This window comes from Rhopalosiphum maidis, chromosome 3, assembly GCF_003676215.2.
Source record: "Rhopalosiphum maidis isolate BTI-1 chromosome 3, ASM367621v3, whole genome shotgun sequence".
Lineage (NCBI taxonomy): Eukaryota > Metazoa > Arthropoda > Insecta > Hemiptera > Aphididae > Rhopalosiphum > Rhopalosiphum maidis.
The window spans coordinates 52,416,110-52,488,198 of NC_040879.1; the positions used below are offsets into that span (position 1 = coordinate 52,416,110).

Sequence of the window (72,089 nt, forward strand, 5' to 3'; positions counted from 1 at the left end):
AAGTTATGTTAAGTGAAAGAAATAAAAAAAATATGAATATAGATTTCGTTTTCATAAAAATTTATCGAAAAATCACCAATGCTGGACTTGTTGCAAAAATAACCTGATTTTTTAAAGGAAATTAATTTAATATTATACTTAAGAAAATATCTATAAGTCAAACCACGAACAACAGAGCGAATCTTTAATAAATCGAAACGAATTAGCAATAAACTAAAACGCAAAGCATTATAGATGATCTAATTGAGAGACTTTTAAAAATATATCCATAAAGATCTCAGAGGGAATGACACAAATTCATTAAATACTTATGACTTATAATTAATTCAGTAAAATATACATCATTCTAGATCATCGATAATGCCTAAATACCAAAACACTTAACATAATTGAATTATAAGCAACGAGTATTGATTTTAACCCGCCTATAAACAAGAACGAATCATTTCGAGTGTATTGATTAATAACTAAACTAAAAATAGAATAATATTTTCATATGCTATTAATTTAAAATTATTAATTACAAGTGATACAATACCTACTTATATTATGTTGATGGGACTTTTAAAAGCTGCCCAATACAATTTACTCAACTGTTTACTATCTATGGAATGAAAAATTATATATAGTATTTTGCTTACTTTTTTCAAAGCTTCAAAGACATATGAGGCTTACGACGCTTAGGTAAGACAATGTGAATAGGGTCATATAGACTCATAGTCATAGATAATATTTTAAAATTAATCTATTTATGTTGTAAATTTCATTGCGTAATGTGTATAGTAAGTAAAATGTATGATATACATTGAAACCTCACTTAAAAAACACCTCTAAATAGCGGACATTTTTACTACTTTTCTATAGGAAAACCTCTAAATACAGGACACTAAATAACGGGCATTTTTATGGCAATTTAACTTTTGATTTTAATAATTTCTATCGTAACTTTGTGGAATTAGAAAATGAATTAATATACGAAATTACTTCGCGTCAAAATACGAAACAATGTAAAGTAACTGATTTTTTTAATACATGTTAGTTTTAATTTTTATACTATCAATTTTTTTTATCTTTTTACCTTTGCATTTTTAAAAATACATAAAAATAAATTAAATTTTTTATGTATCTATGTATGCATGTATAATAACTTAAAATAAATAAATACATTTTTTTAACAATAATTTTCAATCTTTTATTTATTTAATATTATATTTCTCCCTCTAAATACCGGACACCTCTAAATAGCGGACAAAATTTCAGCGACCGAGGGTGTCCGGTATTTAGAGGTTTCACTGTACATACAGTTTTATGTCCCCGCAAATAATGATATTGATTTTTTACAAAATAATTAACATCGTTAAATTACGTGATTTCATTCAAATTTAAACTACAAATATACATAAAAAAAATTTGTTTGGATTTTTTTAGACCCCATATGAAATATTTATGAGGAACATTGTATTAAATTTCAATATCTTGGCTTTAATAATTGAACATTTTATACATTTTTTACTACAACATACTTGTAGTTTGTCAATAGTTTTCGTTTTGTTAATACATTTCGCATAATATGAATTTGTATAGTTTTTATACAGATATAAGAAGAACTTACGTGAGATCTTGTATTACATTTTTAAGGATTCGGACCAATATAGTCTTAAGTCTATTAAAATGGAAAGGAAAATATTTTTTTTTAAAGTTTAACGGGATTCAGTTAGTTTTAAAACATGGACTCAATTAGTATTGTACCTACAATTGATAGGGACTCAATTCGTCATAAAAGGTTATAATTGGAATCAGTTTGCGTGCAGACGTATAAATGTATATACACGGGTAACCATCATATTTAAAATAAAAACTATAATAATGTAGACAACGGCTAGCTGTAATGATAAAATACTTAAGACTATCTGTATGTATTTATTTATTTTAAGAAAAAAATAATAATACGCAGAAAAAATGTTTTAAAGTATATAAATATAATTCGTTGAGATTAATTGTTTTTTAAAAGTTGAATGACCTTGTAAGTCGAATACTTTACACTTTTGAAGCATTAGAGTTATTGAGAGGGTGATATGGGGTAAAAACTCTTTGGACTTGGTTAATACCTTTTAATATGTAAATATATAAAAATACTAATAATATTTGGCAGTTATTAACTGTGAATATCATAATCATAAATGTTTTATATTAAAATATAACAACAATCAACCCTTAAAAGTTACGCTTGTTTGGTCTTCGGCAAGAATATGAAAACAATTTATTTTTACGCATAGGTATGTTTGTGCTACTGCTAAATTCGTCTTCCCCCTCCCCCCCCCAAACCGACATTTTTATCGAAAACGCTACTATTTTAAATAGTTTAGTAGCTGCTGGCACGCGATTCCTTTAATTTAGAAATATTATTACTATTATTAAATGCGTTTGATTATTATTAATTAAGTGACTGACTTGTTTGCAATCGGTCGTTGTTAGGTTCTCGACGACTGCATATACATTATTCACGTTTTTATAAAGAAACCAGTCGAGGAACACATCAAATGCGATGTTGTCGTCCAGTGGCAATACCATAGTGAACCGGGGCAGTGCGTAGTATAAGCGATGTGGTCGGTTTTTCAGCACTTCCGAATTGGAAACTAAGAGTTTTCCCAATGATCTTATATGAGGAATTCCGCATAGATTTATTTCTTGTTTACAGTGGACGTGCACAAGGTCCATGTCCGTGAAGTGCTCGAGAACTGTCATATTCAACAATCCGTTTTCCTTCGTCAGTTCCATTGCGTACAATATAACGTAGTATATCAGATAATAGTTAATATATATATGTGTGTGTGTGTGCGCGTGTATGCGTGTGTGTGTGATAAGTATTATGATACGTATTACTGTTTATATAGTATACTGAAATTAAAAGAGTTCAATTAATATTAAACACCTACTGTAGTAGTGCCAATTTAACAAAATGTCAGTTAATACGTATCCATGAAAACGGTATATTTACAATTGGTGTGTGGCGATGATTTGTGTTAAAATTGGATTTTTGAAATTATTCGTATGAATATAATCCGATTGAACGGTATGATTACCAGTCTTGTAAAGTATTATTCTAATACAAGTATTTGGATACATTTTGAAGTTTTTTTTAACGAAATTTAAATAATTGTATTTAAATTATATAAAGAAATCAGTTTCATCAATTTTTTATAAAAATAAATAGTAACATTTTAAATATTAAAAAAAATCAAATAAAAATTTCGAAAAATATTGACTTTATAAAAGTACACATTTTAACTGTTTTGGGCCCAAACATGTTATTATGTCAACAAATTTTCAGGGAATTGATTGTAAAATTTTTAAAATTTTTATGTGAAAATTGGTACTTAAAAATGTATATTTCTGGAATGTTTGTAACAGTTTATTGCACAGTGGGTATAGATATGATTTAGGTATATAAATATGCAAAAATTAAAAAAAAACACTCATATTTGTTTTAAAATACTTTGTGAGTATTTGTAAAATACATTATTTTATAAATATTTTAAAAGTATTTTTAATACTTTTTCATGCGAATATTAGTATAAGTATTTTAATACTTTTTTAAAAGTATTTTTACACGACTGATGATGATTACTAATCATATTGTTGTTAAACTGATTTTCTGGTATATTTTTTGTCAGATATTAAAATTGTCAGATTCATGAATTAGTTCAAAAATGTATTTTATAATAATTATTATAGTGTTAAAAATTATTGTTAAACTTGTCATAACATAACACGTTTACGAGGTGACGTCATGTTAGATTATATAAATCAAGACATTATATTCTATTTCAATTGAATTGATTTATATTTAATTATAATAGAATCAAATAGTAATATTAGTAACATTTTTATTAAATATTCATTTGATTAGAAAAATAAATAATCGTTCAAAAAAATACCATAATATACAAGAAATATTAATATAAGTTATAAACATTTAGTGAACATTTAAGGTATATCTACGATTATTCGTTTTTAAATTATAATAAAATTGTTGTTTTATGCGTGAATATCCAATTTTGTAAAAATTTAAAATTTCAGATTTCCATTTAAATCTATTTGCGGAATTACACACAATTTTTTTTTTAAATCCAGTAATAAAAACGTATTAGGAACCTTGCATTAAATTTAAAAATCTTAGGAATAAATTATAAATATTTTATGTATTTTTATCTACAATATAATTTGACAATTTTTCGATTCAAAATTCTAACTTCAAATGCTCCTAAAAAAATAATGTTAATTTACATTTATTTATTTATTTTTACTTCATTATTGAAAAACTTTTGCGGAACCTAGTATAGATTTTTCAAAATTTTTTTGACAGTAATTGAAAAAAATTGAAATTTTACATGTCTAAATAAAAGTCCCCCCCCAAAAAAAAATTCAACATATTTTGAAAATTAAACCATATATTCAAAACATTTTGTGAAATGTTCATTAGTTTAAGTATCTACATTTATTCGTTTTTCAGTTACATTAAAATGAGATAATTTATTTTGTCAGTAATTGGTTTTGTTTTATTTTACTTTAAAAGCTGCATCATATCACATATACCTAGTTTAGAGGTTACAATAAAAATATTAGGTATATAGAATTGTGGCGATTTAATATTAAGGATGTAATTCCTGCAGTGTTATTTCCGGTTTTAAAATAAAAATTACTTAGGTAGGTAGTTACTACTTACACTTTTATAAAATAGGTAACTAGACATTTTTTATAAAAATATATAAAAAGTGTGATTAAAATTCCTTTTATTAACCATAATATGCACAACTATTTTTTTTAAACAAAGCTTATCTTTTATGTAAAAAATAATGAATAAAATAATTGATTTCCTTGTTATACTTCAAAACATGTATTTAGAAATCGATTCAAATAATTATCACGAAAAAAATGTAACCAAACCTTACGTGTTAAATTTGCCGTCGAATATTCTAATGTCAGATGGTAATTATGTGGAAATTATTGATTTTTTTTTATACAGCTTTAACAGAGTTTCCAGATCAGGTTCTAAAAACTATCAATAATATATTGAAGTAATTGAGTACATTTAAAAAAAAATGTAAATTATGAAAATAATTGTAATTTTGTATTAAATTTTTTAAACAAGCGTGTATTGATTTTGTGTGTTTTTATGTATGTTTTATTACACGATAAGCAGTTGAAAAAGCTCTGGTTTTTAACTTGAGGTCGGTTTTAGGGAGAAAATTGTATCTAGTTTTTAGGAACGAAATAAAATAAAAATATACAAGTTACATAATATTATAAGAATATGATAGGTATGTCATGTTTTCCGTTGTAGGTAACAAACTGTACGCGCGAATACCTATAACATAATATAATAACAATATACACGATACATTTTAATAAATTATTATTTAAACATTTTGAATAACATTATCGTTGTATTTGTGTTATTTTCAATATAGTCACTACGATGGAAACGTTTAAAACGAGGTCCAGCAAATCGTTACCGCACCCAACACCACATGCAGACGATGGCAACAACGGCAATCTGGGTGAGAACTTAAAGATGTACCAAACCAAGGCGATGCCCCGGGGGCAGACATCTAAACGCCGGAGACGTCGCCGTCGTAAGGCTAAAGCTCTGACCATAGCGGCGGCACAAGCTGCGGCGAAAAAGGCTGCAGAGGTGGCGACAGTCCCGACGGATCCTAAATGTCCAAATGGTATGTGATACGGAGGAACGCCGTAAAATGTTGGTGTTTTACTTCGCTCATCTAAACTTCAAATACTAATAACTCATAAGCTATAATTTATGAGTTATTGGTATTGAAGCTATACACGTCCGCATTTCGAATTTTATGTTACAAAATATTTTGAAAAATATTCAGCTTTAACATATGCATTTGAAACGTATGCTGTTATTAAAAAAGTAAAAACTCGAGTGACTTGACAATTTAACGTTATAACAAAAAAATATAAGTATATAATTGTTTTTTTTTTTTTAATCTTGTTTTATTTCGATTAGAAATTATGTAAGAAAAAATTAAATTTATAAACGTTAATAGATTTTGAAATAACGAGAGTTCAACTATAAATTATCACTATAGATATAGTACGTATGTTAATAACGTGCATTTTTTCCCCTTGATTCTATAAAATGCTATATCTTAGTTAAAATTCGTTTCATGCTCCCTTATAAATACAGAAAATACTAATTTTATTTTGCATTTTTATGAATTTTTAGGCATTTTTAGCTATAAAAGCGTTTTTTTTATTTGTAACGTAATTTTTAGGTATTATATTTTGTATAAACATATTCTTATTTTAAGTTAAACTTGAAATTTAAATGTTTATTAAATTTAGTTAACGAACATTTTTAGGTTTTTTTTTATTTTTTAAATTCTTATGGCGTAAAAGCATTTTTTTGGGGGAGTTATTTTTGATTAATTTTAGATCATCTTTATCCTATCTCTAATAATCAACCTATATATTATATTCATACGTATTATGTTGTTTTTCACGCCATTCTAGAATAAGTGAGCTATCAATTTATCATTGTCTTAGTAGATATTATAGTATTGTGTGTATGGCCGTTAACGTTGTTAATCTTAACGACTATATTCACAGGTACTTTTTAGTAAAATAATGTATTAGAATATGACCGGTATTCCATATTTTCCCGTTTCCGGTATAGGTAACAACGTAACAAACTATACGCGCGAACACCTATAACATATAATAATAACAATGCACACGGTACATTTTAAATAAATTATTTTTTAAACATTTTGAATAATTTCATAATTTCATCGTTGTATTTTTGTTATTTTTAATGAAGTCACTATTGAAGCCAAGACAAGCGAACCACGTCCAGATGGTGGCAACACCGGTATAATACCGGATGGTCCGGATGCCGGTTTAAAGGTGCGCCGTCGCAAGGCGTCCCGTTCGCGCCTGCAGCCTTCACGTCTGAGGCGTATTGCGGCTAGGGCTGCGGCTAGGGCTGCGGCCACGTCGCCACCAAAAACAAAGGAACCGGATCCTAAATAAATAAATAAAATTTATTTTTAACTGTAACGTATACTTTATTAATATAAATATTATATAAAAATGATTTATGTCAACGTCGATTATTATCTACTATAAGACCTATATTATTGATATATAATTAATATATACGAGTATATTGTTCGGTACATATTATGTACTTACCTATTTTAATGTATTTCATAAATTGTGATTACACGATTATTGTCACATTATTTTTTATATCAAACAAGTTATAGCACATTTTTTTTTTTTAATGAACTCTTGTGCATTCTAATATTATTTTATGATATGTCAATATCGGACATTTTACAATATCGGACTGCGATTTATTTTAAAATCATAAAATGAGTAATAGGATTTTTTTTAAAAACAAACAATATTATTAATTTGTAGTTTCGATTTAGGCGAATAAATTATTTTGCCCTGCCCCTCCCTAAATGTTTCCAAGATACGCCACACAGCGTTCATCTGTATTAATAGCTAAATGGCCTTTAAATATAATATTATGAATTTGTAGGTACGCGCTGTCGCGTAACGCATCAAAACTCTGTTCAAATTTAATTCGATCAAAAATTCACAAATCGTCGATAACGTTAAAAATAAGTACTAAAAATGAACTAATAAGTCATATACGCTTATCGAAATTATCAACGAACGGTCAATGTTTTTTATAGCCGCGTAATAATAATATATACCTCTAATAAACTTAAAACAATAAAGAAAATTACAAAGAAATGGATTGCACCTTATTACCTCAACAGACGACAGGAAGTTACAATCACGAGATGCATAATCAGACATACATTTCTAACCCATTCTTTCCTCATTACCAAAGATCCACCACCCACTTGTGACGAATGCCTCACCAACCTTTCAGTTCAACACATTATCATTGATTGCATCAAGTATCGGGACACGAGAAACAACTTAGCCATACCACCTAATATGAATGAAGCACTCAATTAAAACGAGACATCTCCAAAATTATCTAACCATAATCAATTTTATAAGCAAATTTTAATGATGTACAATTTTTTTTTCCATAGTCTTTAAGTTCAAATACTTTTTGTAAATGTACCTTTGTTTCTCTACTATTTCTAATATTGTAATAATTTATACTAAGCTAATAACCTGTGTAGTTGAAGCCTTACTTCTAATAATAAAAAAAAATAATAATAATAATAATATATACGTATGCTCATTCAGCAGGTGGTGTACCTATTGGTCGTCTGCCGTTTACGAACCGAATACAAAATAAAATCGACGAGTGTAACGCGTGCAGTGTGCGTATGAAATACGCATATATACCTATATGTGTTTACTGTAGATACAAGGCCTCTCGATTACATTGGCCATTGGTCACTATTAGAGCGTTACATATACAGTGAGGTTTTATTACACGAAATAATTGGGGGAAAAAAGTGAATATAGTTTGAAATTATAAAGAACAAAATATTATGTACGTTTTGATTTTGGTCTGGTTGTATATCATACTTGTATGGTTTTGTATAAATTTGTGTAAATAATTGATAAATTTCGATAAGTTATAGATGTCTATACTGTTTATAGTGTTTCGTTGTTACGACATTCGGTGATGTTGTTTAGGACATTATATTTTAACCATACTTCGTTAAATTTTCGACATTCTATACAGCAATAAGTGTTTTATGGATATTTCAGAGTCGCAAGTATGTAGTGCATGTTTCGAGGTCAGTTTTGTCCATAAAATGTTTATGGGTATGGCAGGTTAGGCCCTATTTTTAGGAGTGCCAGTATTTTATCCTGTCTTCTCGTTAAATGCAGAGGGTTGACTCGATATATTTACTGTATCCTAATATATCATTACTTCAAAAAACACATTATATAAATTCGATGGGGCGGATAAGTAGTTTTTAGTGTTTGAAAACGTTGTTTTACGGTTTCAGTAATATTCGAAACCAGTTTAGTACCGGCGGCGTTATGCTATATATAGTGGGTAAGTAGTATCGTATATATATATAAAAGTATTTTTTTCTGACAATGTTAACACGACAAACACTAAGGAATTTCTTTTGTTAGTTTGTTACTTGCATGTGTCCATAATATATACTACCCTACACGCGCGTGCGTTGTACGAGTATTGTTTAACTGCTGGGTGGGCGATAATTCGAGGTCGGTAGGGTCGTATCCTGTAGAAGTGTTCAATACATTTAACTAAGTGTCAAAGAATATTTCATAATATCTATTTTGAGATCGTATTGATAAAAGTAATTTATTTTACTGCGGCAGGCGGAAAAAAATATTCACGGAAAATAAAATTTATATTTACCGATATGTTTATCACATACATACATGAAAAAAATGGCATTTTTACTACTCAAATGTAACTTTAAATATCTAAAATGTCGTCAGTTGTATACAACATATTGTTTATGGTTTAAATATTTTTATAAAGAACTTCACTAATATTGAAAATATATTTTTATTAATAGGTACTATTTTCTATTTAGGTACCGATAATAAATTTTCAGTTCAATAACTAACGTCGCCCATCGGTAATTAATTCTTCACGCGTTCTTTTTAATTTTTAATTTATTTAATAGTACGATTTTGTAAATAGTTAAGTCTTAAGCAAGTAAATATTTTGTATAAAAATGTTAATAAATAGTTATTAATATATTTATAAATATTTTTTTTTTTTTTGAAACTGATGAAAACAATTTTTTGTTTATTTAACATTTCTGGTTTCTATTTGCCAATTTTAGTCTTTTCGTGTATATTTTGTTGATTTTTTACTATCGAAAACTGATACGAGGCTACTCAAATTATGCACGTATAACTTTAAGCTATCATTAAATATTCCTTGGACAATAAAAGTTTGAGTGCTGGTAAAATTCGTTTTTTCGGTTTTGATTTTGTATTTCTTCTCTGCCCGCAATGATGTATATTATATTTGACATTTGAGTATATGCTATACAATAGTATAATATTATTACTTTACGTTACGACCGTAATACAATATTAATGTACATATTTTATAATAATAATAATAATAATAATCAAAAAATGTAAAAAATATGTAACATTATTCAAACAGTACCTATAGGTACCTATAGGCTTGTGTGAAAGAGTTAACCAGTGTTTGGACTTCAGGTAATGAATATATTATAATATTTTAATTTTGTGCTCGTTTAAAATGTTTTACTTTTATTCGTTGTATTTTACATTTTATAACTATACATTTGTATAGTATGTGCACTGTACAACGATAAAAAGTGTGCGTTAGCCACAGTCACTGTAGGCTCGTAAATTATTCATTAGGCAGTTTTAAAAATTTCTTATCGGCTATTAATTGATCCCAGTATAATATTATCCAGAACAACACTGGCCTATACCGATTACCATTCGTTAATGTTCATTGAACCGACGTAATAACAACGTTTATATTTTTAACATTGTTAATGTCAGCTTATATACTTCGAGGTCATATTTTAGGCAATCGTTTTAGCAGCTAAACATCATCCACGGGCATCCGTACGCAGTAATATATTACACGGAAAAAATACACCTGTAATTACTTACCACTCGTAGTAAGTGCTCGGGTAATTTCCTTCCCGATTTCCCAATTCAGGTTTATACGGTACCTACTGACACAACCGTTTAGTTGCGGTGATATTATTGAAATCGGTTTGTTTTCGTGTTTCTTCAAAACGTCGCATGATCCAAATTTTAATTTAATTTCGTCCTACGGCGCATTGAGAAGGATGCTGCACAGATATTATATTTTTATAAAATAATAAAATAAGCTTAGATACGGTCGAGGTCGCGTGAAAATGTTATACACGTGCGCAGTACGGATAATTTAATGCATTTAATCCAATCACCGTGCAGAAATAGCTACTATAATGCGCGCGGGCTTATACATTTTATTTGCGCAAAAACCTACGTATGGGTGTCTTTATATTCGTTTATTTATATCTATTATAATCAACGCCAGACGGCTTTTACAAAACAAACAGACAAGAGATACATAGATAATTTATTAATTTATTACGTAAATTTACATATCACATAAAATCGTTTACCTGCCATGTTTCGCGTGGGAACTTACCAAATCCCATTTAGCGGCGGACTTAATGGGTTGGCCTACGTGTAGGGGCGATGTACGAGAAATATAGCGCGGCGGCTGCTAACTATATACGGCCGGCACGAGAAGACATTAAAAGACGGCATCGATCATTGTTTTTTTTGTTACTATTCGTGCCGGTTTTGTCGAGAGGGTCGTTAGGGTGAAGCATACACCGCCTCGTCTATCGCCCGTTATAAAGACGTAGATTGGATGGGTACGGCGCGCCGACAATGTCCCGTGTTTATTATCCGCGTATAATATTTAAGTGACGACGCTGCATGCGGGTCAAGAATTGTGAAAACGGTACATACAGGCGCCGTGTTACGATGCAAACACGGAGAAAAAAATTTGAAAATGCCATATGGACATATGGTATAAGCATCCCAAACGTGACGAATTGTGTGCTTGAAGTCTTAGTCCCCAATCCGGTTCATAATCCATTATGTTCATTGAATTTATAGTATACGTATTGTAGACCTGTGTTTTTTTCCTTTTACGAGTACCCTGCCGATCGTTCGATAATATCCATAGAAATCTGCAGATGTGGAATTTCTGTATAAAATCATGATATACATATATTACTTCGTCTGCGCACCCTCTTTCCGTACACGCCTCGTCGGCGTATGCACGATAATATGTATGTATGTATACGCATGTGTGTTTGTGTGTATATACTCAAACACTTGCGGTGGTTATCATTTTTTAGATTCGTATCGATATTGGTCGCTAACCATTGTGTTTGCCGACTAGCGATGGCAGCTGCAGCCTATATTGACGCAGTAGAATAAATAATTGCGTGCCTATACAGGTCTCATCATGTGGCGTGTCCAGGAGAGGGCCAAGGTTTGTAACCTCGCTCGCCCCAAATATCGTTGAATAGCAAAAGAACTGCTAAATATTCAAATATTATCATTCATAGGCGTGTGCAGAACATTTTTTCTGAGGGTACACAATACACGAAAAACAGATTTAACATTTTTTTATTTCGTGCAGTATTGTTTAACTCGGTACCTATGAACACTAAACTACGCTGAACTCACTGACGGTGCGCACGCCTATGCTATCGTTATAACATCAAATATTATATAGAAATAAAAAAGTTTTAAAAGATTAAAAAATAATAACTGAGCTAGTTTATATCGTTGACTGTATATTATAATCATATCGAATAAAATCAATTTCAGATAAAATTTGTTCTGCGTGGCGCGTTTAGATGAAATAACCAAAATGCCCCGTTAATATAGCCATTACATTCCTGTAGGCTGTAAGATAGTGTATAGCATACGACGCATACAACTGAATATCGGTACACTAGTGCAACAGCACTACACTGCGGCCGCTAATCCGCATCACACGATATAGATAATGATATAACAATAACAACGATCACTATGATGAATATCTTACGTCATGCAGTTCTCAATTTTACACTCTCAGTGCGTTTTCGAATTTCGATATCGTTATTCATAATAATATTGTCGTTGTTGAAATGTTAATAATTCTGTCGGTCAGCAGTTTGTAGTAATTATATTATATTTATATACCAGTCGCAGAACGACCGTTGTGGAAATCGTTTTATTGTTTTTATTATTGAATAACTTCAGTAAAATTAACAAATAATTAAAAAAACAAGATTTTAAATAGACGAACTTACAAATTATACTAGTTATATAATTTTAGTATTAGCGCCTTATTGTCATTATATTACTGTATAACTATGTTTTAATGTTGCACAATCGAATAAAAAGATAAATATCTACATATTTAAACTAATTGAACTTCTACTAAAAATAATAAAATAAAATTCTGGATAATATGTGACTGTGTTTTATATTTAGTCGTAAAAATGATACGTTCTTGTCTACATATTCATTTCTTAGAATATATTATTATATAGTTATACCTGAATAGTAAATATATGTAATACGTATATGACATATATGAGTATTAGAAAATATTTGTGTGATAGGTACATCGTGTTTTATATGAACATCTCCTGAATTTTCTCGTATATAACTAAAATGCCACTAAAATAATATAATCAGACTGATAATAATTCATATTACACAAACTTATGACGTACTAATTGTACCCGAGCTCGGGATAATATATAACATTAATTTTGTATTTATGGAAAAAATCTTTATACTGCGTAGGTATAAAGTAAAATAATATTTTCTATTAAACATTTAAAAATTCATTTTTATTTTACCTACATCAGGGGCAAAGAATGTAACTTATCTCATTTAAATTATTATAATTAGACAGAATAATACGTATAACATCATACTTTATTTGTTGATTGATAATACAACTATACATATAACTGAATAAAATTTATCTTTAATAAGTATTTAAGACTCTACTGATTTAATTAAACAGGAAATTATTTATTATAAATCGATTAAACCATAAGCTATATAATAATAATGAGTTAAAAAAGAGATTGTTCACACAATACAACGAAAAATCAAATAAAAAAATTACGTTTCCTTTCAATACTAAAGGTTAAGTTAGGTTATAGTACACTAGTTTAGTACGAATCCGTTGTCTAATCTACACTTTATGTTCATCGCAGAAAAGATGCGTTTACACTCATACCCAAACTTGTACATTGACTACGTCAAGTAATTATAACATATAACCACCATATTATAAGCAATCCTAAGATTAGAAGAATCTATTTGACTCTCATGAATTGATGAGTGAAAAAAAAATGAAAAACTTGTTTTCGATAGATTTTAACCTATTAAAATAATAAAATAACAATGCAGTTGTCATAAAAATATATATAAATTAATAATTATGAATGACTATAATCACTGAAATTATATTGTACCATACCATACATATAGATATAATAATAATTTTAGTTGTAGCCACTCAGTTATAAATGATTTTGTTTATCGTGTTCGTAAAAAAAATAAAATATAAGTAATAGGTTTAATATTATTAAGCATTTAATTTTTTTAAATTTAAAAATATTATTTTTTTTAAGTAAAAAATAAACAAATATCGAATTCATTATGTAAAGTTATTATAGCCTAAATGTAATTACTATGTAAGTTATTATTTAACTTAATTTTCAGATATGTAGAAAGAAACGGCCATTACTTACGACAGATCACAGATAATATACCCATTAGTATAATAACGTGAAAAATATACATTATAATAAAATATAATTAGTTAATTATTTTATAATATAATTTATTAAAATATATCCATAAAAAGTATCCGTCGTTTAGAGTGGTCAGTATTTAAAGGTTTTCAATAAAAAAAAAAAAATAGTGAAAATGTCCCCGTTTCAAAAAATTATTCCGCTATTCGTTTCCATTCGGGAGAGTTTAAATGTATTTTTATATTTTAGTGTAAAAATATTTCACCTATGTCTACCACAATATTTTACTACATAGATACTACTTTGTTCATATTTTTAGAATTTCTATGCGTATACCTAATGGTCTCGCGTAGAGAATATTATTAAACATATTTTATCATTTTGTGTAGAATTTATCGCAGTTAACTATTTGTATCCCGTTGAAATTTCTCGTACACGAATTGAGTTCCAACTGTTTTATAAAGTTTTGCACAAGCTGCGTGCTGATAAATTCAAATCGATATTTTCGATAAGAATAAAATATGTTGTTTCGTTAATTGAAATAATAAAATTTTTATAAATTTAAATCGAGAAATTTGTCCATATTAATGTCGTATATATAATAAATATCAACATATATTTCATAAGATATATACTTAATACAATTTTTCGATTCTGTTCGCGTGGAGATAAGGTATACGTGTAGCTACAACGAGTATATGACTTTTTTATATGAACTTTTGCATTTTTCGTTTAAAATATTATAATAAATAATATACTTTTGATTTTTTTAATAGAAAAATTCACGATTTGAATTTATAAAAATTTTTTTATTTAAATGTTTGCTTTATATGTAATTTTATTAAAACTATTAATATATATATATATATATATAACTATAGTTATTTTTATTTTATATTTATATTTATTAGACGAAAGAACGTTAATTTTTGTTAGATTATATTACAATTTGTACTATAATAATATGACTTTTTTTACAAACTTTTTCATTTGTCGTGTAAAATATTATAATATACCTTTAATTTTTTTAATAGACAAATTTACGATTTGAATTTATAAAAATTAGGTTAGGTTAATATTAGTCTTTACTTTTGTCATACAAAATCTAGCAATAGTAAAATACGATTTTTGTAAAATAATTATCTTAATGTAATTAACATTTAACCTAAATCTACAATTAAATCATAATAATATACAATTATATCTACAATAATAAATAATATTTATGTAGTAGTTTATTGCGTTTAATGTACGGATACGTGAATACAGTATAGGTAAATGATGTGTATAAAACACAATGTTTAAACGCAGCAGTTTCTACCAATAGCCTTTAAATACTTGTAGATTTTTTTTTTAATAATCAGCTATAGTAAATTGTTTAAAAACACAGCCGATTTCCAAACGTTCTCTCTTCTAATACCGTGGAAAGATATAATTATAATAGTAATATCGTGCGATTAAGGTTATGTGCAAAGTTCGATTTGTCTGATTGTGTGTACCGTGTGCATAACGGCGTGTAGTCGTAGTATTCCATTACAGACGGCCATTACTGCAGTTATTCGGATAAACGTTTTAGCGTGCGAGTCGCTCTAACATCATCGGCACGGGGGCCCAGAGAAGTGAATTCAACATAATAATAATAATGATATCACGTCGATTCTAACGCCGCCGCTGCCGAGCGCGTTTTTTAACCTAACTCGTCGTAGAGTTTGGTGCGTGCGTGCGTGCGTGCGTGCGTGGTCGTACGACGCTATCGCATACAACGTTGCCGAGGCTTCTCATACCAGCGGTTCCACCATTAAGACGCTATCATGAAAAAAATTGCCGTGTTCTTTGTTTTAACACGCAGTACAGATGTATTATATATTTTATGAAACAGTACCCTATCGTAATGATTTCGTTATACGCATCTTCTTTTTGGTCATTTGGCTATTATACACCCACATCTACTAGAAACGCATCATGTAGTGTTAATAAAAATCAAAAACCGTCGCGGCCTACAAGTACGATTGAAATGAAATCATTTTATTACAAATCGATTTAACATTGACGATGTCGGTGGTTACTCGTCCGTTTATGTTCTAAACTTTTTTTCTCAAATGTTGTTTTTCACGCCTGTTTTGCCCCGGATCCCAACAATATTATAAACCCCGGTCAATACAACATTGATGCACGCTCGTGCACAAGGCATACCGTTTTAAGCGTTATAGGATATTTCACATTTACGTCGTCGAGTAAACTTTTCGAAAATCAAAACCAAAGTACGACAACATTATTTATTATAACGATAATCGATCAACTAACCGTGTGTTATAAGCTGCGTGTACCATCGCGTATGACCACTATGATCGCAGTAGGCGAATGTTGCCAAAATAGTAGGCGTATAATATATACGCGGTCATAGGTAGGTATACGCGGGTGATTGTTGACGTTAGCGACTAATGCTCGGTAAACGTCAACCATACTTGAGTATCGTAATATCAGGGGTGGCTTCAGAGACTTGGTTAGAGGGGGGGGGTATAATTTTAATTTTGCTTGCGATTATAGGTTCTTCATAATATACATAATATAGATAGCAGGTCATATCTATATGCTTGTTCGTGTCTATGATAGTCGATAGTATAATATGTTTTTAGCTTATCATTTTCATTACATAGAACTTTTTAGAAATACAGGCCTGGGGGGGTCGCGATCCACAGGGCCCCCCCTAGAGCCGCCTCTGCGCGATATATACCATAGGTACGATTTCTCAGATAGTACCCGATGAGACGTTGACTCTCTATCACAATATTTTATGATATAGCCAAGGTGTTGTATAAGATTCTATTTTAAATAATAAACAAAAATGTACTTAGTCGAATGAACTGTGGAGGGTAATGGGTAATGGTCTTCATAACTACAGTCAACTCGACGATAGTATAAATAAGACATAATTACGGCATGATAAATATTAAAATATTTACTACGAAGTTTAACAATATTTGTTTATCAGTTTGCTATTCATTTATCGACTATCGAGTTAACCGTAATATATATATATATATATTATATTCTACTCGATCTATACATCTAATTGTAATCCCAAGTCCGTTTTCATAGAAAAAAATAATTGCGATTTAATAATTGTTTCCATTTCTATGTAAACATTCACTAAATACATTTTGTAAACGTCCTCGTTGTGATATTCACCAAAATCATTAGTAAATAATAATAATATCTTCAATTACTGGCGATTGTCAATACTCACTGCTCTGCGATCAACACACCTCAACATAACAATATAATATATATATATAGGTTAGGTTACACAGTATATAGCCGACGTGAGTAACCAATAACTATTTCCCTACTTTTTTATTACAAATTATTTATTAGTTACTCTCGCGGTTGTCCATTGTCTAGTAAGTAGTAGGTATTATCCATCAGAGCGCGCCGTGCTTATCCGAATTCAGAAATACCTCGACGCTTGTGCGTTCGTTCGAAATTCGTTTAGTTACGTGTTGCTTTGTTAGTTTCAGTCGTCTCAGACGTTTGCGGCAAGGCACAAGTATTGTTGCGCAGTTTGTTGCATTCCATTGGTCAGTGGTAAGTTTTTGATTTTTTGTTACAACTATTTTTTTAATTTTTTTGTTTATTTATAGTCATAAAGCATGTCTATATAGATTTACTAAATTTTATTGTTTGAAGCAAATAATTAAATTAATTAAATAATATAATAAGGTATTATTAAATTTATACTTGTAAATTGTTTTGCATGACAGATCTTTAAATTTTAAATAAAAACTTAAAACTATTATTTAAGATAGTTAAAATGTTCACACACTTATAATTAGTAATATTTATAATATATAATGTTTCTAGTTTCAATACTATGGATTAGAATAACTCAATAGTATTTATATTTTTATTTTATCAAAAATTCTACACGTTTAATAAACGTCTTCTATTGTAATAATAAAGAATAAATAGCTTAATAGTTTAATTAGATTTACTTATTAAAACATAAATCAGTTATGTGTAGGTAAGGTGTAAGTACTTCAGTTAGTTAAATTATATTTTTTTTTCAAATAAAGAATAGTTAATTATTATAATACATAGATAAAATTATCTCATTATTTTATAGGTACATAATTATTTTTTTAAAGACATATAGTTAATATCTACAACAGGAAATACCTTATAATTGTTGATAAAACAAAATTAAGATGATTACTTCAAGAATATAATTATATAATTGATTATAGTTAAAAATTAAAATATGTATGTTCTTATTTTATATTCCTTTATGTTATTACAGATAGCATTGATTATACAGAAGCTTAATTAATTGAAGTTGCTCAAAGAAGAAACATATCATTCAACATGCTTCGTTTCTTGTGCAAATCTCATTTAATAGCTGGGCGAAGTATGGCCGTTCAAACTCTATCAAGAAATATGGCCGGTCAAGCGCCGCAGAAAATGGAAGATTACTTCAAGGATAAAAAGATCATAGTCACTGGATCTTGTGCTGGTAAATTAAAAAATAGTTAATATTTTATTATTATTATTATTATTATTATTATTTATATACACCTGTTAAAGTTAAACATTTAACATTGATACATGGTACACACATTGCATTGGATATAATACATATAAAATACCTACACATATATAATATAATATCAATACTAATGTATGGTTGTCTGATGGATTCGTATGCACGGTATTAATTGTACACAGGAGCGAAAGCAGGAAAAAATTTCGGCACGGGGGGGGGAGTTGAAAAAATGTACAATATTATCATACTATTTATTTGTAGCCTTGTAGGTGAGTTAATATATTCTTTATTCCTGATATTTCGGAGAGGGTTTAGCCACCTGCGTTCGCGCCCGATTGTACCTTATATTTTTTTAAAACATACATAATTTTATGTTTTGGAAATTTTTATCTGAGCACTTTAATATTGTATAAATTTTGATTTCGAACAATTAAAATTTAGTAGGTATTAAGTATGGAGATTTAGATGATCACCTATTACACTAGTATGGAGTATCTCTTGGTATAATCGCCGACCGTCTCTCGATTTAGAGTGATTTTTAACCGTTTCACTGAATGATTCAATAAATTAGATTTATCTCTGCAACTACAATTATTTCACGTTCTAATGGCTGTGTTATGGATCTTGGGTTTATGTTTAGTACTTTAGTAGTAAACTTGATTAGTGTTATCATGTCGAACGTGTTTGTTACAAGGTATTTAAAATATTGCTTTTATTTTAATATTATGTAGAGATTTTGGCACAAACTATGCCTAAGATTAGGTAAGGTATTCTTATAGTTCTAAACGCCCTATTCTTGAGTATGATTCCGTTCTTTAAGTGGCGCCCGGGAATTGGGTCACAATAATGAAACTTTTTTTTCAAAAAGGTATAAGTACGGTAATTAAACCTCTAAAATTTAACATTTAGAACAGGTAGACTCGATGATTTGGTACACTATTTTAAAGAAGCGTAGGGACATTAAAATCCAAGAATTAAACTTTAATTCGAAACCTAATCTAACCTTTACTTATTAATTATTCATACTTAGTATTTACCTACATTAGATATTAGTCTGTTCTAAATTCTTTATCTGCAAAAATTGACATATTTAAATACTCTACTCTCCTCAAAATTAGAGGATAAAAACATTTTCTAATCACGAATTTCGTATTAATATTTAATATGTTTACAATTTATATTGAGTGTAGTCACAAAACATTAATTGTTTTATATTACCATATATCATGGTTTTAGATTTAGAAATGAAATTATATTTATTATTTTTATTTCTTTACATTACATAACATTTTAATACTATTATTAACACTACTATTATCGATTTTATAAAATATTAAAACTGAGTATATTGTGATAATACTATTATTTATTGTTATAAGCACTAAATTAAATGTCGGTTTAATTATATGTAATTATAACTAATCATAAATTTTTAGATTTATTACAATCAATTTGTTTTGAAAGCCGATTGACATTAATTATTTTATAAATAATATATCAAATCATAACCTGACCATTTTTTTAGGTATGGGTGAAAAAATTACACAGAGATTATTAGAGTTGGGAGCATTTGTTTATGCGGTGGTGGAGAAAGAAGAAGGCGCTGCTAAAGCATTACCCGGAACAAAACAAATATTTTGCGATGTTTCAAATTGGGAGGACACTTATAAGAAGATGTATGACATCGGACCAGTACATGGTTTAGTCAATAACGCCGGTGTAGCTGTTATTGAGTCATTTTTTGAAGTCACCGAAAATGGTTGGAATAAGTTAGTATAATTTTAATTTTTTTTTTCTTTTACGTAGATATTATATTGGCATGGATATAGAGTATATATAGCATAATATGCAATTTACTCCTTAAAATATTAGGTCAGATAAATCAAAGTTAGACTTGTTTTTAGTTCCAAATACGTGTTTTACTTTTTGTTAAGTTTTTACTCCTAAAAGTAAAAATAATAAAATTCTGAAATCTTAAAAATAAATTATAAAAATAAGCGTATTTCGTTTTAATTATTAGTGTTTTATTTTAACTTATATTATATATATATTGTGAATATACAATAATAATCATAATAATAAAAATGAATATAATTAATACATATAATCGAGTGTGAAAATATAAATAAAATTAATCGAAAATAATGATTAATTAATGAATAATATTTTCTGGTATTTTACCAAATCTCATCATTCGAACATTTTGATTGTAATGACCCTCTCCTAATGATTATTCATATTTTTATTGACCTTAAAAATGTATACATGTATTATATTCTGGTATATATAGTCATGACTCATAAGTCATCACAAATGTATAATTATTTTTTACGAAAAGACAAGCAGCTATTTCTTATGGTGTATTTTTTTTCAGGACTTTGAATATCAATGCCAGAGCTTTGGTGAGAATAAGTCAGGCAGTGGCCAAAAACATGATTGATGCCGGTATCAAAGGATCTATTGTAAATATTTCCTCGACAATTTCAACAGTAAGTATTATGATATGAAGAAGTATTATTATATTTTTTTACAATAACTAGCATTGACCATATACGATGAAATCGCTGTTTTCTAAATATCTCATAGTCGTATAGATGTTCTAGATTGTGTACCTATGTGAACTAAAATAAAAAGTTATATATTATGTAATAAAAGGTTTATCTATTAACGTTAAAAGTGGCACGGAATGAAATTGAAACATCTAGTACAAAATGTTAAAATAATTTGATTGACCCACTCACCCATCCTTCGGGAAAATTTAAGCTTAACTATAAATAAATATACTATTTTAAGTATAAATGTATAAATTATAATTTAATGACATGTTGACGTTGTAGTGTTCAATAAAGTTATAGCAAAAAGACGTGCAGTATTTGGCACGCTGCAATAGGTACCTACTCCATACCTTACCCGCCCGCACATTCGATATTCGAGGTAGTTCAATCGAATTACACAAAATGCGTAATTGGTGCCACTGAACGTTAAAACCAAAAAAAAAAAAAAAAATTAACACCTTACATTAGTCTGATTAGGATATAAGGCTGCTCGACTGGACCGTTTAATCGCACCGCACTGTATAATAGTTGTTAAACAATATATTTATGTTTTACTTTCTAGAGAGCCATACCCGATCATACAACATACTGCGCATCTAAAGGAGCCGTGAATCAAGTGACCAGAACAATGGCAATCGAGCTGGGTCCGTATGGTATCCGTACGAACAACGTGAACCCGACTGTCGTGTTGACCCGCATGGGTAAAATCGCGTGGTCCGATCCCAAAAAATCTGAACCCATAATGAGACGAATCCCACTGGGCAGATTCGCAGGTACGTGTACAATATTATAATTCGAAGAGTGTGCCGAACCGAAAACCCATCTCGGTGCCGCACGCTCAGTCCACGAACACATACACACGATTTACTGTGATATAGAATTTAGTGTTTTTACTTTATTTTTTAGAAACCGACGATATTGCAAATGCAGTGATTTTCATGCTCAGCGACTATTCCACTATGGTAAACGGGACGTCTCTCGTAGTTGACGGCGGGTTCTTGGCAGGATAGACGACTTCGCTGCTAAACAAATCTATCAGGGGATTCACTAGTTCAACATAAAAATGTAATTTGTTTTGTCTACATTTCAAAAATAAAATTATGTGTAATTTATATGTGATTATATACATATTTTATTGCATGCGTTGTACAATGACTCGTATACATTTTGACAATAAACTGTGAATTCTGAATTATATAATAATGTGTTTTACATTTTATACTAGTAAAGTTTACTTTTGTACTCCTTTAATCATAAAGGTAATAATTATATAATTGAATTATAGTAATATGTTCACTATAATATTGGTAAATGATAGAATTTACCTCTATTATTATATTTAAAAGTAAATATATTATCTGGGCCCTTTATAAGTAAGTTTTATCAGATATTTTAATTTCGAAACAAGTTTAAAATTATAAATTGTTGTACTACAATGTTAAAATGTTAACTTGTTCATCATTAAGATATCAAAATAGCAATTGAGTGTATCGGGGGAGTATTATGCCCTTAATGAAAATGCAATAACTAAAATAATTATTGAATAACACATTATATTCTACGGTTGTAATTTTGCAAATGTTGTATAACCATAATCAGTTTAAAATATTTATTTGTGTATATTGCATTAAAGTATAATAATATGTCAAAAACCATAGGCCCAATTCCCCTGACATAGTCACCGCAGCCGCGTCTTATCAAGCGAAACGTGCTAATTAAAAACTTATAATTCAGCTCTGTCGATATTTTAATTCTTTCTTCAAAAATAATACGTAATACGTTTTGAAACTAATTTAAAACTGTCTTAAAACTTAAAACTGGAATTATTATTTTGATGACTGTACAGACGGTTCCAACTAGCTGGTATTTTCAAACCTACGAGTGAAACTAAATAAATACTCAAATAAATAATAAAATACGACAATGATTATTATTATTGATTTGTTATTTTATTAGGCACGCTCTACGCGCGATCGTATCGCCGTAATATAATTTGATCGAAATACCAAATGCAGCGATGATAATATCTGGAATATTTTAGAGCAGGGCAGGGCGTGATCCGGCAGAACAACGCATTTATTTATTTTTGGCGCAAATATCGCGCGCAGTACGAGGCATCGAGTGATACGACGAATGCGCGGCGGGTAGTCTCGTGTGCGCGCCAAAGCCGCAGCAACAATAACGCATTTGCTATTGTCTGTTTGTAATAGTGTGGATTTTTTTTTTTTCTTGTTCCTCTTCTGATCACCCTTAGTACAGAAAAGTGAAATCGCGTCTGCTACGATGATAATATAATGTATCACACACACACACACACACACACACACACATGCGCGCGCGGTGTGTGTTCGCCGACTCTCGTTCGTCGCTGTTGGATATATTTGACCACCCCGCAAGCATCCGCAACTCCGTACCAACCACCGAAAGAATGTTGTTGGACGGGTATAAGTAAGTGTTTTTGTGCGCCGACCGGTCGCCACTCACCACCCACGGTATAGTCGTGCACCGGTCGCGCACACCGGTGTTGAACAGGTTTTACCGGGTGTGACCAAACTATGTGCCGCGAACAAGTTTTTCACAGACGCTCCGAAGGACGAGAAATAGGCTGAAAAAATATGCGTAATATCCTGCAAAGGTGTCGTGCGCAAGCGTCGCCATATTTTCATCACTTGTATCATAATTTACGAGCTGAAAGATTTCATTTAAAAGCGACAGCGAGAGAGTGACTATATATACTATATATATATACACACACACAAGGTGATTTTTTAAGCACGCTCATCCCATTATTATGCTTAAATTATGCATATATTTAAATTTTGATTTTTACATAGTTTCAAGTTGTTAAAAATTATATTTTTAAATATTTCTTATTTTTATAGTTTTTTTAAGTTTTTTACTTTTTTGAATGGCAACATAGTTTTGATTTCATATTCCAAAGTAGAAACATTTTCTGAGTATTGTGATACATACGAATCGAATTTAGGGCGAGTAGTTTACGAGTTATAACTTACAAGTGTTTAAAGTTTAGATGCGCGGAGTGGAGTGGTACGGGGTTACCCCACGAAATGTTTGTCCACTTCTCCGCTTGTCTAAACTTTAAATACGTATAACTCATAAAATACTCGCCCTAAATTCGATTTTTATGTGTCTAAATATTTAGAAAATGTTTCTACTTTGGAATATGAAATTAAAAAAACTCTATATGTTGTCAATATAATAATTTTTTTTAATTAAAACGTTGTTTTTTAACAACTTGAAACTATGTAAAAATCCTTATTTGAATATATGCATGATTTAAGCATAATAATGGGATGAGCATGTTTAAAATATCACCTTGTATATATTGTATAAATATATATATATATATATATATATCGCCCTACATGCACCGCATACTCACATTACTCGTGTATAATATATATATATATACATTCGAGCTGGTGTGTGTGTTTATGGCTGTGATTTTTGTTAATAGCATATGTCCATACGACCGTAGAATAATATATATATATATATGTCTTTCTGTGACCAATCGTTATAATGGACAATATTGGAATTGTGCGACACGATGGGTCGGCAGATGTTCAACACAGTCGGTTACCTCCCCGTTGTTAGAATTTCGGATGAAAAGTAAAACGGACACCTGCTGGCTGCTATCCGTAATGTATATAATATACCGAGTGATCCGTAAATACGTTTGACGTAAAACGCTTAATATTTTAAAAACTATTGACGTTCTTGGATATAGAAACAATATTTTTCTAAAAAAAAATATATATTTTATTTAACGACACGTGCATTTTTAATTTCTTATTTCATAGCAAAATATTTTTTTGTTTTGAAATAAATTAAAATTATTTAAAATGTATATATTCAAAAACTTCGACGTTCTCTGAAATAATGAGTGATTTACGTTAAATTAATCACTCTGTATATTGTATACAATATGTGATACGCACAGCACACAAGTATACTTATATGTTGTTCAAGGATGAAACGTTGACACAGCTGTAGGACTAATCCTATATTATTTAGTAACAACCCTCGTCGATACGGCGATACCTGCAATAGCTACAACGTAGGTACCTACTAACTTGTTATTTTATACTGAGTATAAACTATAAAGCGTAAAATAGAAATTCATTTGCTCTTTTAAAATATGACTGACAGTTTAATAATTGTTTGATTATATTTAGTTATTTCATTAGTTTTTTTAAAAAAAAATAGGCCACGGGTTCCCTGCATCTTTTTCATTTAATATATTATATTTTAATTTACTTAATTTATGTACTTTAGATAAATATTTTACACGTCCTGTACACACATTATCCTAAATCAATAACATCTACAGTGCAATATATTTTGCGCTTGATAAGGTTTCATATATAGTGGATTCATATTTGCATTTGGACTAGACCATTTTGCCCATATTAAACGGTACCCACATTAGGCGGAATTCACTGTATTTGATTTTTATTCTATACGTATGGTACATTTTATTCTGAATACTTTGAGTTTTTAATGCATTTATACTATTTGTAAGGTATTTTAATGCACTAAAATCATGGTCTTCGTTATTGCTAATTGTATTTGTACAAATTATGCATTTGTACAACATGTCTATGTCTATGCTAGCGCCTAGTTGTCTATATCTTAAGTATAAATTAGTATTGGAAATCTAAAAATATAAATAATGTATGTTATTGATATACCAATAATAAGAAATTTCCTTTAAAACTAGATTTTTATTCGTTTATTGATATCCATATAATTTCGACCAAATTTTAATTTTAAATGTCAAAAACTTATATATACTTATATATTTATTAAGGAACTTAGAAAAATCAAATTGCGAAGCTTAAGCTATAAAAATGTAACAGTATATATATATATATTGTTAACTACAACATAATTTGCAGATGTTAACTAAATGCTTAGTTATAAAATATAACAAATAAATAACTTATATTTTTAACAATTGTGTAATTAACTCCGACAAATACGATTGTAACAGTTAATACTTTGGAATTTAAATTATCTACTTTTAGATTTGTAACACACCCAAAATCTCCATTGTCAAGTAAAAATGTACAGTCAATATACAATAATATGTACTTCAACTCATTATCTAAAATATAATTTAACATTATCGCAAATCATGGATTTAGTATTTTTATTAATGTCTTGACGATAGATATTTAATTCAAGTTATTTAAAAATATTTTACATTATGAGACAGAAAATAAAGCAAAATCAGTATTTATTTAAAATAATGCAAATATATATTATAAACATTTATAGCAAATTTAAACTTATATTTGTATATTCAAATACTTCGTGAAAAACCGTAAATTTTTATAATAATATTTTAAAAGTATTTTTTACAAGACCGTTTCAAGTAAAAATCAAAATGTGTATAGATAATTAATAGCCACGTATAGGTATAGTTGATATAAAAATAAAGATCACAATTAGTATTTGATATAGTAACGAATTTGTAATTAAAAATAAGAATTTCACATTTACTAATAGCCAGTCGTTATTGAATTTAGGTTTGAACTATCGTCTTTGAACTTAATCGTCATTTAATCGTTGATTGTTAAATATTGAAATAATATTAGCTGTTGACCGTCGTTTACTGTAATTATTATAATATAGGCAGTCTCCCGTCTGTATGAAAACCATTTTCAGAACAGATTAGATTTAGGTAAACAAATCGTGTGCATACACGTTCCAATGTTCGGCGCGCGCGAATCAAAACCTAGAACGTATCTATAATAGGGGTTGGAAAAAAGGAGGGATAACATTCTGGCGGTGGTCGAGTTCGACTGACTGCCGTCAGCACACGCAGTTTTCCCTTCACACGCCGCGTACGTTGTTTTCTCAACTCGGGACCGACGGTAAGTAAAAACCAACAACCATTATATACTTATCGTGCAAACGTATTACTATTATAATATCATATTATTATCATCGGTACCTTATTTTATTATTAGTATATATCATTAGAACAACATCAGACGCCTATTCAGGTCAATTATTTTGTTCACAGTTTTTTTGCGTACGAATAAATATGATATTATAACAGTATTGCTTTTTCTATTGATAATATTTGCCGAGTCGTGATAGCTTGAAGTTTTTTTTTGCCACTACAAATGCTAACTATTTAACGTTGTGTTTCTCAACCTTTGTATTACGGCGACACACTATTAAACGTTTTCATACCTTGTGACACACAATAACAAAAAAAAAAAAATTAAAATAATACCTATTCATTTTTATCAATATAGTGTCAACAACAGTGGCGGTGCCAGTATTTTATGACTGGTACGGCCAACTTGAGGCTCGTAATTTTACTGAAGGAGCTGATGAGGGGGATAGATCCTCTCAAAAACTTTTTTTTTTCTGCTAACATTTTGAACAAAATATTGGTAATGACAATTCGTGTTAGATAAAAACCTATTATCCCCCCTCCCCCCAAACCAAATTCTAATCACGCCACTGCCTATAATAATATGTGAAATCTTTGCTCCACATTTCCTGGCTCCTGCCGGCTGTCAAGTATGCTTTTAACTATTTACATAATAAAATAAAACTATATTGAAATAATTACAAATTTATAATTTAATGTAGAAATTATAAATTATAATTTGATATAACACTTTTGTAAAAACAAAAATCGCTTGATTTCACTGTGATTAAGATGGCATATCAATAATGTAATATATTTCTATAAAATATTGTGTTTGGATAGCATATAAAAATGGATTATACCAGTAATATTCCCGTCGGACGTTGTTGTGATGTAATGACCCGATAACTGTGTTATGATAAGTCATAACACTCATATTACGTATATTCAGTGGGATTAACAAAAGACAATGAATAATATTATATATATTTATATATAGGTTTTGATGGGAATTTTAGTATTTAAAATTTAAAATTTTCATAAAATTTCAGGTAGGGCAATGGCCTGCCTTTACACACCGGTTGAGAAACACTGATTTAACGTATTTAACATAGAAAATATATAAGTTGAAATAATTACAATAAATAGAAATAATTCTATCCCTCTAAAAATTTAAGTTAACGAGACTCGACTGTTATCGTACTATACGTATTATAATAGATACACGCCGAATATTATTTATACGCTTCTGTTTCCATATAATATAGTTTCGTTTTGAAAATCAAAATAATAAATTTGGTTTAAAAAAATAATAATTCATCTATTGTGGCTCATATGAAATTAATATTTGCTATAATGTTGGCGAGCATTTTTTTTTCAATTACCTTATTGGTAAAATTACTATGTGTTTGGACAGTATGTAATAACATACTACGTCATCGTATATATAAATATAAATATATATTCTAACAAAAAAAAAAAAAATCATTTAAGTACCATATTGTCCATATAGGTAATTGTATATCATTTCCCAGCTATAATTCAATACAACTAACATATCATTAATTAATGTAAGTGACAGTGGTTCTAAACGAAGTAGAAAAAACGGTTGGAGTTTAAATGGTTACACTACAACTTACAAGGTCTGATATTTCGGCGATAAAGGTTCTTACCAAAAGTATGAAAACTCACTGCCTCGTATGGTGTGATCTACTAAATTTAGCATTCAGTAATAATTATTATTTATTACATAGTGTACGATGTAAACGTACAGTAGTAAAATATTAATTAATAAATTTGTATATTATTAATACATATACAACTTGTTTCTAAGGTTAAATACTTTTGTATTTCGGAATTTGGTATTTTTAAAACATTATACAACGGTACAAGTACCTATTGTATAATCAGTGGTTGATCTATTGTATTATATCTTGCTTCGTCTTCGTCTTCCGTTCGAAACCACCGATCGACGCAATCAACCGAGGTTGTCCGCGGGTGAAAATTCAGTGGGCATGCGGGCAGCCTTAATTTTTTATCAATAATCAATCATTTTTATTAATGCGAATTAATATATTAGAATGTATATTAAAAAAAAAAAAATTAAAGTAACACACTAAAATATGTATATTACATTTTACACTTATAATAGTAACTAATTGGATACAAATTGCAATTTTATATTATTTTTCCCAAATTCATCAATAACTTTTTCTGTTATATTAAGTTCTTCGATTTTTTTTTAATGTAAACTTAACATACATTTATATACTGTCACTATATAAAATAGACCCAATAATATTTAGCAACGAGACTTATTATTTTCGATTTATAAAAAAATATGATATAATTTTATCAGCGCAGCTATCGTACACCGGTACGTTGTACCTACATAATAAAATATAATTTACACAAATTTCTACTAAAACGATAAATATGATGTATAAAATATAAATTATGAATTGAGAAAGTGTTAATTTGGTATATACATGGCATTCATTTTTCAAGTAATTCCGTGGGTCTAAATGTCCAACTATACCCAAGGACTGAAAAGAGGCAAATTCGCCAAGAGGTCAATTTAATCAGTAAACATTAATGTGGATCGGTAGATTTTCTGAATTATAGTATTTAAATTATTGTAATTGAAAAGTATCTAACCCTGCCCCTGACTACGTAATACGTACAAATTGAAATCATCATAAAAATCTGTTAACTTTGGTATTTGAATATTTTGTTTATTAAACCACAGTATCACACTATCCAATTCAGCGATTAAATAACCGCAGTTCGCACACAAGTCCACAAATGATTTAAAAAATAATCAAATGGCAAAATATCAAATCAATTTGAATTAAAAAAATAAATATCTTTTAAGGACCTTATAGTAGCTGCAGATATTATTATACTCATTATATCATTTAATTATTTTATTTTAGAATACAATATAATATTATATTTAAATGTAAATAAATATGATTTAAATGTAAACATTGTTAGCTTAATCGTATTTTTTGTTAAAGATTGGCTGTTAATATATACGAAAACTTTGAACATGGATCAACCATCAAAGGTAATATACGTATTATTAATTATTTTAATATTTGATTGTTCTCAAATATAAAAAAGACAAATTTTTATAATTTGTCTATGATTTATTCATAAAAATTTAAACATATTAAGTATTAAACCAAAGAATACCATATTATAGGTACCATATACCTAATACCTAATGTAATCTTATGATAAAATGAAGATTGTTTATTATTGATTAATTAACAAAACATGTGACATTATGTATGAAATCTTTAAGTATACAAAATCAATAAAATTTGATGAAATATGTAAAATACAATTTTGAATTATCAAATTAATTTATATCGAGTCTGACTTTAAATATGCAATATATGGAAGTCTAACAACTAAAACATAAGATTATATTATGAATAATAAACATATACCTAATATTTATATTATATTTTAAAACAATGTTATCTGGACACATTATGTAGGTGTTAAAGGTCTAAGAAAGTTGTTTGCGTTAAGAAAATAAAAATTAAAAAAAATGTCCATGTTTAATTATAATTATTTATTCAAATTTTTTTTAAAGGATACTTCAAGCGTAGTTCCTCGAGATGATCAACTCGAACTTTTAGAACTTTTCGAGAGTATTAAAAAATCCAACACAATTTTATATCTACCTACTGGAAGTGGCAAAACCTACTTAGTCACATTGCTTATTAAACACTTGGGAGAAAGTCTAACGAAGTTTGTGAAAAAATTATTTTTTTAAATGTTTATAAGTGTGGGGTACATTAGTAAAATATTTAAAACAATTTTCAGACCAAAAGGTGAAGGAAGAAAATGGACATTTTTTATCGTCCAATCTGTACCGCTTGCTAATCAATACGCAGACAACTTAAGAGGGCATTTGCCGTGGAATATATGTACAATTAGTGATCACATAACTACTAACGATTGGACTCAAATGAATTGGGATAAAATATTGGAGAAATGTCACGTGAGTATCATGATTATTAATTAGATTGTAAGTATATACATAATTGCCTCATCGGGTATAAATAACTGAAGCGAAGATGCTTAAAAGAAATTTATGATTAAAAAATGTATAATGAAAAAAAATAATATTTATATTTTAAAATAATTTAGTTTGAGAAAATGCCGTTGATACTTTTAGGCTACAAAATTAAATGTTCCATTTTTTTTTTCAAAGTAAACTTATTTAGTTGTAATTTAAAAACAAATAATTGTATAGCTATAGATACTTGAGATTTTTACGAAATTAGTATAAACTAAATAAATAGTATAAAATAAAAATATTTTTACATTTTTGAACCAATTCATAAATATTTGATATTTTTTTCTATAAAACTCTATAGCAAAAGTGTTTGCCAAGTCAAAAAGTTTATAAATTTATAACAGAAGGTTCCTCCTAAGTATTAAGTTTTTATTTTTGATATTAATTATTGCATTGGTACGATTTTTTTTTTTTTTTTTATAAGTATTTAAAGTTAACATTTTTTACAAAATTCGTAAAAATAATAAGAATTTTAAATTTGCAAATTTTTTCTATCAATTTAAAAATGTTTAAAATTTTCAATTATCGTACCATAGCCTTAAAAATGTGATACACGTTTAGCGTTTTAAAAACAAAGTGAATCTACTTGTTACTTTTAAAAGGTCAAAATTAAATATTTCCATTATATATGTATTAAAAAGTAATTTGATTTTGTCGCTATTTAAAATATATTTTAATGGGATTTGAAACTATTAAGTATATTATTATATATTTTATATACACAATGACATTTCTAAAACATAAGGATAATTTTTATGCTATTGCTTTGCTTATTTATACCTACTACGAACAGCACGAACCTATTAACAAAGTCGGTATTGGCTCAAAATTAATATAAAAAAGATATGATTTACATATGTAGGTTGGTAGGTATACCATTATACTTATAATAATTACTTATTTATAATGCAATAAATGCAATGTTCTCAGAAAAAAAATTCAATCTACCATAATACTAATAGTAAATTAAATGACTTTAATAGCAATATCAATAGGTATCTATTTAGAAATCATGTTAGCTTATATTATTAAATACGTATAATATTTAGTCCGTCTTCGCTCAGAATATCGGAATTCAATACATTTTTCGTATGCAATGATTTATCAAGGAATTGAAATTTAACATATTATATAATACAAGCATATTATATTACACTGTGAGGCATGAAGAAGTACAATGAAGTTATAGTGTATATAGCAAAGCCGTTATCTACTTATTTTCCGTTTTTTTTTTAACTGTGCATTTTCAAATGTTGAACAAAATAAATTTATTTATTATTCAGTACAAGACTGGGTTGTCCAACTATATCAAATAGTTTTAATTATGTAACTATTTTGTAAGTAGATCCGAAAAGTTTTTATTTGTTTTTTTTAATTCTTTTAGATTCTGATTATGACTGCTAATATTTATTTGAACAATCTATATTATGGTTACATGGAAATCAAGGATGCAAATCTTCTTATTTTCGATGAATGTCATTATGCTGTATTATTTCATCCATTTAAAAAAGTAAGTACCTACAATACATTTTAAAGTTTCTCAATAAACTATGAACATTTTACCACTAGTTTTTTAAATATTCAAGTATGCAGTATTATTATTATGTTCTTAATATGGTAAATAATATGTTATATATATTAATAGTTAAGTTATATTACTTAACCTGACTATATTTATTACCGAATCTGCCGAATCTTGTAAGTTTGTGTATTTAAAACCACTGGAATATTTAAGCAATAATTATACTTCAAAAAATGTTTGGATTATATAGCTATTTTATGTAATATATTGCAAACAATTTTTGATTTTGCTATTAAAATATATTAAAAACAAAGTAAATAAATATTATATTTATATTATTATAAAGACTAGCTACATAAAATAAAACACATAGCTTATTATTATACCTCAAAATCTATAGTAGCTCATTATTGAACTACTACATAAAATGGTTATCAAAATGGAATTGTATTAATTCTAAATCAAAAAAAAAAAAATATATATCTTGATGTAAAATAAGGCAATTTTTACAAGCCTTGCTTAAAGCGATACATTAAAAGTTGAAATCATTAACAATATTGAAATATTTTCAAAATATAAGATTTTATTCAATAAAACTAAAATATATAATTTTACAAAACTATTATAAACTATTACGTAAACATGATTAATACAAATTACTTTCCCGTATACGAGTATAATATAATTTGACAAATTTTTCAAATTTATGGAATATAATACATATTATAATGTACTAAAATCTGTAATAATGGTATAATATTTGATTTATGTTCTTAAACTTAAATTCATAGCAATATTGCATTAATTTAAGTGGACAATCTTGTTATTATATAAGAAAAACATTGATTCTATCTGTAGTGATGGATAAAGAAAAATTAAATCAAAAGATATTATAATTTTTATTTATCTATTTTACAAATTAGATAATGGAAATATTTCATGATTCGGATTTAAAAAGTGATGAACGTCCTCATATACTTGGACTCACCGCTACTTTGATTAACAAAAATACCAAAAATGTCAGAGATGAACTTATCAAATTGCAATCAACATTTAATAGTACAATAAAGACTAAATGCATTGAAAATATTCAAATGTAATTATAAAAAAATCTAATAATATTATTATGAAACTAATAATAAAAAAAAAAAAAAATGACAGTTTTTCAGCATGTCCAAGGGAATTTATAAGTTTTTATGACGAATATATTTTGGATGATGAACTTAAAGTTGTCACTAATAGAATATCGACAATGCTAAAACACCTAAGATGTCTTCAGTCTAGTTTCAAAGCCGAAAAAATTAAAGAATGCGATGAAATTTATTATTTGGAACATCAAAAACAATCAAACGATTTATCAAAATTTTTGATTGATATAATGGTAAATTTTAATATTATTTTCATTAAAAATAATAAATAAACATGTTTTTATTTTTAGACGAATCTCGTTGACGGTGGTCCTTATATTGCATTTTTGGCTACTTGGCATTTTTTGGTTGAAATTGAAAAGAAAAAAAAAATTTGTCATGATATGAATAAACTTTCTATTTTATACATAGTATTATCAGAAGTAACTTTAATTCGAAAATTGTTGTATGACTACATGAATAAACACGCATCTCTTCACAATGATCATACAACTACATTGAACAATGTATCTCCAAAACTGACAAAACTAATGCAACACTTATCTACTTTAAAATCCACAGATGCCTGTTTAATATTTGTTGATAGCCGATCAACTGCTAAAATTTTATACCATTATATCAAGGTATGTTAAAAATAAAATAACAATTATATACTATTTAGTTTAAATAGTTCAATAATTGATTAGTTGATTTTCTGTTCTAATTATTTTTTGGTTTATATGGCAGGATTACACTCAGGAATATAATCAAAACAATATTGTGTGTGACTTTATATTTGGGGCAAGAGGAATAATGAATACCGAAAACAACGAATTGAAACATAAAAAACAACAAAATAATGATATCATTAAGAAGTATTTTATAATTAATCTATTACTTTATATATATATATATATATATATATAAATTATCCTGCTTAAATTATGTAATAATTCATAATATTGTTTATTTATTTATTTTGTTTTTAGGTTTAATGATAACACTATTAATGTTCTCGTATCAACAGAAGTATTTGAAGATGGCGTTAATATTAAAACTTGTAACTTTATCATTAGATTTGATTCTCCTAAAACTTTTTTTTCTTATATACAATCAAAAGGAAAAGCTTGTTCTTCTGAGAGTACATTTATTATTATGGTGCAAAACTCGCTGAATTTTAAAAATACTCAATCTGAATATATGCAAATAGAAGAAGAAATTAAAAATGTATTCTTAGCTTAAAATTTCCTATGAGTTGTTCATTCTGAAAAGAAATAATATTTTAATATTTTAATTTTATTTTAGGTTTTGGTAAAAAATGATATTGATGAAGAAAATATTAATGAAAATATAACAACAGTTTTTAAGTCTAAACATGCTACATTAACTTATGAAAATGCTTTTAAAATTCTTCATAGGTATTTAATTTTAGAGCCAAAATTATTAATTTTTTTAAATACTTATAAATAGGGTCTGAATTTGTATGCTAAAAAGTAAAGTAAAAAAACGTTAATAATATATTAATATACTTAAAAATAAAGTTACGAATATTTTTCTAAAAGTAAAAAAATATGAAAATTAATCAATAAACATAACAATTTAATACACGAGAGTAAATAAAACATAATATTATGTAATATCATAATATAAAACATTTTTGGCTTATGAATAATAAAATTATTAGTTTGCATAATTTAATCAGTCTAACTAAATACAACTTTCAAAAACAATCACTAAAGTATAATTTTAAACAATTATGATAAATAAAAATTGTATAAATAGTTACCATAAGATAAAAATTGATAATTTATTATAAATTAGAAAAGTACTATATTTTTATCACAATTTACAAAATATTCCTCAGTAACATGCTAAAGAAACTAATTAGTACATATCCCTCAACTCTTAAAATACTGACAAATATCCATGCGAATTTACTAAAAATACTTTCCTGTGAACACTATTATTAATGTATTTTCTTCATAATTTACAACTACATATAGGTACATAAATAAATAATACACACAATAACATACAAATCCTGACCCTAGATATAAATAAATATATGAATATTAATTTATATTTTTTTTTTTATTTGGACAATTTATAGGTACTGTTTATCTTTACCTCAAGATCGATTCTCGAATTTGTACCCGGAATGGTATATAACTCAGAGCAATAATCAGTTAAAAAAATACAAACTAATACTGCCAATTAATAGTGCCATTAAAACACCTATCGATGTAATGGTTTATTTTTATTTGTAAAAATTATTAAAATTCAGTTTTATAATCAATCATTTGCTAATTGTTTTTATTGTTTAGGGGTCATTTAATAAGACAAAAAAAAATGCTAAAAGAAGTGCAGCGTATAACACGTGCATTGAATTGTACAAGGTTGGAGCATTAGATGAATATTTTATGCCTGTGGATAGTAAAAATAATGCTGCATTCAATGATTTAAAATGGTTCCCACATTGGGATGATAACGATATTGAACCAAGTAAATATAATTTAAAAGCGGGAACTGCTAAAATGAAGAGGACGATGTCCATTAAAGTAAATTACTATATTTAACTATTCATAATATTACGACATTTTTTATATGTTTGGTTAATAAATTTATAAACATTTTAAATAGAATACAACACACTTACACGGATCATATCCAATGGAAAATAAACCAACGTATTTACATGTTATTCACTGTACTCCGAATTACGCACAATTGAAAGACAGTAAAAACGAAATATTTGATCAATTATTAAAGTCAAATAAAGAATATGGAATCTTAACAATAAACAAATTACCACAAGTATGTTAACTCAAAATTTATTTTTGTGTTGTAGAAATAAAACTAAATACTTTTAAAACAATTAATAGGTAAACAGTAAAATAAACAACTAAAATATTATCATCCAAAATAAATTTAACACGTGAATTTATTTTTACTGCATTTACATTAAAAATGTTTTTACATAGTTTCGAATTGTTAAAAAAACAATGGTTTTAGTAAAAAATTATATTTTGTTTAAGTTTTTTACTTTTTTGAATCACAACAGAGTTTTAATTTCATATTCCAAAGTAGAATAATTTTCTGAGTATTTTGATACATAAATTTAGGGCGAGTAGTTTATGAGTTATAAGTATTCAAAGCTTAGATGCGTGGAGTGGAGTGATACGAGGTTACCCCGCAAAATGTTTGTCCACTACTCCGCTTGTCATACTTATTAAACTATTTCTTTTATTCGTCATTTATAAAGATAAGATACTATAATGTTTATATTATATTTAAGTTGGATATTGTTCAGCATAATATATTATGTCTACTGGAATTAAATTAATGTACGTAATAGTAAAAGGTAACATTCTAAAAAAAAGTGCAATAGATATTAATGCATTTCTTACTTTTTCTCAGAATCTAAAATCCAAATGATGTATAAATCCATAAGCATTATTATCCCAACTAATTTGATCAATCACCAATGTTCTTTGTACACTTATACAGGTATCAAGTTTTCCTATATTTTTACCGTTTGGTAACGTTAATGTTAGCATAAAAGTAAATGTTGACATTATTTACTTGGAGAGTGAAAGTCTTAAAAAACTTGACGATTTCCATAACAAATTATTTGTGGATATATTGGGCGTAAAATGTTGTCTTGCAAGAAACTATGATAATGAAAAAAATTCATACTTAGTAGTACCTATCTTTTCTACAGGTTTGATTTTTCATATAATATGATATAATATAATAATATGAATAAATAATAAAATATGTACAAACATATAAAAGGGTAAATATTTTTTAAATTTCAGATAATACTTATAAACTGGATTGGAACGTTATTAATATAAACAAATTAATAGAAACAGAAAAACCTACTATGGAACAAAGATTATCTAAATTCTATGAAAAAGACCTCAAGATATATAGCGTGATTACACCGTGGTACAGGAGCGTAGTACAAGACAAAGTAAAAATATTGTTTCTAATATTCTATTGATTTTAAAAACAATATTATTTGAGTCGTATCAACCGACAGTTTAGAATAAATTTCCGAAATTTAAATTCGATATTGGCTAAAGTTAGACAATAATAAAATAATTATTGTACCTTTCGACGTTTCATTCATAACACGATATTGATATTGTAAATCGTAATATTTTACACGATTATAACTTGCTTTAGAATTTAAATATCTTAAAAAATAATAATTAGTAAATAATAATCATAAGTAAATAGGTAGATAGAAAATTATCTTTTTTCTGCTCCTAATTATTTCAAAAATATTATAGAAAATATAAAATATCAATGAGTAAGTATAGAATATATTATATTTTATATAATGTTTAATTTTTAAGCGTCATTACATGTTTAACGTGTATACCATATAAAGCACTTTAAAAATGTGCTTTTATTACTAAATTAAATAATATATTTTCTAAGTTATTAATAACTTATATCAATTGATATGTCGTTTTTCATGTTCTTATTATTTAGAATTATGTTGTAACTGAAATTCTCTTTGACATGTCACCTGAAAGTTCTTTTCCATCTTCTACGTATGATACTTATGCAGAATATTTTAGTGACAAATATAACATTAATGTTACCCGTAATGATCAACCTTTGATTAAAGTAAGATCATTGGGCCAAACAAAAACTAATTATTTAGTTCCCAGGTAGTAGTATAACATTGAAGAATTTTATAACAAAATAATAATTTGCGTATTTGTTTTCAGAATTTCCACTGATATAACAGTAAAACGAAAAGAATATAATGAAATACTTATACCAGAATTTTGTATTTGGCATAAATGCCCATCAGTTTATTGGTTAAAAGCTTTAATGCTGCCAACTATATTATATCGATTTGAACAATTATTACTGGCAGAAGAACTTATTGTAAAAATTAATTCTATATGTAACATTGAAGTAGATGACAATGAACTAAACAGTAAGTTAAATGTGTTACTGCATTAGTTTATTTTTTAATTATTATTTTTTTGTGTTAGCAGATGACACGCTTGACATTGATCATTTTTGTGGCTTTTATGAAAACAAAAAAAAAAAAAAAAATATTATATTGGCAGTTAGTGAAATATTAAAATATTCTCAGGAAAATAATATGGTTGATGATTGGAATTCAGGCAATTTATCTATCGATATTGATAGGCAAAAAAATACAACAATGCTGGATATACTAAATTATTTTTCGTTAATACACAAAGATAAACCCAAAAATAGTGATGATATTACTGTAAGTAAAAATATAAAACTATTTAACTTACAAATTCCTTTAATATTTATTGTTATTTAATAAAGTATTTATTTATTTTAGAATATTCAACAATCAAATTATTCATCCAATTTAAACGAAGTTAGTAATAAAATTAGTATTTCAACATACATTTGTATTTTTTCTTTTAGTTGTATAAAATGTTTTTTTGTTAATTTAGGCCCAGATCAAGTATTTTAATATTATGTCTTGGTGGTTAGAAAAATCTTATGATAGCATTCTAGTTTTTTGTAGGCAAATATTATATTGTTTTAGTACCATAGAATAACAATTTTAAATAATACCAAGCAATTTCTTACCTTACCTAATATTTTTACAAAAATAGTGAACCAACATGTTTTTATTTAACTATTTAAACTTTAGATAATAGATATGAAATCAGCAAATATTAGCTATAATTAATGATAAATGAAGAATAAATATTTTCTAGGTCTCATAAGTAGAATTGTTTTAGTATATTAATTTTAAAGCACAATATGAGCATTTTAATTTAGAAATTTTTGAAATAATTCTTAAATTTTTTTTATGCGCGTTAAATAATAATCTTACTTTTAAATTTTGATAACATATAAATTTCCTTTAATAATATAAACAATAGAATTAAATATGTTATTCTGAACGTAGAATTTACTATGCATGGAATTGTGAGACAGATGAAATCAGTATTACACTATTACATAATTTTGATGACAGAAGTACATCATGTCCGCATCGTGTGTTGTCTCCATTTTAATAATGTACAATATAGCAAGTTAGTTTTCAGCTGGATCTATTTTATGCTGTTAGCTTTCATATTAGAGTTTATCTTTCATAAAACTTAAAGGTCAGAATATTATCTAGTACATCACATAAGCTAGGGAAAAAAAAATTAAATACAGTGAAAACTTTAACAAAACTTGTTGCAACAAAAAACTCTATATAATGATTATAATGTAAACATTACATTAAAATGGTTGATTTGATTGATAACCTATTAATCAATTTATTCTCTATAGTCTATAATGTATTAGTCACACTCAATAACAAAATTCTATTTTATGTTTCATAATACAATTTTCAAAAAATACTTATTGTTTCATGAAAATGATCCAAAGTTATTCTAAGGCATAGGACAAATTCAAAGAAAAATACAAAAAAATATTGACTGAGTAAACAAGTTCAAACAACGATTACAGACCATTTCAAATAATTGTATAAAATATAATATATATAATAATTATAATATAACTTAATAAAATAAAAAATTGTAATTAAATACTCATGTCATACTGTCATGTAAAAACAATAATATGTATGATGAATACTAATATATAGGTACATACATAAATAATTTAAATTTGATTTTTTTTTAAACCTATAACACAAATTTCTTAATCCCTTCGAATTTGTTGAAGTTGTAGATAGTTTTCATTGGATAATTTTAATCCGAGTTATAGCTATGTAAATGTTAAAACATTAAAATATAAATATCAATAAAAGCCTGAGTGATGTCCTAGATCAGCGGCGGCCAAACGGTCGATCGCAAACAATTTCAAAGTCGATCGTGTTAGAAATTATTTTTAGGCTACGCACACGAAAATTAATCATGTCGGTAGTTAACAACATTATCGAAAATGGAAGTCAATCCCCAAGGTGAAGTATATTTTTAGTAGATCGCGGCCAAAAAAAGTTTGGCCGCCGCTGCCCTAGATAATATTCTCACTTTCATGTTTGATAATTAATAAACTAACTCTAATATTAAAACAAGCAACATAAAATGATTCTGCTAAACACAAATTTGGTATTATGTATGATAGTAAAATGGAGACAGCAAACACTGGTACGATATCCTATCAAATTGTTAAAAAAGTAAAATTATTAAAATGTTAGCTTTTTAAATTCAGCCAAGAAAATAAAAATAATGTTTTAAAAAATCTAAAGTACAATTAAAAAAATGATCTTAGTTTGTAATGTTTTCTAATATATTACCCACAATTTTTTTAAATTAAATATTAATTTTTAAGCTACACAATGAATCATTAGTTAATATTGTATTATTTTTTTTTATCCACCTATCCATGGATGTGTATTTATTACATATTATATTATTAAAATTTAAATATTTGAATATTTTATATCATAAAATAAACATAAGATTAACTACTACCTAGACATTTTAAGTTGTAGAATTATAAGTTTTTGAATTAGGAGTATTAAAATTACAACAATATAATAAATTATCATTTGAAAAATAAAATATAAATTATTTCTATAATAATTATATTACTTTTAGATAATTATTGAAGTTTGTAATGATATTTTTATTTGTAACATATTACCTTTTAATTATTATTATAATACTTATTAAAAATATACTTATAGTATGACAGGTTAATATATATATTATATTAAGTGTAAATATAATTAAATCAAATTCATTATTTTAGATGGAAATGGATGATGTATTCAAAAAAGCGTTGACCGCAATGAACACTTTAATTTTAACGAAGAATGCACCACCTATGTTGAGTCCACTGTTCAAAAAAGCATCAAAGCAAAGTATCGCACTTAAAAAGAGTGATATGTTAAAAGTAATAATAATAGTTTTACTTACAAATAAGACATTAAAGGCACTTACATATTGTTACTAAGTACCTTTAAAATATTTTTTTTTTTTACTTTTCGCCGTATTTGAACAGTTCAATATAATAAAATTGTTAGCTAATGGCTTTAATCCTGTTGGATTAAAAGATAAAAATCTTTAGTTATATTGTTCGAATATAATTTCATTTAAATGTATTGAATAATGTTTAAAGAAATAATAATTTTATACAGAAATTCTATGTCACAACTGTGTTAATTGTGATTAATTTAAAACTTGTATTTATATTTATTTTCTCCTGATTATCAATTTTTTTTTATGCGAACCAAAATTTTAAATTATTTACCTATTTTGTTAATTTTTATGTTTAGATTATAACACCACCACTTTATAATGATATGTTTAATTATGAACGAATGGAAACATATGGAGATAGCTTCCTCAAATTTGCTGTATCATTGGTATTATATGATGCGTTTCCATTAGATAATGAAGGAGTTCTTAGTGTCTTAAAAACGAAAATTGTTGGGAATCAAAATTTATTTTATGTTGGGAGAAATTTAAATCTTGGATCCTATTTAATGGTATGTATAGCTTGAAAATTTGTAAAAAAAATTTTAATTAATTCAAATTTAGTTAAATGTTTTTGAATCAAATATGGATTGGATTCCTCCGTGCTTTGGCATTCCTGAGGAAATTAAGAAAATCATCAAGGAGAATAATTGCTCATTAGAAGTCATTCATCAGATAATTATTTCTAAAAGCGATCAAATTACTGGTAAAAATTTAAAGAGTTGATTATTTTTATTTTTTTAAATAGATAAAATATAATTTTAATTTAAAAATAATTTGTTGAAATATTATAAATAAATATAATATATCTTTTCATTATTTTTTTCTCTTTGCTCCCTTCACTATGGATTGAACCATCCTTATCCTCTACCTTCATAAGGCTCTGCTCCTTTCCCTCAACTTACCCACACCAGTTATTTTCTTATAATTTCATTACTAAAAGGTGATGGTGAGGATTCAATGCTAAACTCTGGTAAACACTTACTCTTACACTAAATTTTCGCTTCTCAGCAGTTACACTGTAATGTCGTTGTCCCTTTGTACATATCCTAATATTACTTCAGATATACCTTATTACTCTCAGTAATGCATTCCTTTCTATTGGAATTATTATAAATATATTAGATAAATTAAATTATATTTATTTATGTATTATGTGCCTGAGTATTTTTTTTAGTTTTAAAAATATTTTTCGCATTTTATGAAAATAATGACAACTTTGCATTATAATAAATACATTAACTCAATTTCTTATTTTAAATATTTATTTTCATTTTAGGAGTGTTATCAGATGAAACTTTAAATGAAATCAAAAAGGAAATATTTAAATTCAAGCAATTTTCAACCTCGTATATTTCTGATAAAGATGCCGTTCCAGACTTTGACCATTCATTATCTGATTTATTTATGCACAATCAAACAGTTGCAGATAAAATGGTTGCTGACTGTGTAGAATCATTGATTGGGACTTATGTATATGTAAGTATGATTAATAATAATATAGGCACCTACTGTATTTTATTTTATCACAATTTGTTTACATTTTAGAACTGTGGAGTTGAAGTAGGTTTCAAGGTTCTTCACGGTTTGGGTATTATACCTAAGCAATTCATTGATACATTCAACCCTCAACCAACTGAAAATGTACGCGTTGGTTTAAATTTTTCAAATTTATTACCTGGATATGAATTACTTGAAGAAAGAATTGGCTATTCTTTTAAAAATAAGTATCTATTAGTTCAAGCTCTAACCCATCCAACCTACTCTTTTGGGTCTATTGACTGTTATCAAAGACTTGAATTTCTTGGAGATGCTATACTTGGTTTGTTATAATTAGCATTATATAATATATACAATTATTTAATAGACAAAAAACATTTGGATTTATAAATGTTTAAACACCTATGTATTACATAAATGGTTAAATAATGTAGACATAATAACGTATGGTTGGCCAATTAGGTGCCCAATTCAGTATTACATTTTTTCGCTTTGCCTATTACTTTTACAACCAATGATAATATTGATATTTCAAGTTACTTGGCTCATAAAAAATATTGTAATTTATTTGGAATGTATTATTAAAAATCTACAAGTATAAATTTTAATATTTTTCTATATGACTTAAAACATATTCTTTAATTATACCTATATATTATATACAAATAAATACAAATATGTACAATATACATATTATCATCTTATAATAAAGTATCATAGTCTATTATTGATAACTTTCATTAAATAGTTACTGTAATTATTGGCTGATAAGTTAATTTTAAAATTGGTAGCATATTAATATACAAAGATTGAAACGAATATCTACTTATACGTATGTAAATGTAATATTCTGCTTAAAATTATTTTTCTAATGTGATGATTTGTCTTTACTTTCTAAATTATAACAACATAAACTTTCTTATACAATTTTTAAATATAAGTTTTATACTGTATAATTCCTTAAAATATCTCAATGATTATCAAAAATGTATTCATTGAATTTGTATGTTATTTCAGATTTCTTGATTACAACTTATATAATAGAGCATTGTCATCAAAAAACTCCCGGTGAAATAACTGATATTAGATCTTCACTAGTAAACAACATAACATTTTCTTCATTGAGCATAAGAATTGGACTGCATAGATTTATCTTAGCTAAGTCTTTGAAAATGACTGAAGCAATAGATCGTTTTTATAAAAATCAACAAAAAAACAATTTTAAAATTGGCCAAGAAGTAAAATTTTATTTCATTATTTTAAAACATAAATTACACATTTGTAAAATGTATCATACTTGTAGGTTTTATATCTAATAGAAGAAAATGATTGTTATGCTGCTGAATCTATTGATGTGCCCAAAGTATTGGGAGACTTGTTTGAGGCATTAATTGCTGCAATTTATCTGGACTGTAATAGAGATTTAAATTTTGTATGGACTTTATGCTATAGATTTTTGGAAAATGAAATTAGTAAGTTAATAAATATTATTTAATATATTTTTATGTTTACAGTTTTTTTTTTTTTTTTTTTTGAATAATGTACAACTTTTATATTTTAAAACTATACATCTGAATAATATTTTCTGTAAATTGTATATATTCATAATGATATGAATGTTTTCAATTCAAAATTAAATTTAAATTTTTTAATGAATAGAAAACAAAAATACAATTTAACCTAGTTGAAATTGTTTAAAGTATTTATATTTTGTTAGTTTCAATATAGTATTTAATTATCATCCATAATTATTTCATACTTTAATAAAATATATTTACTTTTTTTAATACATTATTATCATTAATATTTATTTTATTTTTGCAGAAGAATTTTGTACTAATATTCCGAAAAATCCTTTACGTATTTTACATGAAACTAAATTATCGCCGAATTTCAGGTTTGTGCTAAGTACTTAAATTAAACTTACATTTAACTATTTGAGAATGGTCTATACAATTTACCTATTAATATAATAATATTTAGTATGAATAAAAATAAAATCTATTTTCAAAGTTTAAAATTTATAGAAAGAATATTTTTTATTAAATACAATTTTTTAGCAAATTTAAATTAAAAAAAAAATTAAATTAGTGTCTTTACAGTAGATGTTGACTATAGAGTGTAACTTATCATAATTCCATTTTAACTAATGAGTTAAATTTAAATTCATTGATATTTCATTGCATGTGTTGTCTCTGTCTTACTAACATACATCATAAAAAAATTGCGTTCAGCAAAACAAATTGTGCGATGTTAGCTTTAATATTAGAGTAAATTTACTTATTATCAAATTTAAAGGTAAGAATATTGTCTAGAAAATGATATGATTTTATTGATACTATTACATTTTAAAGTGAGTTATGAACATTTTAAAGTTGTAATATTTTACATAGCTATAACTCACTTTAAAATGATAATATCAATAAAAGCATATGTCATTTTCTAGATAATATTCTTACCATTAAATTTGATATTAAGTAAATTTACTCTAATATTAAAGCTAACATCCCAAAATGTGTTCCGCTGAACGCAAATTTGCTATGATGTACGTTAGTAAGACAGAAACAACATATGCAGGTACCTCTTAATAAAATCAATTTGATATACCACACAATAATTTAGATTTAAATATCAAATGCTCATAAAAATTATATTTAATTATATAAGTCATCTCATAATAAACTTATGATAAATCTTTATTATTTTTTCAAACCTTGGATATTAAAATTTAAATGTTTATATATAATATATATATGTGAATATGATTATTTTTAAATTACCACAAGCACAACTTATGAGAAACTTTTAATTAATTTAAATTTAGATGAATTAGGATACTTAAAGAAAAAGTAATAATTTAGTGATTTTGTTATTATGTAAAAATATTTTACATTTAGACTTGAAACTCCTCATCATTCCGTACATAATTATTTAATTCGTACAATTTTCAAAATATTGAGACTAATTTCATGATATTTATTTCTCGGACATATTCACTACCTTAATGGTATATGCCACATGGTATTGATTTATAAGTTTGTAGCAATTAACAATAAATAGTAATGTATAATATAATCTTTTAATAATTAATAATATTATAATTTATACTTTTAATCTCTCTGAAAAAAGTTAATTAAACCTTCCGCAGTACTTATAGAAAAATAAATTACTAACATCAATATGTAATGGAATGTTACTTAGAAATATAGTCTGATAGACGTTCAGAATCTGTTTTTCATTGTATACAATAATTTAGTAGTTAGATTAAAATCTAAGAGATTCATTACAGATTTACTCAAAAACAGTTGCACTCGGCATAAATTACCTTTACACCAAAGCCACTTTTCCAGTTTATATATCCAGTTTATCCTTCCACCCACCAGTACATACTAACTACTAAGTCAAGTTTCAACCATAGAACCACCCTCAAAATTGAAGATCCAAAACTTTTTCACTAAAATGTCTATTCACAAAAAAAAATTAGTAAATAAATAAATAACACAATAATTGTAATAGGTACTAATTTAGTATAATTATTTAATGTATGTTTAATAAATTACATAATATTTTGACAAAAATGTAATAATATAAGAATTATGATTTTAAAATATTAATTTTTCTATTATAGTCCGTCATCTTTAAATTTTGTGGTATATGTATATTTATTATATTTTATTAAATAAATTATATGAGTTGAAAATTATAAAAACTAAATTGATAATTTAAAATTAAAAAAAATTTGATTAATAATAAACGTATTTGTTTTACAGTATACCTGATGCTGCTGACCAATCATTGAATAAAGGTTTAGGAACCATGATGAAGTTACAGATAACATTAAACCAAAAAGTTATGAATATATATGGATTTGGTCATAATAAAAAAGAAGCCAAGGTTGCTGCTGCCAAACTGGCTTTAAAGAATATGAAAAAGATTATGTAATACCTAGTTGTTCATATTATGCTTTTTCTTGTCAAATATTCAAACATTTATTAATTATGGAGGGTAAAGCAGGTTGAAAAAACATGTAAAACTATCAAAATGCCAGACAAATGTGTGATAGATTTTAATTTGTAAAGTTGGCAAGTGGTGCCAGTGGTAGATTTAGAGTTTTGTTTTTTTTTTTTATATATTTTTTTACATTAGTACATATTTTTATAAAAATACTTAAATTAGTACAATGTTTAAGTATATTATTAATTATAATATATTATTTAAGTGTATACACAAAAAAAAGGATTAAAATTAAAAACATTTGTATATAAAAAAAAAAAATAATTATAAGTTGTGTTTTATAAACTAAATAGTAAACATCTCGAATGTTATTTTGCAAAAAATGTATTATTTCTTCTGGTTTTATATCAATTTAATGATGAATATTTAATAATGTACCTTTTAAAATATTCTCTTCAAATCGAGCAATTTGGTATAAGTTGTTGTATTTTAAACACTATTTTATTTTATCTGTTCAAACACCTAGTTTTAATAGATGTTATAAAATTATCCAAAACAGTGAAATAAACTGTAATTTTAAAATATTCTTCCGTACTTGAACGTTTTAGTTAAATATTTATCAAGTTGAGTTATTTCTTTTCGTATTTTAAGTTTTAACATTACATTCCTCTTCAACTACAAATCCTATACTGTACTCTTTAGTATCATTAATTTTCGACGAATTAGTGTAAACAGCTGGTTCTTATTGTGAAGCAGTTTCATTCAAATATTTTCACTTGTAGTAGTACTATTGACATCAACATTTTTTGTTCTTAAAGAAAGAAGTAAATATTTCACTTTGACGTTTTTGTAACATTATAGAACGAAGACAACTGCATAGGCATGCTCAGGCATGTCCTGTGATTTTCATGGGCTGAAGTGCCTTATGACTCAATCTACCTAAATAATTTAAATAATTAAATTCATTCAATTTTAGATAATTTTTTTTAAAGCGAATTGAAAAAAAAATCGATTAATTCATTATTATTAATTTAAGATTTAAGCAGGATAAATTTGTCTCGGTTGACGCTATGATTGGTATGGCATGGATGTTAAATATGAATATAAATCAAAATACTACAAAAATGTTAACATTTTCCAAGGTTTCAGAGGAAGTTTTATTTACGGAACTGAAAATTTAAAAAAATTATCAAAATGTTATGCAACTAAATGGTGATACTAGTGAATTTGTTTATGAATGAGTAATTTATTGGTTGAAAAAAACTGGATATTCCACAGTATATACTTGTGTTTTTAAGACTTTAAAAATGTTTACAATCATACCTGTAACTAGCCGTACGTATAAACGCGTTTTTTCAAAATTAACCACAGTAAAAACAAATTTAAAAAAAATAATTATGCAATACAATGGGTCATGAACGTTTGGAGTCATTATTTTTATTACGCTGCTTTTCACAGAACAAGAAATGGTATCGAAGGTAGATTTAAATGAAGCAATATATGAATTCAATAATATGGGTAATAGACGAATGTCTCTCTAAGTACATAAAATACATTTATGATTTCTATCGATATAATTGATAATTATTATATTTGTTAGATAATTATTCTTTATTTTAATTTACTATTACCTGTTTAATATAAAGTATTTAAAATAATATACTTAAAATTATATTAAGCTATGTAAGAAAATGGGGTTATAGAATGATTGATTAGACATCAGAAGGCCGATGATAATTAATATGGGCATCACTACCCGTTTTTAGAGTCTGCGCGCGCCTATATGAAGCCAAGGCGATACGCATACGTGCAAAAACGACAAAAGTAAACTTGGTGGTGTAGCCGTGGTTTAAATAAACAATATGATGCAAATATTTTCAAATTGTAAATTTATTGAAAAATATTCAAAGTGTGATTAATTGTAAATTATTCTCGGTGTAATTAATTAGAAAAATAGACTTAAAAGTCGCAGGGATTGTTTCGTGATGTAAACCGACACGAAAGTGCTTGTGCTGGCTCTGGTACATCACGTCTCCAGTGAAGCAAATATGCTGAGGCAGCAATATTGTAAATTAGATATAAGGCAAACGAAAGAGGAAACCGAGGAGTGTCGTGGTACGCGAGTACTGCGGTATACATTTATTGTTTTAACCTGTATGAGCGTTTCAGTTGTTTTAATAAAAGTTTTTGACTTGTTATATTGTTTGTTTATTTTTAACGTACTGCAGTTCTTATTTCTATCTATCTCTAGTGACTAAACTGAAACCGGTTAATTCATGGTCTTTTGGTCGCCTACTCAAAGATACTGAAAAGGTGTGTAATCGACAATATTTTTATGAATAACATGGCTGCAATAACGTTTTATATTTTTACACACCGAATAATGCGAATACTATTAAATATTAATTCTGCTGTCAACGTTGAAATGTTTTTCTTTTTATATTATGCAACATTTAACATCATGTGGAGAAAATTGGGAATTCGAGTATTGCATATTTTTGCGTATTATAATATAGATTAGCGGTTCTCAAATTTTTTTTTTTTCGTGCCACTTAAGTATATTATCAATCAGTCGCGTACCACTAATGTTTAAAAATAGAACGATCCAAATTCCAAATTTTATTGTTAAATACATTTATTTTAAATAATAAAGCAGTAAAATACTACAACTACACTACAGTATAATTATTTTTTATTTATTAGCTTTTTAAAATAAGATATGAATTAAATAATTGAATGGGTTTATTATCCAAAAACGGCCCTCCGCGTACCGCCATGTAGTCTTTCGCGTACCACTAGTAGTACGCGTACCACAGTTTGAGAACCGATGACATAGATAATAAGTGCACACAAATATGTTAAATAATATGTAATATTTTTCTGTAACGTAATAGTTTTGCAATACTCAATTAATAAAATTCAATATAAACGTGAGTTTTTTGTTAATAATATGCAGTATTAAACGATACAAGTATTCATTAGCTACATTGAGTATGTAAAATTTTGCTCAAGAGTAACTACATTGTTTAATAATTAATAATAATAATCATCAATAAGTGTTATTTTATGGCTTTAATTGTTAATATAATATTATATACAGGGCGTGCCTAGGGTATTCAACCCACCCTCGAAAAATAAAATAAATATTAATACAAGTTGTGTACAAATAAAGTGATTAGTAAAATTGAAGTATTAATAATTTCGTAGTACAGAATTATAATATGGTTTACCTTTAAAATCCTTTTTTTTTGGTTTTTTTCCTTATTGTCCTTCTAATATAAGATATATATGTTTATATACTATAGTCTATAATATATTAATATTAATGTTTGGTGCGTAATAAAATTGGTGTGATTTAATAATTTATATACTCTGAAATTGTCACCAAATATTTATGGTAGTTTTCTAGATACAAAATTTCGTAAATTTTCGATTATCTTAAGTTTTTTTTAAAATGTTGATAAAAAGTTTATAATTGTTTAAAAATTATTTTAAAGGTCCATTAAAAGTTGTTCATTTATCAATTAAAAAATATCAAAAGTCTATAGTCACAATATTTTTTTATAAAGTTTAAATTTAGAATATAAATAATAAAATATTATACTATTTATAGTATTTTGTAATTAGAAATTTATAAAATATTTTTTTTTACATCTGTTTGAAAATGCAATAGAAGATTCTTTAAAGATTTTGAACCTTTTTCAAAAAAAAAAAAAAATTCTACTTTAAAGTAAAATTAATCTTATATGAACATTTGAAGTTAAAATTTTTATGACATTTCAAAACGAATATTTGAAGTAACTAGCAAGTAATTGAACATTTCATCTAAATATCTAATGTTTATATTAGCATAGGTATATTTTAGTATGAATTTTATAATGTGTCTTTTTTTTTAGTCTTGTATAGACATTTTGGATTGTATTGAGTTTTATTTTTATTTCTATAAATATCGATAAGACATTTTTCACGTGATCAATAAGTTTGAAAATGTATTACTAGATTCCACAGAAATCAAAGTTATGTAAATTTAAGTCATTATATTGTAATTATCGAATTTGCTTATTGTACACAAGCTATACAAATTGTAAATATTCTAATTTAATAATAATAAAAAAAGACATACTATTACCAACTATAATTATTTTTATTAGGCAAAAATTAGTCTCTCATAAGATATAATATTACTATGTATAATATTACTATGTACTTGCCACTTGAGGATTTAATTTTTTTTATATTAGTAATAATAATGATATTGATATTAATATTTTATTAGTAAAATAGATATTAAAATTTAATATTTATCAAAATAATTAGAATGGTTTATTTCGCATTTTTCGATTTTATATTTTTAAAACGTCATCAACAATATATTATATTATAGAGACAGAGTCACAGAAGACATTTTCTAATCTTTAAATATAATATTCTTTTATTATAACAAAATATAACCAAAACCGTTATTTTTGATTAAACATCTAATTTTGTCCAATTTTAAATATCAAATAATTATGCATTTTTTCGGTTAGTTTATGTAATTTTTTAAATGAAGAACTTTGTAATAGATTTTCAAATACAAGGCGTAAATATTATATTCATATATTTTTATGAATATAAGTTTTGTGAATTATTAGTATTAATTACCTACAAAATAATTTGCTAATTTTCTCGATTTTGATGAAATTTGTAAATATAATTTATTATAATTATTATATTCCTATTGCATACATTGTTCCACTCATAATCTAAATCTATTTTATCAACAATAATATATATTGCTTATTTTAAAACAATCATTAATAATTTATGAAAAACAATGTATTCTATTTCTGAATTCTATTATATTTACCTGTACTTAATACTTATTATGATTTTATCGTAAGTATTACTTTTACTGACAGGCATGCTTTAAGATGGATTATCTTAAACATTGATAGCAGAATAAGCGAGAGTCGTGCGCGCGAAGTAGCTATAAGTGCTTGTTTTCGTGATAAAATTCCTGATATTTGAGAAACCGTTCGACAGTTTTTTATGCAGCCACAGTAATAGCCACAAAGGGTTAGTTATTTTGTTGCACTTCGTCAATGATTTGTATTATTAATATTCGACCTTACGCCCTTTATACAGTATACGAGTATCTGTACTGTTAGACAAACAGTTTGCAAGTAATACATATTATAATTTGATTTATGTTGGTTAAAAAAAAAGGTACACGTTTTATACAGCTTTGCGTAGATTTTAAAGATAAATCAATTTTTGGAATAATAAAATCTACGAGATCAAATGAACTAGATTTGTCTCAGGGCTGAAAGATCAAAGAAGTATAAAAATTAGCTAAATTAATTACAATTATTCCAAGTACAACAGCGTCAGTAGAAAGAACATTTTCAGATCTAAAAAGAATAAAAGTATATTGCTAGTATTACGTTTACCTAAGATCAAGATAAACTAGCTTCTCTTATTTGAGTATTATCTGTTAAAAAAAAAAAGTTTTAGAAAATTTAAAAGCGAGATCTGAATTTTACTATAAAGAATGTAATAGAAATATTTGTTAAAAAGACAGAAAAATTTATTTTATTTATAAGTTATAGAGTAAGAAAATAAAAAGTTGTAATAGGTGTTGCTTTTGACTAATAATTTCATTAAAAATATTAAAACTGTGAAAGTATTGTATACATTTTTAAATTAATTTATTGTTATGAAAAATATAAACTAAAACTAATTTGAGTATTATTATTTAATTATAAAAAAAACTGGAATTTATTAATGTATTTTAAAATTTGTAATTAAAATATTTTTTAATATTTAATCTTGGTGTAAACGTGTAATACAATATTATGAGTATTTCAGTACTAAATTTATATTTTTTATAGTTATAGCGTTAAAATATATTTAATATAATTTAAAAATAAATTGAAATTTGCAATATTATTTCATCGAAACATTTTGTAATGCTTTTATTTTATTTTAATAAAATATAACTTTTGGTACAACGTTTAAGTTTTTATTAATAGAAATTCTATACGTAGAGTCGTAGAGCTTTTTATTCTTCATCTTAATTTGTTATGTGTTATTATTTGAGTTTGTTGATAGTTATCAATGCGTTACTGCAAAGTGTTTTTTTTTTATTCATGTATTAATTTTTAAATCTATTAAAGGCGATAGGTTTCGAAGGATACATTTATATTGATAAGTATTATATGTGTGAAAATCATTTTACTTAAAAATGTTCGACAAATAATATAACTAATGTTTAATTGTCCCAGAGATTAAAGATAAATACTAATATATTATATTAAAGATTTTAATATTTTTTATATTAATTTTAGATGCTGAACGGAGTGATGAATGTATTGGATTTTACAATGATGTGTGTTTGTCATCACGTTTTGGAGTACTTTGAGTAGTAATATTGCTTTGATTTTTGACTTCAGTCCCCCTTTGAAAAGGAAATTAAATCTAGTTGGTACTTTGGGTGGTCAAATTTGCAAGGAATTTTGAAGTTGAAAATTCGTAAATGTTTGTGATTTATACCTAAGGTTAAAAAACCCAATACTAGGTTCTCCATAACTTTTTCTTCAAATAACTGTAAAAAAAACTCCAGCATCAATATAGAAAAACTGTTATGAGCGTATGAAATTCAACGAAATAACGACATATTATTACAATTGAAATGTAGGTAATAATTTAATATAATATCCTACTAATTATCATTGACTGACAAATCATCTCCGTTCAGAATCGTTTTTCGTATGCAATTCAAATTTAACACATCCATTATAGTGACCAGTGACCTAATTTCCATCTCTACTACACAGTAGAGCGATACCTACTTGCCCACCTTTTCTTTTAAATTATACATTTTTTTCTAGATTTTAAATCAGCAACATTTTTTATTGCTTCGTTTAGATTTAATTTAGAAACTATATAATTTTCGATACTAATTAATGCCAAATTTTTAAGACGTTCTTCTGTAATTGTTGATCTCAAGTACGTTTTTATTAATTTTAATTGGAGATTATTAACTATATAATAATAACTAGGGTTAGGATTTGTATGTAAATACATATTTTTACTAAAACATGATAAATTAAGTATTGCAAATGACTAATTCATTTCACGTGATTTGCAATAAAATAAAACATATTTCATTTTACACGTTTTTACATATTTTAACATTATTTGTAAAATTTCTGCATTTTTTTTTTTACAAATTTCGTAAATGTTGACAATTTTGGTGGTTTAGTAGTATTATACATTTATACTTCGATAATAGTACTCGTAAAAATTGTAAGTGTAGTGTATAATGCATATAGGAAATAAGTATATGAAAGAATTAGTCAAATATTAATAACTTGTTTATAATTTATCTTATTTGTTTCTGTTCGATAACTATACATTAATGATCTTAGATTATACTTTATATTCAACAATTATTAGACAAAATATGTTTACGAATTTTCAACAGTGTCAGTACTTGCGTTCGCGTGGTTATGAAAATATCTTTATTTTTTATAGATTTTAAATTAATTTGATTAGAGATTAAAAACAATTAATTGTATATTATTCAAAAATTATTTAGAATTTTATTTTAATTTTTCATGTTAACATAATTTTAAATTGTTCTTATTACATATCTTTTATTTTATACTACACATTTTGTCCATTTTAATTACATATATACGTACATAGTTTTGTTTTTTAATTTCATATAAATCCCACCCTTAGACATTATTATCTAATTTATTTATTCGTCTTGATTTTGATCTTGGAAGCAATGAGATACCATATACATGCTCAAATTGTCAAAGTTAAATGATCGACGGTTTGGTCGTAACCTTGATTTGTACCGACTGAAGGAGCGCTCGACTTCCACCGAGGTAATGGGTGCAAATTTCATATTTGCTATGTCCAAAAGAGTGAGTTCAGCCGGCAATATTACCCCATTAATTTCGCAATGCGTATCTCTAATTTTAGGCAGTCTAAAGTAGAATTTTTAAGTAATACGCTGTGCATTTTTTCTTTTACTACAACTCCCAAGGGTCTTTGTACTTGTTCTATGCGTTTTTCAGCTTCTTCTAAAAGTCCTAAACTTTGAACTAAAGTCATTTTTCTTGTTTCTAGTTGTTTTATTGTATCTTCTAAAAACCCAAAATTAACAGATATTTAATTAAATTATTTTTATTATCATCTTTCTTTAATAAATGTTTCGCTTTTTGAATAGAAACTGTTGAAGTAGAATCCAACGTTGATACAACATCCTTTATTTTTTCAAAGTTTTCGCAATAGTATTTGACTGCATTCAACTATGCCCCCCATCTAGTAATTATTGGTTCTGGTTTCGACCAATAGGAAAAAATGGAATTATTGAAAAATATGTAAAAATATAAACAAAATAAAATATAGTTCATTATATTGGAAATCGCTTGAAACGAATTTATCACTTACCTAAATTAATTTATTATTAAGTCACAGTAAAAAAATGTATTTACATATAAATCCGAGTCCTGATAATGTCATTTATAAAGCAATTTTTTATATTTTTTTGTAATTTTTTTGTATCCGATATTTTCATTTTTTAATCACGTATAAAGTGATTTTTTATTATATATACATTTACATATTTTGGTTTTATTAATACATATAAATCCGCTATATAAATTATATATACTTACGTATGAGTTTTTTTTTAATTGATGTTCTTTTTATTATAAATTTGCAAGGCGCGAATCGCCACTATATTAATATATTTTTGCAAAGCACAAATCGCCACTGTACTATTATATTTCGAGTAGGCGCGAATCGCCGTCGATCGCTATATTTTATTGGCGCAAATCACCACATTTTTTATCATAATTATTTATTTGGCGCTAATCATAAAACATCTTTTATTATATTTATTTTAGTGTTTTGTGAGTGTGTGTATGTGTGTATGTGTGTGTAATTATTATATAGTTGTATAGGTGCAGCTGGCCAGCCGTGCACCGACAAAATGTGAGTTTTATATTATTATTTATTTATATTTTATATTGGTTGTGTCCGATCGGTAATAATTCGACAATTATATTATACATTATTATATTTGATATTTAGCGGTATAATATTATTTGTTAATCAGAGGTTGTGCCGAACCGGCAATTATATTTTATATTTTTTTATTATTGGGCCAAAAGGGCCGTAATTATTTATTATTATACTATATACTTCTTACCATACCTGCATTTGAGTTACCATTTATTAAGTTACCTATCTGTCCATTAGTTTGAGTTCACACACCTACGCAATATACACACTTATACATAATAATATACATCTCGCATAACAAGCATTACATAGCTCAACGGTTACGGCATTTGTCCGGCAATTCCGACCACTGCTGTTCGAGCTATTTACATCAGTACACACACTGCTATTCTAGTATCATATAAATTATCAGAGTCTTAGGTGTTAGTGGTGGGCAATAAGTTGGTGTGTCCGTTTGTGCGTATTATTATTTCATGTTTCCGGCCCGTTCAAATATATCTACGGTGTTTTCGATCTAGTAACATCATAATAATTTAGGTAATCAAACTTTTAAATAGGTACTGTTTACGAATTGATGGAAACATAATTCCAATCTATTTTACTACAAAACGCCGTCGTCGAGAGAACACTTCTCGTACGAGTATGATGTCGTGAAGATGAAGCATTTCCAGTATTAATATTATCCATACATAATAATGGTTTTCTTTTCGACTGTATTTTAATAAATAAAAGGTGTGCAAACGGATACCGTTCTGCTATTAGAGTGGGTCACCGTAATAATATACATATTATGTGTTAAATTTTAATTAATTGATACGTCAGCGTATACAAAATATGTTTTATATTGCTATTTTAAATTTTTAAAACCTATAAATATCGATATTTTTTAATTTAATATTATATTTACGGTGGTCAGGTGAAATATTTCTACGAGTTAGGTAGAATATCGTGCACACCAGACAATAAATTTATTAATTTTAAATTGTAATAACTAATAAGTAAACTTAGGTATAATTAATAATTTGTATCATGTACGTGTTCAGTGATGCTTATTAGTTTATAGATTTGAGGGTCTACGAGTCTACGACACGTTGTAAAGTTTATTTAAAAGTAAGCATTCGATAAAAAAAAAAAAAAATTAAAGTAGTCGGTACTATTAATGCCACGGCTGTCATTACAGGACAAAATCATTGAAAAATTATGTAACATATGGTTTTTTTTTTATATCTTATACGAGAGTTTAGAAAATCGTATCCACCTCATATATTATATACAAGTTACTAGCTGAATAACACGACTTCGCTCGTGTGTTAAATAGTCGATTCGTAATAAATTGGTTTTTTATTTTAATTAAACTATTCAAAGCCCAGTCATACGATAATATATAAGTACTATTTTTGATAATTTAACTTAATTTATGATATTTATAACTGGAATGGCAAATAAGACGAAATTGAAAATAATGAGAGTAATTTACTCGTAGGAGTATTTAGAACTACTTCGTGGAAAAATCGTTTATTTAATTAAATGACACGCTAAAAACCCGTAATCTTTAAATACAACTTCCCTCCCCATTAGACAAAAATATCGGGCGCCGTGGTGTCGCTCGGAAGAGTATTTGGAACATCACTGTGAAAAAAAATTGATAAATGTTAAATAGTGTCGTCACAAAATTGGAACATAAAAAAGGCCTGTTTTTCTTTTATATAGATATATATATATATATAAGAAATAACTATTAAGGAGATAGGTATTTACTACTTATCAACATCTACTTATCTACTCAAAGTTATAGCATTCTATATCGACATATTAGCTATTGTACCTGTATTATTCATTATAATTTATTATAAAATTTGAAGAATTTATCAGTAGTTGGTGAAAAAAGTCATTGTAGGACAAATTGTAGGCTTTACATGGCTAAATATAGAATTTTGACTTGATTGTAAGTTTGTTACCATAGCTACAATTTTAGATAACGATAAATTTAAATAAAAATAATTGAAATTTTTAATCTCGTGATTTGTTTATATAATAAAATTTTTTAAATATGTCAGTTTGTAGATGATGAAAAGTTCAATATTCTTTCTCAAGATCTTCTGGTGTACATAACACACCTCGAGGAAGCTTTTAACAGAATTGGGGAATCGGAGGAAAAAATAATTATACAGGTAGATCGAATTATTTTTCTGATAATAAAAATACCGTATTTGAAATCGAACTGGTTATAAGTTTAACTAGGTATTATAGGGTAAATACAGCAGCATAGCTGGAGCTCAATCTAGGGAGGGAGGTATTTTATAAATACTATATTTTTTTATTGTCTATAAAGGTTATAATTGTGAATTCATAGGCGCAAAAGGGGGGGGGCGTTAGGGGCTAAGCCCCCCAAACATTTTATACATTTTTTTAAGCTTTATCAGTAGTACTATAGTGAATGATGCAAAATTCGTTTTAAGATTATGTAATTCGTAAATGCACAAATTTTATTTGTCGTGGTATTACTTTTATTATTATTGTACATTGTAGACTTGTAGTCATAAACCATAATACCTACCAAGAACTAAGAATATTAACCATTCTTATTACGGAGTCTATGGTTGCAGGTTTGTAGCTCATATTGATATATACTATTTGGCTATTATACATTTATACGTCATATTTTATACGCCTATACGGGCTATAAAGTATACGCTATACTATAACAACAGGTATACCTGTTAGGTATATATACCTATATAGGTATACCATATATACATTATACGTATATCTATATGTTGTATTAGAACATTTGTTAGGTGTTGATTACTTGCATAAATGCTTCATTCAGTAGCTAGGGCTTCAACCCCCCCCCAAATCTCAAACGCTATTTGCGGCTATGACTGTGATTATAACTTCACCAATAAAAAAATTCTAAAAGGGGCATACACCAATAGTCCCCCTCAGCTACACCACTGGGTAAATACGAGAATAAATAGTTACTGAACTACCTTATTATAGTTATTGCTACATAATATTCTTTAAAATAAACTATTCAAAACAATCAAATAGAGTGTATATAATGTTATAATTATAGACACAATAACACAGTATCACTAATTTACAAAATGCATTACCTACACGTAGGAATGGTTATTTATGATCCTCGAAAATCTCCACGACGACTTAGACGAGGCTCGTATCCGGAATATGGCGCTAAGCCAAATGCTGATGGACATCGAGAATAACAAACTGCGGACTCCATTCAATGAAAGGCCGTCCTGTCGGTCTTACGCCGAGCTCGTCGAGTGGTTGAAGACTGCGTTGAATCAAAACGCGACCTTGGAAGACGGAGATGACGATGAAGTATAGTGTAGTATAAAACTATATACTTCTATGATATATTGTGGACACAATGATATAGAGGCGTAAACATATTATATGAGTGGACCTACATTTTTCACGAGACTTATCATTTTTATGGTTTCGATTTTTAAACACAATATATTATAGTATAATAATATATTTTTTACATACGTATTATACATGCGAAAAGCGCCTCACATCCTATTTACTACCCAATTATCAATACATATATATACATATTACAGCGTCAAATCAAGAAAAAATTTTAAGTGGGGCACATTATTTATATTTTCAGTAAATTAATTATAAATTATGTATTAAATTAACATAAAAAAATGAATAAAGTTTCAACACTAACTGTCGTTTCTTAAATAGGCATTTATTTAGCTTTTAAAATCATATATATATACGTATAAATAAAAAAAGACTAATTCAAAATTGTCCTGCAGTCTATTGACGTGGAGGGGATGCCTCTGTGCAGCTCCTCTTGGATCCTCCACTGATGGATATAGGCCGCTAGCTTGTTACATTTATCGGATATTTTTATTGAAATTAAAAGTGAATACAGCTACGGTGCAATACACTGGAAATACATCTACCTATCCAATATAATATTACCTGCTTACCTACTACTGTATTATAGTTGTGTATAATGAATAATGATAATGGAATTAATAAGAGATTACGGTGTCAATGTTTTACGTAGATTGAAGATGTCCAGGAACCCGAAAACCGGGAAATGGACGTTGCCGAATTTGACAATTTGATGTCTGCCGATAATCGAACCTACGTAGCCATCCGCACTTTACCGAATGGCGGTGGCATATTTGGTTACGTAGCTATTTCAATGGGCGATAGTAAGGACACACAATGGTTAGATTGCAAAGGCAAGCCGATACCTACACCAGTGCCGTATAACTTGCGCGTGGAACAACTACAATCGGATGCCCAGCAAGAATCGATGTGTGAGGAGACGGACGCCAAGCAAGTGTGGAAAGTTTTGAGAAGCAGGAAATCGATATGTCTAAGAAACGAATTTTACGATTTCTACAAAACGCTGTATGAAGACGTCCAACAAGAAATGGTGGCTGAAGCGGATACGTGTGTAATCAGAAAATGTTCCCATCCGTTTATCAATAAGTTACTCGAATATCTTGTGGTAAGAAATTATAATTATTGTTAACACGATAGTAAAAACCAACAACCGTACGATGTTTAAAAGTGTAACTAATTATATATAGGTTGACTTGAAAGCTATCGGCGTGAGCGATCTCCAAATATTTAACAAAATCAACTTGCTTTCCATTTTGAAAAAGCAAATCAAATCTGTGATTTGTCAAGTAAGATTATGTATTTGCGTCTTAAATACCTACAATATATTAGTATATTTTTGTCAGATTTAAATAAAGCAAGTGGGTTACAACGAAAGTCTAAAAAAGTAAACTCGAGTAGACTTGACATATAATATACATATATATATATATGTGTGTAATATAGGTGCCTATATATTTTGGATGGTGATCACTGCTATTTTAAGTTTGATACAGGGCAATAAGACATTAAAATGATATAATTAAGTTTAGTTTCTTATGCAAATATAAAATTCAATTTTAAGACTAGGCAATTTAAAAGTAGTTCACATAATTATTGTTTGCTATATTATTTTACACGTGATTTTTCAATAACATCTTAAAAATAAAACAGAAATACTTTACTTAAGACATTACATTTTTGCGCAATTCAAGATATAGCTGATTGCTGACTGGATTATCTATGATAGAGCCTACGAAAGAGTCATTTTAAAATAAACACAAATGTATAGATATAAAAAAAAATGTATAAATTAAATTGTTCACAACATTCTTATGTGAAGTTGTAGATACGTTTTTGTGATCTTTCTCGCGCAAAACTATTAACAATTACAACTCTCCCAAAAGAATGATATATCATATATTATGTAATATTAAGAGTTATTGTTAATTTGTAAAGCATGTGCAATTTGAACCATTTTTCTCTCGTAAGTAGGTCACTAGGGAGGTACTTAGGGTAGAGATTTAAACTTTAAACAGTCTAATCGTGACTAACAGATTTGTTTCAAAACTTAAAGAAATTTTTTATATTTACTCATTACTATCAGTATATTAGCTAGTTTTAGATTCCTATTAAACACAATTAAAATAGTACATAGTTATTACTAGGGCTAGGAAAATGATGCACTAAAAACCTCCATTAAAAGCATTAAAAAATTGCCAATAATGCTACAAAAAAACGCATTTTAACCAGAAAAATATGGTACCAAAAAATACTTGAAAATGTAAAAGTTTAGCTGAAAAACATTTTCAATATCAAAAAATAATTTATTAAACACATTTTTATATGTTCAAAAAAATTAATTCTTAGAATAACTAAATACAATTTAATAAATAATGAAAAAAGTAAATTAAAAACTGTTTTATTAATTTATAATAAATATATACGTAAATGTTCTAAAAATGTCGAATATGCGTATAATTAACAAAAACTAAATAAAAAGCTAATAAACTGACACAAAAGTACCAAAAAAGCATTTATTTACAAATATTATAAGAAAAAGCAAAAAGAGCAAAAACAAAATTGTATATCTGAACTCTGTGATGAATCGAATTTTGTTTTTTATTAGTAATGTCCTGGAGTACTGTGAAAGAAAATGAAAATGCTATAAAATCCTAGCCCTAATTATTACCTATGTCCTATAGTCCTATACTATAAAAACCTATTATACTTATGTTATTTATAATATGAGCTTACATAATATTATATATATATACATAATATTAAATATTAAAAGTTGTACTCAATTATAGGAAATAATACATAGATATTTTATTTTAGTTATATTTTTTCTCTAAATATTTTAAATCATTGATGTAATAATAATAATAATAATAATATAGTTATTTATAATATTACAACAACTATAAATAAAACATAACTGTTCACATTTTCAAAATAATTTGTCTCATAAGAACATCTTAAATTTTATTATTTTTTAAACACAATGTTTTGGTCAAAACACATTTTCGTTTAAAGAAAAAAACCAGAATCGTGTAAAAAATTATATTATTATAATAACAATATGTTACTAGATAGAGACCTAATATTTTTTCATCAAAAATTGTATTACTTCATCATTATATGGCAATATAAGTTAATTAAATATATTATAATACCTATATTTTCTATTATTAATTTTTTTTTTTTTTTGTAGTTTTAAAAACTATTTTTTTTATTCTAAAGAGTTAACTATAGACTCAGCTAAACCCACTTATCCTTCATTGATTTAAGCTCATAGTTCGGTTTAAAATCAAATAAATAAACACAATTTCAAAATTGCGTTTTAGATAGAAAAACGGACTGATAATCTGGAAACCGCGATGCAAGTCTCAACGATTTCGCCCATCGATTTATTACCAACAAAATGTTGTTATAGTTTTATATCTTCCACTCTTTGGAATGAATTACATCAACAACGACCTGGAACTAAGTATATAAATATACTGTCATATCAATATCCCCAATATTTCTTACCAAAGTAAGCATACAATTTACGTTTATTTTGTATACAAAAAATGTTTAAATATATGTGTAGTTGTTAAAAACGTGATAAAAATCCTTAGCGTACGATAACATTATCACTAATGAATTAAATCTTTTTTAATTTATAATACCCAAAGGTTAGGTACCCAAATACTGTAATGGCTAATAAAGGGATAGATAATATTCGTGTAATTAATCTGAATTTTGTATAAAATTTACTCGAGAACAATAAATTAACCATACACCTACACTTATTTAAATTAAAAAACTTTAATCATTGTAATTTTTTTTTTTTTTTAGATATTTTTCAGTATTAGTACAACAAAAGAAAAAGATATTGAACAATATCTCTAGGAAATATTGTAAAATATTGGATGAAATGTTCGAAGATTTAGGAGCTTCTATTATGGCAAACATGATGAAGTACAAAGACGCACATTGGGAATGGCATTTGGCCCAAGAAATTGTCGATGCTTATAACAAAGAAAAGACTTTTAAAGACAGTTTGTGTGCGGTTGAAAGTTCTGTTGATGAATCGACACAATCATTTTTGGAAGTTCTCTCAAACGAGATAGATATGTCTCAACAAAAATTAAAAGTGATTTATTTTAAAGCTTAGGTTTGACACTTGTATCGTTGTAATTTCTATAATATTCAATTTTTTTTTTTAATAGGCAACAGAGAAAAAGAATAATCAATTGGTCGAACAATTATTCAAAATAAGAAATGAAATATTGGATAAGGAACGAATGTATACACGAGTGTTGATGGAGTTTGAAGAACAAATAAATAAATTGAAAAAACAAATTAACGTCGAAAAACGCGATATAGTGATTAGAGAGAACACTATTGCGGAGCTTCAAAGAAAACGCAAAGAACTATTAAAATAAATACGCTAAAATTCATTTCAAATACACTCTGTATGACTATTTCAAACATAGACTACTATATATTTTAAATGGATTTTATTGTGTTTAAAACTTCTTTGCGTTTTCTTCGACGCTTAATGTAATAAGTAAACAATCAAAACGTTCTAGTCCAATTATTTGTATTTTGTTCTTCGAACCTAATTGTCATTTATGATGAAAAAATATATTCAAAGTCGATTTTAAATTGCTAACCATCGCTATACATAGCACGACCTATTTTTATATAATATCATTGTATACACGCATAGATTAATCATCTATAACCTGCAGTGGTGATCTAAAATTTTCTTTTTTTTGGGGGGGGGCAAAATTTTTCATATTATTTTACGATTATATATATCATACGATTTTGTAAACAAAATATTTTATGTTAGGCATTATTACAAATATAATATAACTGTCAACTGTCATAGTGGGAGGGAGATGTGTTCTTTGCCCACCTTGAATCTACCGCACTATCATCTATAACCATGTTAAGTATTATTTTAATGTATTCAAGTATCAAATAGTTATTTTATATCAATGTTTCATGTAATCAAAGTGTAAAACGCAAATTAAAAGATAACAGATTCAGAAATGACTGAGGACTACAATAGGAATATAAGTGGTTATCCTCTCGTTGTATAAACACATATTTCGTCCTCGATATTACGATAATGATACAAAAAAAATTAAATACATCGGATATGCTTTTTGAAATGACTAGTGCTTATTGTTATAAGAATCATTTTGCATATATTATATTTATATATTTACGTTTAATTATTTGGGTATGATTATTATTTATTATTATAAGTTGGTCTAAACGTCTAAATGTTTTGTAATATATTTTTAATAAATATATATTTTTTTGAACATACAATTTTACGCAGTTATTACAATATTTTATTTTATTTATTCAAATTGCTTACATTAATAGTATAATTGCATATTTAAATTGATCTGATGCCAATTAATGGTAACTTTCAATTTCAAATTATTTTTAAGGTTTCGCCAATATATTTATTACTTACTTCGAAACGTGTAAAAGAGAGTTGATTTTTATACTTTCATTATTTTATGAGCTTTTATAATGAATATCATTTATTGATTTGGGAAAGATGTGAATATTATTAAATATAAAAAGGTAGGCAAATGGTTACCGTTCTGCTATAGAGTTGATATTAAGTGTACGTCGTCATTGAGTAGATTACTATGATCGACATGTTAAATTTGTATTCAAAAATGATTGTTCAGCGATTAGGAAAGACGGTCCAACTTTTTTGCAATCAAAGTTAACAAACACAGTGTTCTAATAATAATTATACAATATTATTATATTATTTTGTAATTTGGTAATGGGAATTTTGGAATTTTTAAATTTTAGATAGAGCAATGAATGTATTGATTTTACAATAATACGTGTTTATTTACACGATAAGTACTAAATAGTTTAAAAAATGCTTAGGTTTTTCGCTTTAAGTGTGCATTGGGATAGAAAATTTCATCGTATTTGTATTTTAATAAACATTAAAAATTATTAGAAAATAAAAAGAAAAATTAAAGAAAAACGAGAATTTTAACGCAAATCTAAATCACGACAATACCGATTTTGTATTTTTGGTGTCACTCAAAAACTTATGAATAATTACCATAGATACTTGACGGTTTCACTAAATATTAATATTATCATTTTCTATACCTACATGGTTTAATTTTCAAATTAAGAGTAGGTATTTTATAGTTAATGCTAATTAATATTTTAAGATATACAAATTTGATAAAAAATTTCTTATAAATTTGATAGTTCATATACCGAAACTAAAAAAATCTAAAAAGCATGCAAACACAATTATTTTTTATTTATATTTTATATTTCAATAATTTAGATGAAATTACGTAATTTAACGGAAAAACCAATGTCAATAAAATTACTTTGTTATAATTCAAAAATATTATTTGTGGGCACTAAACTTTTATTCATATTATGAATTTTACTATCATTTAAGCATCATACCTATGTAATGACATTTTTAAAACATGTAGATTAATATTTTAATATATTACTGATTTATACTATAATCCTATTATAGTAATTGTGCATGACACTGCGATCGGTTACCATAATAATTATTTAAATAATTAAATGACGTAGCATCATCAATGTGACCTTGTTATGTTAAGGTAGGTGAAAAACAGAACACTTGTATTTTTAACAAATGATAAAAATTATAACCAGTTATTTAGTATAATATAATAAAAATATTAATTTACTTTAACTCTACTCCCACTTATATGGCTCTTACAGCGATAGGACATGTGGGAGCGTGTTGTTAGTATAGTGATCTGACCTATTGGACTATTATTAAAATACATATTAAACAATTCCAAAGTCAAATTTCCACCAAAGTCGTAATAACATTGTTCGACCTTTGATATCGATTTTAACACGTACACCATAATAATATTATATTAAAAGTGATGTATTTTAATAATCGTAGGTGCATCGGGTTTACTTCGATATTCACACTGTTTTACGATAATTATGGTGAAGTGTCATTAACTCATAAGTTATTAAAAATAATATAATTTGATATAAATATTTATTATTTTAGGAAGTAAATAAATGCAATGTTTTCCGCAATTTATACTAAAAGTAAAAAATCTACTTCAATAGCTATATCTTTAAAACTTATATTATGAATAGGATTAGGATATTTACGCACTAAAAAATATATGAATATGTATGCACTAAAAAACAGTTAAATATGCATGAACAATTGAAAAATATGCATTAAAAAATAAAGAAATGTGGGGGAAAAATGCAATAAATGTATAGAAACAAATTTAATAATTAAGTTGGTACTTCTTTTATGTGCTCGTTATTGTCTATTACATTTTTGTTTTTTCTTATTTATCAAATAAAATATGAAAAAAAATAAATTTTAAAAAGAGTTGAATAATTATTGTTTGTTTTAAATGTTTCGTTGTAAACTTCGTTAGGTTAGATACGTATGTCTTTGAATCTATTCAAAGAGAAAAATCTCTAACACGAAACTTGCAGTATAGGTACTCCACATTGACTACATTGATCGTTTAACTAGATGACAACTAACTACAAATTATTAAATGTTCTATTAAATTATTTTATAAAAATGTAATGGCTCGCAGTTTTAAGATAAGTTTTGATTGTGACGATTGACGAAGGTTATCGAAAATTATTATTAAGTATTGGTACCTTTACTGCGTATAACTATAGTATATTGAATTCTCAACAATAAATAAGTGATAATTTGTAAAATATTTTGTAAAAAACAGATAGTCAAACTTATATTTAATTCAGTTAATATAATATTAAATCACGATGTTTTTTTTAGAATTTTGCATCAAAAACCATAAAATATGTGCTTAAAAACAGAAAAAATACAAATTATGCACTTATAAATAAAAAAATGGTAACATAACTAAAATACGCAATTATATGCAAAATAAAATTTTGATAATTTGAATATAGATATCATGAAACACATTTCTTTATAAAAATGAAAGGTATTACTATATTAGACAATTTAAAAAAAATATGCAAAATCATAAACGTCCTTATAAGTAAAGACCAGATTTTTGTGCAGCTAACGCTTAAAAAACGTACAATTAAAATGCTGAAATGTGTAAAATGATGAAAAAACAAATTTTACATAAGAATTATCTAACAGATGTTTCATTATAAGTACTTTCAATTTTATTTTTATTGCTATTTATTTTTTATAATATTATTATTTATTAGTTGGAATTATTAACTTATTATAAGACAACTCACAACTATTATATTAAAATACAAATTAAAAAAAAAAAATAATTTAAACAAAATAACAATAAATTATACATACAATAATAATAAACTGACTTACAATATTTGATTAAAATTTATTATCATGTGCCAAGCATTTCTGTACAATTATATCTCCTGTCACCTAGTATGTGTTTTAATTGTATAAACACGATTTATTAACTACGGCTGCTGCGGATAGACTATTATAGTACTGCATGTGTATTGTGTATATGCAATCGACAATAAATTGTAAAATTGTAGTAGTATCGTTATTATCTTAATAATTACGTTGTTTTATGTTTAAATATATAAAATTATATTATTAAATATAAAAGCCAAATATTTTATATAACAACATAATATAGCAATGATTAAGTAAATAGATGTAATAATTAGGTCTCGGAAGTTGATGGATTTTGCATTTTTTTTTTTTTTTTGGAACTTTTTAGACGATGCTCTCCTGGCAACAAATGTGTTTCATTAGTATGTGAATCTGAACAACTAATTTTTATTTTGCATTTTTTGGTGTTTATTACTTTTTAAGTCATTTTTTGACATTTTTAGGTCATTTTCCCACATTTTTAGTCATTTTTACTGATTCCACATTAGTTCACTTCTTATCATTATGCCGATAACTTACTTAGAACTTTGAAATTACCACGACTAAGATTAGTACTTATCCAATTTTATCTCACCGATTACAGTTGTCGTTGTTGTGTTTGTGAATATTATTATACCTAAATTTTATTATTTTTTTTTTTTGCAATACTTTATTTAATTTTTAAGAACATTCTTTGAAATTTTTATGTCATATTTGCATTTTTTAAGGTAATGAACTTCCAAGCCCTAGACTAATAATAGATTATGGATCAAAAATATTTGTACAAAAGTCTACTAATTAGTAGATTTTTATAAAACAAAAACCGGAAACATGAAATTTTATACAAAATAAAACCTTCTTTATATTAATCTACATCTCTTGATTTAGACTTGTAGTTTGTTTCTATAGGGTATAGAATACGCCGTAAAAAGATGCAATTGTACGGGAATCCGGTCTCTATATTTATAATGGTATTGTCGTATATTGTGGACAATCGTCAATAAAATATTATTTAAAATATAATTTATGTAATATAAGTGAGAATATTTTTAACAACTAATTATTAAAATAGGTCTTGCCAACAAAACAAAGTGTCCTGCCGTCCTGGACATTTTCTCGAGGTCAGCGTGGGACAACGCGCGACGGTGACGATTGTACACGAGAAGCGACGATATCAATACAATACAAGTGTTTTTATTTAATAATTTATTTAAGTTTGTTTTGCATTTTATTTAAATAAAAGTGTTTCCGACCATTTAAAATATCTGTTTTGTTTGAATAGCAACACCGTACTCATTGAATTCAATTTGTAACCGATTAATGGCTATTGAAGGTTAAAAGTCCAAACAGTTACGTTAACAATATCGATTTTTCAAGTACCAAACAGTAGCCGGTTAATTTATAGTCTTTTGGATACTCAAATGTCGATAAGCTGGATATATCACTGAAAGTCAGTCTGAAAAGTCTAAATACGACAGCAATTGAAATTTCGGTAAGCGGAGTAGTCGACTAACATTTTTCGGAGTATTCCCTGTACCTCCCCTATCTGCTCAACTTTACTTTAAATATTTATAACTTGTTAATTGCACGTCTGAATTTTATTTTTTATGTATCGAATTAATCCAAAAAATATTCTGCTTAGGAATATGAACTTAAAAATGTATATTACAATTTAAAAAAATAAATACGATAAAAAATATGTTGTTTCATTTCGATTGGAAATTATGTAAAAAAATATTTTTATAAACGGTTATAGATTTTAAAATAAAGATTGTTGTTCGATAATAGAATCACTCTGTCTATATACTGCAGTATTACAAATAGTTTTATAAATTACTTTAATATCACTATAAAAATATCATAAAATATACTTAGTAGTTAGTAGTTACTAGTTAGTATCTAATGTAAGTTAAGAAACCATCATCATCACAAGCACACACAGAAATATACAAATAAGTAATAACAAATATTAGTTTTAAAATTATATAATATTTATTATATTATAAAATTAAATAAAATGTATTCTTTATTTTTTTTTTTATTATTAATTAATAATAATATTCCTTATACAATAATTTGAAATTGAAAAATTTTTAAATTGATTTTATGATTTTAATTTGTAAATATTATTTATTTTTTTATTTCAGTAAAATAAGTTTATTTATTGTATTTAAAATATTTTTTGGTCTTTACAAACATTAAAAGTACTATACACACAATTTTTATTGAACGAAACCAAACTAGTGTATCGAGAAAATAAATATGTATATAAATAATATAGGTTGATAGGTTAATTAATTAATACAACACGTTTGACATTATTTGACTGTCATATGACTAATATAAATAATAATATATTGAAAACATTATAAAAGTTATGTTATATTTAACTCATGAACAATAAGTAACAAAATAAATAGTAAAAATTGAAAAAATATATATTATGTTACATCACATGATTTTTGACAATTCGTTTGATTTTTTTTTTTTTTGTATTTGTTTGTAATATAAAATATTTTTTTCAGCCAGTGGCACGTATTTAATCACATTTTATTTGTAAAAAAAAAGGTACCTTGAACAAATGAAAAAATAAATTAAGATTAATTTGAAAATTTTAAGTTGATAAAAAGAGATCTGTTGTGTGACAAGCGCGCAATGACAGGAAATTCTATATACATTTTATATACATTTTATATACTTTCTATATACATTCTATATATATATATTTCTATATACATTTTCGATTATACACAGTTTACCAATGTACATAAAGAAGATAGCCTATAGAAGGAGCCGTAAGCTATATGTTAGTCATTATATACGTTCGTCACACAACAGACCTCCGAGATTATAGTGAACGATCTGGTCGTATATATGTGTAACATTCAGTCCGAAACGTCACAAGGCAGAGTAACCGGTCGTCGTTCTTAGAGTACCCATTTTCCGACCTAAAGACGGAAGCGGAACCATAGATAGCGCTATTATAATATCCTGTTCGTGAACTACTGAAGTCAGCCAACACCTACCGTGATTTGAGTAACTACCTGTTCGACGAATTTCGTGTATCCTTGATAGTGGCTGTATAGCATAGTCACAATCCTGTGTTTGAGTGTCTAGTTCAGGCCCGTGAGCAAAATTTCATTATGCGTGGGTGGAGTGGGATGAAAAACGTATAAAATAGATACACAATAATTCATAAATACTAAATAACATTAAAAATTTATATTTATTATTAATTTTATGAGTAGGTTTATATTAAAAATATTTTTTTATCAACACTACGAAATAATATTGATTATATATTATGTTGTGCATTTTTACAAATAAGATTATAAAATACATCGATAAAAAATGAAAAACACTATTCATATTTTTTTTCAGGGGGTGGGGGAGGGTTTTCTCCGGGGAAAGTCGAACACGGTTGCACAGATCAACCGCGGCGGATTGGCTACGGTGCCTCGGTGCAGTGGTGCGTGTGTGTGATGTTTTTTTTATAAGTCAAAAAGTGTAAATCAGAAGCTGAGTGCAAGTGTCCGGTTATTCATTATCCATTACTCAGTCTCGGAATATATTCATAGGTTCATGGGAAAATCGGAAAATAATCAAATATTGCACAATATTGTACATGCTGGGTGATATTTATGGACGACTGTCGAGTATATAAAAGTCAGATACAGCTCACTCACACATGGAACACATTTTGTACTCACTTAGCATATCATAGGATCAACCAGAATAAATATGCAAATGCATACAAATTCGTACTCTAATTATGAAATGTACTTAGTGCTATATCATATTAAGCTGATAGACAGTCTTCACTCAAAATTGATATATCAGTGTATAACATACTCAC

At 26.7% G+C, this 72,089-nt stretch overlaps 4 protein-coding genes across 4 annotated transcripts in view; 3 read left to right on the forward strand and 1 right to left on the reverse strand.

Annotated features, from left to right (window-relative positions):
• Positions 1 to 2,778, reverse strand: part of LOC113557948 — a 3,510-nt gene extending 732 nt beyond the window's left edge. Inside the window, exon 1 of the mRNA XM_026963486.1 lies at positions 2,452 to 2,778. Within this exon, the coding sequence (XP_026819287.1) occupies positions 2,452 to 2,778 (327 nt within the window). The remainder of the gene's footprint in view (positions 1 to 2,451) is intronic.
• A 15,039-nt stretch (positions 2,779 to 17,817) lies between these two features.
• LOC113558442 (L-xylulose reductase-like) lies at positions 17,818 to 22,518 on the forward strand. The gene is made up of 6 exons (XM_026963902.1): positions 17,818 to 17,873; positions 18,586 to 18,798; positions 20,354 to 20,597; positions 21,203 to 21,317; positions 21,946 to 22,156; positions 22,290 to 22,518. The coding sequence occupies exons 2-6, from the start codon at positions 18,651 to 18,653 to the stop codon at positions 22,391 to 22,393; spliced, it is 822 nt and encodes a 273-aa protein (XP_026819703.1). The 5' UTR covers positions 17,818 to 17,873; positions 18,586 to 18,650; the 3' UTR covers positions 22,394 to 22,518.
• Positions 22,519 to 30,341: 7,823 nt separating this feature from the next.
• LOC113558448 (endoribonuclease Dicer-like) lies at positions 30,342 to 47,439 on the forward strand. The gene is made up of 28 exons (XM_026963905.1): positions 30,342 to 30,367; positions 30,905 to 31,062; positions 31,138 to 31,315; positions 32,778 to 32,903; positions 33,839 to 34,011; positions 34,077 to 34,296; positions 34,354 to 34,686; positions 34,790 to 34,917; positions 35,032 to 35,269; positions 35,348 to 35,460; positions 36,153 to 36,285; positions 36,367 to 36,600; positions 36,683 to 36,856; positions 37,550 to 37,763; positions 37,861 to 38,018; positions 38,546 to 38,727; positions 38,788 to 39,002; positions 39,064 to 39,305; positions 39,387 to 39,425; positions 41,771 to 41,914; positions 42,297 to 42,509; positions 42,562 to 42,703; positions 43,277 to 43,476; positions 43,546 to 43,819; positions 44,515 to 44,735; positions 44,801 to 44,969; positions 45,322 to 45,394; positions 47,268 to 47,439. Exons 1-28 carry the CDS (start codon positions 30,350 to 30,352, stop codon positions 47,437 to 47,439), a joined length of 4,884 nt encoding a protein of 1,627 aa, XP_026819706.1. The 5' UTR covers positions 30,342 to 30,349.
• A 10,471-nt stretch (positions 47,440 to 57,910) lies between these two features.
• LOC113557947 lies at positions 57,911 to 64,286 on the forward strand. The gene is made up of 8 exons (XM_026963485.1): positions 57,911 to 57,943; positions 58,533 to 58,646; positions 59,602 to 59,820; positions 60,527 to 60,979; positions 61,062 to 61,160; positions 63,201 to 63,391; positions 63,697 to 63,994; positions 64,071 to 64,286. Exons 1-8 carry the CDS (start codon positions 57,911 to 57,913, stop codon positions 64,284 to 64,286), a joined length of 1,623 nt encoding a protein of 540 aa, XP_026819286.1.
• Positions 64,287 to 72,089: the final 7,803 nt, after the last annotated feature.

What these genes read in the sequence shown, in the direction of transcription:
- LOC113558442 (XM_026963902.1), top strand. Translation starts at nt 18,651, where the DNA reads ATGCTTCGTTTCTTGTGCAAATCTCATTTAATAGCTGGGCGAAGTATG. An exon ending in TTTCCTCGACAATTTCAACA is followed by an intron (nt 21,318 to 21,945) that starts GTAAGTATTATG and finishes TTTACTTTCTAG; the next exon opens with AGAGCCATACCCGATCATAC. An exon ending in CCCACTGGGCAGATTCGCAG is followed by an intron (nt 22,157 to 22,289) that starts GTACGTGTACAA and finishes TTTATTTTTTAG; the next exon opens with AAACCGACGATATTGCAAAT.
- LOC113558448 (XM_026963905.1), top strand. An exon ending in TCTTGGAGATGCTATACTTG is followed by an intron (nt 43,820 to 44,514) that starts GTTTGTTATAAT and finishes ATGTTATTTCAG; the next exon opens with ATTTCTTGATTACAACTTAT. An exon ending in ATTTTAAAATTGGCCAAGAA is followed by an intron (nt 44,736 to 44,800) that starts GTAAAATTTTAT and finishes TCATACTTGTAG; the next exon opens with GTTTTATATCTAATAGAAGA.
- LOC113557947 (XM_026963485.1), top strand. Translation starts at nt 57,911, where the DNA reads ATGGCAAATAAGACGAAATTGAAAATAATGAGA. An exon ending in AGGAAAAAATAATTATACAG is followed by an intron (nt 58,647 to 59,601) that starts GTAGATCGAATT and finishes ACCTACACGTAG; the next exon opens with GAATGGTTATTTATGATCCT. An exon ending in AAGACGGAGATGACGATGAA is followed by an intron (nt 59,821 to 60,526) that starts GTATAGTGTAGT and finishes TGTTTTACGTAG; the next exon opens with ATTGAAGATGTCCAGGAACC.